Raw genomic sequence first — 72,089 nt, 5'->3', positions numbered from 1 at the left:
AAATGCGATGTGAAATAAAACAAATCAATCAATCAACACACACACACACATAAAGGTCTGTGAAAGAGTTGGATACATAGAGACAGAGAGAGAAAGACGAACGAGAATGAAAAACAGCACATACAAGACAGACCAATATAATAGAGAAGTAGTGAAAGTGAGCGTTGGGGGAAAGATTCCATGCAAATCAGATTTTCTGCTCTCCTTGATCTGAACTGGCATTGTTCCCATCGGGGGGGTTGGGTGGTGGGGGCTCAGTTTCTTGCACCCGACGCTTCCTGCCTGTCACAAACCCTTTTCGGCGGGTGACGTTCCTCTCTTTGAAAATTCTGATGCGTTTTTGTTACTCCTTCCGTGTTATCACGGAGAGGAAATTTCTCGGAAAGAGAGGAAGGGCTCTTCTAGATTCCCCTCACGCTTTTCGTAGAGGCACAGACTTAATTTCATTATGGCTGCACTTTATTCTGTCAGCACGCATTGCCACGTGGGAGATGAGCCCAAATGGGGCGTAACGTACTTGAAACCGTTGGGGGGACAATTTGCAAAATTGGATGTATGTTTCAGATGTAGCTTTCTTAACGTCTCTATTTTGAGTGGTGCTTATATTTCTGCAGGACAAGGCACAAAATAATTCTGTGAAGTTGAGTTGCGATCCCTAAATAAGTGTGTGTGTGTGTGTGGGTCGGGAGCTGGTGACGTTTTAAGAGAGAAGACCAGGGTGCGAAATCCTGGGGGGGATTTCCCCCCACCAACAACCTTGGCCTCAAAAATCCTCCCACCAAAAATTTTCGAGGGGGGGGGAGAGTTTTTGTTACAACAAACAAAAGATAAACAATTACTTTTAATTTCAAATATACTGTACTAAGAATAATATCGAAAACATACACAAATTAGTGTAGTTATGAGTGTTCAATGCTTTTTCTCTCTCAAGTGATCATTAACAAATCTACATCAATACGAACAATAAAAGTACAACAAGAATGCAAGACAATAATAACTATAGAATCTAACTGATTTATAATAACATAAAGCAAAAACTTATTGAAAACTTACACATAGCAATTTATTAGCATCTTCAAACAGTTAGTAAAGGACGTAGTTTGCTACTTTATAATATCTGATATACATATTTAAAAGTAACAAATTTATTTATTTTTGTGAAATTAATAATAATATATTTTTGATTTAGTAATTTATGTTTACTTTTAATAACACTATAAATATGTATATCGTATAATTTATATGTATGTTTGTGGGGAGGGGGTTGGGGTTGTAGATTAAGATATTTCTCCCCACACCAGTCTTGAATGATTTCGCACTCTGGAGAAGAGAGATGGAAAAAGAGAGAGAGAGAGAGAGATATTGATGAATTTCATTTTTTTGTTTTAAGTCCACTTCGTGTACAGATGAAGTAAGCATTCACGGCTTATTCGCAACTCTGAACTCTAAGAGCTCTAAATCTGACCCTTCTAACCTAATAAAATATGCATTATTAGACCAGTAGGTTCAGGAATTGTTAGGTTAGGAGGGTAAGGTTTAGAGCTATTAGCATTAACTTTTGGCGAATGGTGAAAGCTACGTGTGACCCGCACCAACGCGCACAGAAATGAAGAAACGAACCAGCGGCACGTCGCGTCACTTCGGTGTGAAACTTCACATTTGTGTCTTAAGGCTCATTTTAAAGAAGTATGCCACTAGGGTGCCAGGCGACATGTCGCGTGAAGCTTACTATTTCGTTGCAAGATCCACCTTTGTGGTTGATCTATACTGATTAAATGGATCTTTAATTATTCTTCCTGTCCATGGTAACTACTGCAGCATAACTGATATTTTCGTCCCCTTTTCTTCTTGGATGAGCAGGCTGACATTTTTTTATTTTTTTTATTATATACCGGGTGTCCGAGAAGTCTTCGTATGAAAACAAAAATTAACTGTATCCGCTATATGCAACATAGACATGAAAAAATGGTACCAAAATGTTCGGAAACTATTCAAGTTTTATTGGCAATAGGAAAGAAATCAATAAATCTCCACGTGAGCACCCTTGGTAGCACGGAGTACATCTAGTCGAAATTCAACTTTTCGCAATGCATTAGCCAACATCAAAGGAGGGATTGATGTGATGACTTGGGTTATCCGTTGTTGCAGAGTTGCAAGATCGGATGCAGGAGTTCTGTAGACATTGTCTTTCACATAACTCCATAGAAAAATCTAAAGGGGTTATGTCTGGAGATCGTTCAGGCCACGCCGTCGGTCCATCTCGACCAATCCATTTTCCAGGAAATGTCTGTTCAAGGTAGGAACGAACCTCCAGACTCCAATGTGGCGGTGCACCGTCTTGTTGAAAGATAACATCTGGGTGGTATCCTAGCAATTGAGGAACAGCAAACAATTGCAACATGTCGAGATACACTCCAGATGTTACGGTGTCCTCACAGAAAAAGAATGGTTCGATTATTCTGTCATGCAGCAGCGCGCACCAAACGTTCACCTTCGGGTTGCCCATGGTCGACTTCCTCACCTCATGAGGGGGCTCTTTACCCCAGATACGCACGATGTTTGAAACTGTCTCTGCACTGTTTTTTTGTGACCTGCTCTCGTGAAACCACAGGACACACTCAGCCTTTTTCTGATTTGTGTACATTTCCGGTTTGCTGGACACTGGCACTGCTACACTACTGCAGCGGTACAGAAATCTGAAACAAAAAAAAAAACTTGAATAGTTTCCGAACATTTTGGTACTATTTTTTCATGTCTATGTTGCATATAGCGGATACAGTTAATTTTTGTTTTCATACAAACACTTCTTGGACACCCGTAGATCATATCCGAACAAACGCTCACTGGTAAGGCTATTTTCACTCGAGTAATTTCATATGTTGTGAGCAGTATATTAATCAAAACCTAAATATATTCCCGATTGATATAGGATTTGTTTTTCTTGCCTTCTTTCTTTACTTTTTGTCTTCTTCTATCTGTGAGCACAGAAAACATACTTGCGACAGTACTCCATGAGCCTACAGCGGCAGCTATAGTAACTTGGAAATATTTTTGCTAACAGCACCAAAGTTGGAACTTTTGTGATGTTGTATAGTTCTTTAAGATTCCTCTTTTTTGCTGCTTCCTCCGCCTGCTGAGACAGATTGTCTACCCAATTTCTTTGATCCCTACGAACACTACTCTTTACTTCTCGATCCTTCTCTGTATACTTTGTTTGCAATTCTGCCTTCCTTGCCCTTGTCCTGCTTGAGTTCATTGCCACCTTAATTACTTTTCCTGTCAAGGAAACAGATGCAGAGAAATCGACCAGTGAGAAGTAAAGATGGTACCCTCCTTACGAATACTGAGGACCAACTGAAACGTTGGAAGGAGCACTTCTCTGCAACCCTTAATCGCTCTGTGGATGCTCAGATAGACCAGGGGGAAGAGGAAGATGATAATGATGGTGATGTTGGCCCCAGTGTAAGAATTAGGACGGATGTTCCAACAGTAGGAGAGATTAAACAGGCTCTGAGAGAGGTACGTAATTGTAAATCATCTGGTGTCGACAACATACCACCGGAAGTGCTGAAAAGTGATATAAACACCACAGCAAATATGTTGCAGCCCTTATTTGAGAAGATATGGATAGAGGGAGTGATGCCTAAGGACTGGAGGAGTGGCCTGTTGGTGAAGCTACCGAAAAAAGGGGATACATCAAAGTGTGACAACTGGAGAGGTATAGCACTTCTCTCCATTCCGAGTAAGATCTTCACTAGAGTTATCCTAAACAGAATTAAGGAGCATGTTAACTTGAGACTCAGAAGAGAACAGGCAGGGTTTCGACCAAATCGCTCCTGTATTGATCAAATTAACACCTTGCGGATAATTTTGGAACAATGTATAGAATGGTCATCTCGTCTCTATACAGTTTTCGTTGACTTCGAGAAAGCATTTGACTCGGTCAACAGAAATGCAATGTGGAAGGAAGTGAAACGATATGGAGTGCCCACAAAAATTCTTGATCTTATCCGAGAAACTTATCGTGATTATACATGTAGAGTTATACATGAAGGCCGTGTATCTGAACCAATAGATGTGCAGTCTGGAGTGAGGCAAGGTTGTATATTATCACCTACAATGTTCCTGATCGTGATCGATGCAGTGATGCGAAATGTAATAGGAGGGAAAAGACGTGGTATCCAATGGGGATTGAATAACAGACTAGAAGACCTTGATTTTGCAGACGATTTGTGCTTCTTATCTGAAGCACATGGTGATATGCAAACAAAACTAGCAGATCTGATAGAATGTGAAAAAAAAGCAGGACTTGTGATTAACTCCAAGAAGACCAAGGCACTGAGGATTAACTCCACAAAAACAGACCCGTTTAATATTGGTGAAGAGATTATTGAAAATGTGGATAGCTTTACTTACCTGGGTAGTGTGGTGGCAAAAGACGGAGGGGCTGCACAGGATGTTTCTCAACGAATCCAAAAAGCAAATGGCACCTTTGTGAGGCTCTATCCAGTATGGAAAAACAAGAAGATATCTATGAAGACCAAACTTCGTATTTTTCGAAGTAATGTTAAGTCTGTACTGTTGTATGGGTCTGAGACATGGAAAGTAACAAAAACGATTACCTCTAAATTACAGACCTTCATCAATCGCTGCCTGAGGAAAATTTTGAATATTTTTTGGCCAGAAGTGATTCAAAACCAAGAACTTTGGAGAAAATCTGGAGAAACCGAGGTGTCCATACAAATAAAGCGGCGAAAATGGAATTGGATAGGGCATACGTTGAGGAAGGAAAATGAGGCTGTCGAGAGAGAGGCACTAGACTGGAACCTGCAGGGAAGAAGGAAAAGAGGGAGGCCTAGACAGACGTGGCGAAGATCTGTTCACGCTGAGGCCTTGGAGGAAGGAAAGAGCTGGAATGCAGTGAAGAGAATTGCCGTCAGTAGGACCAGGTGGAGATGCTTTGTTGATGCCCTATGTTCCACAGGGAACAACAGGAATTAAGTCAAGTAAGTCACCAAAGTTGGCCTGTCTAATCTACTCACGTATGTGTGTAATAGCAGAAATAAACTTGTAAATGACAGGTTACGTTTTGCTTATTTTTGGCTTTAGATGCATACGTGAGTAGGTTAGGCAGATGGCGTTTGGAGCTGTTAGCAATTATATCCAAGTTGCTATAGCTGTCACTAGCCGCTCGTCAGTATACTACTACTTCTGATTGTCTGATAACGTTTTGTTGCAATAATAATCAACTGTAATGACTTAATGGAAAAGGGCTATGCACATAAAATAGTTAATGGTTAATATCTCGAATACTCATATAACCGATAACAAAGGTTTTCTTTCCTGGATGGTATGTAGTGACCATAATACCCCTTGGTACCCTGATGTAGGAGCACTACTACATTTGTTTGTATCAGCCTCCATTTTCCCGCAAATGGGAAAAAAGGGATTTTTAAAATATGAAATTTTCCTCTTTCAAGGTGACAACACTTCCCCTTGTGGAGTTGCAACACTGCGTGAAAATCCGTATCAGAAGCCAATGGTACATTATTGAGAGTGTGTTTGTGTGTTGTTATTTTTGTTGTTCTGGATGTTTGTCTGTTCCGAGAACTCTTGTATGAGTTCACACAGTGTTAATGTACTGCTAAGAAGGTACGGAAAGCTGGACTTGCAGCACAAAGTTTTCAGTTTGTTGCTACGTGTGACTGTTAGATATTCCTGTTGGGATGTGACAAGTATCTCCGGTTCTGACATTATATGTGTTTGATGTATCTTTACTGTAAATCATGCCAAGAAGTTGTGTAAATAACCCAAACAAGTTCTGTTACATATGTGGAAGAGTGACTGTTAAGTCCAATGTTACTTACCTGACACCTGCTGTGAAAAAGGCTTATGAATTGTACTTTTCCTGCACAGTCGGGGACGAGGATAAAAAATGGGCTCCGCACGTGTGTTGTAAATCCTGTGCTGTGAACCTTCGGGGATGGTTGAATGGAACACACAAGGCAATGCCATTTGCCGTGCCAATGGTGTGGCGTGAGCCACAAGACCACACCACAGACGGTTATTTTTGTTTAACAAACATTCGTGGATTAACCGCAAAAACAAACAAGTCAATCAACTATCCTGCTATTAGGCCTGTTCCACACTGTAATGAGTTACCTGTTCCTGTACCACCAAATGCTTGGACGTTGAGTGACTGTGATACTGAACGTGAATCCGAAAGTGAAGGAAGTGAAGATCCTGTGTATGTGTGGAACGCAGAGGAACCGCGTATAATATGTCAAGCAGAACTAAATGATCTCGTGAGAGATCTGCAATTGTCCAAATCACAGGCTGAACTATTAGCTTCCAGATTACAAGGTTGGAACCTTTTGGGAAAGGACACGAAAGTAACAATGTATCGCTATCGTGGAAGTGATCTAGTGAATTTTTTCAGCTGTCAGGAAGGTTTGGTGTACTGTACAGATGTGTGTGGACTTATGTCTGCATTAAACATTGCATATGACATGAATCAATGGCGTTTATTTATTGATTCTTCGAAATTCAGTCTTAAAGCTGTGTTATTACACAACGGCAATAGTCACCCTGCTATTCCAGTCGCCTATGCTGTAGCTAGGTATGAAAGAATCATATTAAAATATGAAGCTCTTGCTTGACAGAATGAAGTATGCTGATCATCCTTGGCACATTTTTGCTGATTTTAAGGTTCTTGGTCTGCTTTTGGGAATGCAGTAAGGATATACAAAACACTGTTGTTTTCTGTGTGAATGGGATAGCAGGGCGAAAGAGAAACACTATCGTGTGAAACACTGGCCCACAAAAAAGTCGATGGTTCCTGGACAGAAAAGTGTTAGTTACACGCCTCTTGTTGATCCAAAAAACGTGTACTTACCACCATTACACATAAAATTAGGATTAATGAATGTGTTGGTGAAGGCACTAGATAAAGAGGGTGGTGGTTTCCAGTACCTAAAGACAATATTTCCACATATCACAGATACAAAGTTAAAGGAAGGAATCTTCGTCGGACCACAGATTAGAAAACTCATTAAACATTCAACATTCGACGAAATCCTGCATGAAAACGAGAAAAGAGCGTGGGTTGCACTGAAGAATGTGATAACATATTTCCTTGGAAACCGAAAATCTGAACATTATGCCGAACTTGTAGAAGAACTACTACTGAGCTTTCATGCAATGGGTTGTCACATGTCACTAAAGCTTCATTATCTACACAGTCACTTAGATTTCTTCCCAGAAAACTTAGGTGCAGTATCAGATGAACATGGTGAACGATTTCATCAGACCATTTGTCTTGGAAGAAAGGTACAAGGGAAAGTGTGGGATTACTATGTTAGCTGACTATTGTTGGAGCTTGAAGCGAGAAAACGAGGGTGCTCAGTACAAACGGAAGCTCCGATAAGACTACCTTGAACATCTTTATACATGTTACTTTATGTATCATCCTTTCCATCCTTGGATGTATGTACATTACTTAATTTGATCTGTATTGTTACTTCTGATACCTATTGGTGTAATACATAACATATTTTGTTCATAATATATATTTGTAGTTCTTGAATTGATGTTAATTTCATTTAGGTGTTTGCGTAGGTACCTTTGGCTCAGGGTGGGATAAGGGAGCAGCTAGGGATGTGGGACAGGGGTTGGGCAGGGTATATATTTCGGTACCGGTACTGGTATTTATGCAGATCGATAGCATTGTCGTCATATAATCTTTGCTTCTTGTACTGTGTAATTTCAAAAACGAATTACTTTTAGTTTCATTCTTCATTACATCCCATGTCCTGCAGTGCTTCAAATAGCATACCATTTACATTACATAATAAAATTTTCAACTATTATTTCTCGAAATCGGAGGCTGATACAGGAATGTCAGTTACACCACTGTAATCAGCGTGACAAGTTCTATCGGAAACAGATGCATTCATTTCGGAAAGAGAAAAAAGTTGTAAATTTGTTACACAGTGTAATAAGCACTGAATACTACAGTCCAGCAGAATTAACTTGAGAGAAATGGCCGCTCTGTGAGTGATGCAACTGCGCTCGAAATGGCTACAGCGGGAAATCCCCCGCTCTAGCCAATTCGAGCGCAGTTGCATCACTCACAGAGCGGCCATTTCTCTCAAGTTAATTCTGCTGGACTGTGCATCGAATTAAAACAAAACATTGCCTCGCTAAACACATTATGCAATAGATTTTATTAATTAAATCGTCCATTACATTGGACTGATGGACCTTATTATGGTACAATGGTAGCATTGTGGACTTGTAATTAAGGAAACCTGGTACTTACCTAGGTGGAGGCACATTGGACAGTGGTTTGGATCTTACTTTAAACACCTTCCGATTGCTGCGTGGTCAGAACAAACACAAGATCAATGAACTAGCCGACCTGGTCTCGCAAGCTGAGTTACAACGATACATGGAAGAACAAAAAAGACGACCGCCACCCCCCTCCCCCCACAAGAACCCAGAAGAACGTCCAGGCGTCGAAATCAGGCCCCTCCCCGGTCGATCACACAAGGAAGCCAAGCAGAAGAGGAGGAAGCACCGGAGAGAGCATCGCGACGCAGGAATTCCACCGCGTCTACGGGGAGACAGGAAGCGGCGACTAGAGGGAGAACACAACCACCACGTCTACCTGGAGAAGAGCACCAACGTTACATTTAAAACATTTAGCCCAGATAAAACTAATTAAAAAAATTTAAATAAATTAAAGTAACAAGCATGTTTGAAGAATTCCCAGTTTATAGGGATAAAAATAATAAATGAAACAAAGTAGCCACAAAAATAATACAAATACATACAGACCCCTATTATTTCGTATTTAAACAAACTTCCTTCTAACTGCCGAAGAACCACAAGACTTTTTGGTAACAGTTTGATATAGGGAAAACGCATTTCTTCAATTTTACAGGAGAAACTACTTACGGAAATGAGTTTCTGTGGCATTTTCAAAGTTCGTGGAGGTATTTTCTTTCATCGTTGAATCTATTGGACCAGGAATTCATGTATTTTCGAAGAGAAATATATCTCCGACGCACAATTGCCGTTCTTCCTCTACGTGGACCGGATGTCCCGTACGTTTGATGACGTAACCCCCTGTCAGTGTTTCCGACCACGCCGTTGTTTTGCAAGAGGTGGTGATTTTTCTTTTGAAAACTGTATCGCATTGTTTTATGAACAAAATTTTAACTATGCTTGCCTAACCTAACCTTGCCGGAAATGGTTCGTGAGGCTATCCGGAAATGGTTTTTGGGACTAACGTCAATGGTTTGGTTTTAAAATTTAACTATGTTTGCCTAACCTAACTGAACCTAACCTAACCTTCCGTGAATGGTTTGTGGGGCATTTTTCGGTTAAGAAGGTTGGAAACGCTGCATACCCACTGATAATTCACGACGCGCCAAGCTGTGCCCGCCATATTGTGTCTTACGGAAGCGACACTCGTAATGTGAAAAATAATTATTTTTTTTCCGTGAGAAAAGCAAAATCCCACCTTAAAGAATGTTTGGCAATGCATAATAGTTAAATACCAATGTCAAACAAGACGAAATGAACGAGTGAAAGGTGTTTTCCCCATACCAATAGAGGGCACTCTAAATGGCATAAAACATCCCTGATCAAATTCCTGCTGAATACCACCAGTTTTTTCCAAGAGTCTTAAACTCAAGTTAGATAATGTTCGAATCTTATTAAAATACTTATCTCATTGAAAATGTATCATTAAACTGAGTAACCAACTAACACTAACTTAATGAGTGCTCGTTGTATTTCATTCATATAATTATTATAGCTATTTAGTCTATATTTTTTGTATCATCATTCTGCAATATTAATCATAATTTCATCTATTTAAACTCAGATGTTAATATATCATGGAGAATGTACGCACATAATATTCGAATTCGAATTCGAATTTAAAATTTTGGGTGCGTCAGCACAAAGGCTATTTTGCACCCGTCACATTATACGGGGTCCAGCCCCTTATCGTTACAAATAACAACTCTAACGCTGCACAACTAAAATCATAAAATATTAAAATGTTCTGACTTTCGTTAAAAGCTGAGGCTGTAAAGGGGCACTCAGCACACTTAAGGACAAAAGAACAGGACAACACAAACAAAATTATACTGGCCACGGGGCCAGTCGCCAGAGCCTCGTCAGTCTTCAGTCCAGGGTGCACTACGTGGAAGTGAGGTTGACATTTGGGCGCCTACGTGGAAGGTACCCCTTACACCCCGCACATAATATACACATCTAATATTAAAAATATATAATATCAATTTACAAATGTCATAAATCAATAAATATGAGTCGTTATGGACACCAGAATGGTCTGGAAAATCTTATACAAAATAATAATAATAATATTAATAGAGAGAGACATTATAACAAAATAATATATGTAACTGAATTATCTATTCTTATATAATATTTATTTTGTTTGATGTACGTATAGCTATGTATTATAAATAAAGAACAATAAATAAAGGAAAAGAAAGCGGGGTAACCGATAAATTCGGAGCAAAGACGTCCTGGTTTATTTAAAGGCACCAGGGCATAAACGCATACCCTCGAATGTATGCGTGGGGAGGCGGGCCTGCTTCGGGGGTTCCCCCTTTTTTAAAACTGTAGGTCCAGTCCCGATTAGCTCTCCAGAGAATAAAGTGGACTTAATGCAAACTTTGACATTGTAAAAACTATACACAATGATACCTATCCTTAATACAAACTGTGTCTACAGAATAAATAAGATGGAAGTGCAAATGAGCAAGGTAAAGTTCCCCGTACATATAGCACCGTGCCATGAAGGCACATTTAGGGGATCTGTGGTAGGGCCCAAATATTCTAGATCTCGGCCCTTTTGGAGGTGATGTGATGAGCACCATGTTCCGACCGCCTTTACCCCGACCCCAGGTACCCATTGATTTGAGGCTGGTTGAGTCCCAGAGTCACTTTATGCGGAGACAAGGCCGGAAAAATTCAGACCTCAGAGCACCCACTCCGGAATCGAACACGGTTCTCTCGCGTGACAGTCAAACGCCTTACCGACTAGACCACCGCGGCTGTTTGGAAATGAGCAAGGATGGTCAAAATGTAATTGATGTTGCACGTGATCGGGACAGCTATAACCATTAACCTTCGGGTTAAGGGATGTCAGAGAAATATTCATGAGAATCCGAAAGGTTAACGACGTTTTCCCACCCACACTTTCCAACAATGAGGAGTTAACAATCACTGTTGTTACGCTTGCAAGAGAACCTGCAGACAGTATGCTTTCATGTCCGCCTCGTGAGACCAGCTAATCCTTCTATTCCGTCCGGTCTTAAATGCTTTGTAAATCGTGTAATTCGAGGAGCCAGGCAGAATGGTCGATAGAAGGGCAGAGATTTAAGGCAATCCAATCTCCTCCTTGTAGGGAGCCGTTCGAAGAATGTTTCTTCCAAAGAGAATATCCTCTTACGGCAAAGCTGTGCTGGAGCGATAGGTGTGCTCAATAACGTGTTCACAAGGAGGCCGAATCGATCGCAAGGCAGGAGGTGGAGATGCCTCGCACTTCGTTCATTGCAGACAATCAGGGTTTATCTGGTAAGACCAGGAGCAGGCCAGGCCAGACTCCATTTGCAAGTCTTGAGGAAAAAGGGGAAAATGCAGGTTTGTTGTCACGCTTTAGTGGCAGGTACAGTTGACGGCAAAGATAATTGCTGTTTTCGTTTTCTGTTCAGCTGCAGGTTCTGTTTATAATGAATAAAATTGTACAGTGCGATTATGTACAGTCAGCGGCAATTAAAATGGAACACCTAGATCCTGAAATGCACGCTTCCCATGTGTGTTGCCTAACTTTACGGTGTTGGTAGAAGTTGCCATTGAAAATTTGCTATTAAAAGCCACTCATCGCCGTAGAATTAGACAACACACATAACGCAAGTATTTCAGGATCTATATGTCCCATTTGCATTGCCGGTGACTATATACTATCCATGACCATTGGTGCCAACTTCTGAAAAACATTGGGTGGGCTGAACTCAGAGATTTGCTTTATAATTTTATGCAATGTATGTCATAAGTAGGCTTTTTTGTTCCTTGACCAGAAATTGTAGGCTTTTACGTTTAAGAACCTTTTCAGGCCATTTTATAGTTACTGTTTTTGCCTATTTTAATCATAAGTGCCTATTTCGAAGATAACTGCTTTTTGAGTGCCTCATCCTGGAAAATTAAGGAATATCTATCAATGTTTATAAATTTTGGTGACTGTTTTGTATTTTCTTTAATTTTTTGTCTGCCTATTTTGAGAAATTTTAGTCCTACCAACCTAATCGTCGTTATAAGCACTTACCCTTCCTTTTGTTCCTAATAACGATGTGATCACGAATAGTACAATAATGTAGGACATTGAAAAAGTATCATATTTGAAATATAACAAATTAGTTTGAAATATTCTAATAACACTATTAGTAATTAAATTCTGAGAATTCTGTAAGTAAATAATAATGAAACATTTAGTTTTATTAAGAAGGGAACCTAATTTCTAAACTAAAATATAATTACAGGCAAATTATTGGGCGGGCTTGAGTCCCACAGGCCCATGTAAGTTGGCGCCACTGTCCCTGGCTACTCTAAATAAAACTAACTAACTCACTAGCCTTCTTAAACCCGAAGGTTCATGGCTGCAGCAACACAGGCCTTCCATCTTTCCCTATCTTGAGCAAGATCTATATACTCTTTTCCATCCCTACCAATTTCCTTTAAGCCCATCTCCACGTTGTCCCTCAATCTTCGTCTTGGCCTTCCTACAGGTCTCTTACCATCAGGTTTCCCAACAAGAATCCTGTAAACTCCTCTTTCCTCTCCCATTCGTGCCACATGGCCTGCCCACCTAAGTCTTCTTGATTTAATCATTCTAATAATATCTGGACATGAATACAAATTATATAGTTCTAAATTATGTAACCTTCTCCACTCACCTGTCTTCTCATCCCTTTTAAGTACAAATATTTTCCTAAGGATCTTATTTTCAAATACTCTCAATTTATGTTCCTCTTTCAATGTAAGGGACCAAGTTTCACACTCATATATTACTATAGTTAAAATTACTGTTTTGTATATTTTAACTTTTAGTGTCTTATATATTAAACGGGAAGACAATAGTTTATGAAGAGAGAAGTAACATGCATTTCCTGAATTAAGCCTACTTTTTATTTCCTATATAATATAATTTCACATGTTAATATTACATGTTAATGTCCCTGGCTACTCTGCACTTGCAAGTTGAGAACGAGTTACAACTTCCGTAGACTCCAGTTAGCTAATTAGAAATCTCGATCACCACCTTTAGCTAACCCCCTTGCAATGGTTTTAGGCTAGCTCGCTAGATCGGCGAGACGTTCGGAAAATAACTTTACAGATGCTGGAGCACATTGTACTCTGGTTATTGTAACTTTTGTTTCAATTCTTGGAGTTCTTGTGACATGAAACAAAGTGAATTAACATGGTGAGATACAATGTGCTTATTACCATCTTTTGCTGTTGGCTGTACGGGGCTAATGTATGAAATCATGGAGGGTTTATGAAGTGGTTATTTGGATATTGTGCCACTCGCACTCTTCCCATGTAGCTGCTTCCCTTGTTTTCATGAATATTCAGTTGATTACAGCAGATTACAACAAACATTCCATCGTTTCACATCCAAGGACTACAGTTACATCAGTGATATAAAAATCATAAGGGATACACATAAACGTAAAACGTAAACGTAATACCACTACAACAAAAGGAACTTACCATATCGGTCAGTTCGTAGATAACAACGTGAAAGAAAATGCAACAAATTGAGTACCTGATTAAAGCACAATATTTGAGTGCTGTTTGATCGCCAAGCTTGTAAACAAGCTTAAAGCCCAAAGAAAGGTTTAAAAATATTTAGCAAAGGTTTCATACTGTACGGGTAAATTAATACCAAAGGAGAAAGAGAGATATAAAAGCAAGAACAGGCCATTTAAAATTCGATTGTAAATTGGAGATTTTAATACACTACTAATGCTATGAACATGAACAATGATTTGTGTGACTAAAGGGGAAGGGGCAATAATTAAAAGACATTAAGAAGACAATAGTTTGTTACATAAAATTCATATATAAATGCTATTACGTGTTTTATTAACATATTTATATACTTTGCGGCAGCTGACAAAAGGCGATGAAAAATGGAGAAGAAATAACAGATCGGACTAATTTTTGTGTTCTGAGGATTGCTGGGTACAGTGTCGTTAGAGATGAGGGTTTTTGTTGTCCGTTCTTTGTGTATGTTTTGGATATTATTCCACTAAAGTATATTCGACTTCCAAACTAATTGTTTATGTTCGTTGTTAAAACAAAAACTCTCCCCCCCGGAAAGAGTTTCGCGGCGGGGGGTGGGGGGTGAATTTCAGGACAAGATCGTTGGTCGGGGAATAAAAAAGAGTAAAAATATAGAAAAAGGGCAGACTAGGAGAGAATAGAAGAAACTAAGAGTAAAGAAGCAAACAATAGCATAAGAAGAAAAATAGCGGAGAATAATAATGAAAAACTAAAGAGGAAACAATGAAAAACCAAAAGAACCTAGAAGAAATAGAAATATTAAGAATAGCGCGTAGAATAAGGAAATAAATATTCAAGAGAAAAGGACCAACAAGAAATAAAAAAAAGAATGTTAAAGCAGAACGGAAAGATGAATGTAAGATCAACAGGACATGGATTTTCCAGACTAACGAGACACTGACTTCTAAATCCACAGCCAATATAATCCTATGCGAGGTTCGTATTGTGTACTGTCTATGTGCATTTGTTATAATCATTGCACCACTTTCGTCATATCAACTTTCATCTTCGGGATTAGTCGAAATCTGCAGAAAAGCGAAGTAAAATAAAATAATGCAAACAACATGAAGACTTACTAAAATGCTGTACGAGAAATTTCAAATAACTATATATTTATTCTGAACTTGATAACATCGGGGAATTCTTACCAACGATATAAATTTTAGAAGGACAGAATCTGTATCTAAAAGCCACGCTTACACCTTAACTACAACCAACTAACTAGCTAACTCTCTAGCCTTCTTAAACCCGAAGGTTCATGGCTGCAACAACACAGGCCTTCCATCTGTCCCTATCCTGAGCAAGATCTATATACTCTTTTCCATCCCTACCAATTTCCTTTAAGCCCATCTCAACGTTGTCCCGCCATCTTCGTCTTGGCCTTCCTACAGGCCTCTTACCATCAGGTTTCCCAACAAGAATCCTGTGAACTCCTCTTTCCTCTCCCATTCGTGCCACATGGCCTGCCCTCCTAAGTCTTCTTGATTTAATTATTCTAATAATATCTGGACATGAATACAAATTATGTAGTTCTAAATTATGTAACCTTCTCCACTCACCTGTCTCCTCATCCCTTTTAGGTCCAAAGATTTTCCTAAGGATCTTATTTTCAAATACTCTCAATTTATGTTCCTCTTTCAATGTAATGGACCAAGTTTCACAACCACACAATACTACAGGCAAAATTACTGTTTTGTATATTTTAACTTTTAGTTTCTTAGATATTAAACGAGAAGACAGAAGTTTATGACGAGAGAAGTAACATGCATTTCCTGATTTAAGCATACTTTTTATTTCCTCTTTAATATAATTTTCATTTGTTAATATTACTTCTAATTATTTGAATTTGGAAACTGGTTCAAACGTGTTGTCATCAATTAGATTTTGATTATTACCTATTATTATTATTATTTCGGCCTGTAAGCATATATTTAGTTTTCTCTTTGTTAACTTCCAAACCTATCTCTTTAGCAGTTTTCAAAAATATTTTAGCATTATTCTTAATTGTATTTATATCATCCCCTAATTAGTCTACATCATCTGCATATGCTAACAACCAACTTACTTTACCAATTAATAAAGTGTTTTAACATGAAATTTAGTTCATAACTTGCAAAATATGATCAAAATTATACCATGCTACACATGATACATGCATTTGCCATATTCGCATCAGATACATTAACAGTGTTTGTTTTGTTCGTATTTTTTGTGAGAAATTAAGTCAGCAGCATTCATTCTGAATGCTGTTTTAATGACGTGAAGTCTTTACAAGATGTGACGTAGCATAAAGTCGTTTTATGAGGAGTGACGTCAGTGCTCGAGAGCTCTGAAGACCTGTCCAGTGCAACAGTCGTTTCGGATGTAACATTTCACCTGCGGAAAAAAAAGGACATAGAAAACGCCAACGGCATTAGGCCTTGGGGCCAGAATCGGAAACTTTTCCATTCCATAAAAGTAGAGTCCAGGACTATTGCAATTGCAAAATCATAAAAAAAATATTTGCCTAAGTAAAGTTTTTTTTATGTTCAGTTTTAATTAATCATTTAAAAGCATTAAACAATTGTTTGTTTTGATTGATTTAGCATATTTTACGTCGCTTTTCTGCCACTTTTGGTTAATCGCGACAATGAGGATGAGTGATGATATGGTGAAATTGATGAAGACCACCCATGCCCATTCCTGGATTTGAACCCGGAACTCCTGGCGTTGTAGCGAGCTGTGCTAATCACCTCGTCCAGAGGCCGGCTAAATATGTATTAGACAAGAAAGAAGCCCAATAGAGAACTTTTAAAAACAGTAAAGTTTTGTTTTGCAAGGAACATAATTTATAAACTTGAAGACAGCTTTGAATTTGAAGACTGCCCAAGATACAGGTTATTGTATGTTTAATTAACGCAAAAAAATGTCTTTTATGTCACATACCACATTATGACGTTGAAGTATGAGCCTCGCTTCTGGTCTTAATGAAGTTCCTCAAATAGTTGCTTCGGAATCAAATTTAGCGAATATTCTTCAGACAGCAATACACAAAACATCAAGTAAAACATTAAAATGCTGACCAAAGCAAAATTTATTGTATAAAAAATGTACACTAAAAACGTAATGCTTTTTTTATATACCTTGGTCAGCATTTTAATATTTTATTAACATGGAAACAAGGTTTAACAGTGTTACCATAAAACATCAAGATGTTGAAGTGTTGCATAAATAGCTACATACTGAGCATTCGGAAACAAAAATGAGCCCTCACAATTTTCTGGACTTACACAGGCTGACAAGAATGTATTGAACATTTCATTCCAAGTCGGACAAGATGATATTCCACTAAATAAAATGTGTGTCCCTTCAAACTCATCAATTTTGTTGCTTGCCCATAGGCTGGTGACAACGCATTGAGTTCTTTCTCTGCAAATTCATCGGTGGCACAGAACTCTATTTTAGTTAACATCTGACAATTTGGGGAGTGAGGGGGGGACTAGTGTCACCGTGATCAGAGGCGCAACCACGAATTCTTGTCTGGGGGTTAAATACCAGGATAAACGTACCAATAATAATAATAATAATAATTCTTATAATACTAATACTACTATTAATAATAATGTTAATAACATTAATATTATTGTTATTATTGATTTGCTTTATTTTACTTCGCTTATTGCGTCACTTTTGGCTAGTTTGCGAGGATGGGAATGAATGATGAGATGAAATTGATGAATGCACACTCACAAGCATCCATGCCCAAGCCAGAATTCGAACCCGGGACCAACATTATTATTATTATTATTATTATTAGTAGTAGTAGTAGTAGTATCAAAGACGTCATTACCCTCGTAAATTATGCAAAAGGTGGTAGAAGTTGGTGCTAAAGCATTTGTGTTCGAAGAAACTATTTGAATTATTTTTTCAACACGTTCAATTTCACATTAATAATGGAAAAAAAGCACACAAACTATTTTTGAAAGACAGAAAATGCTTGATAAATGTATTCCAAATATAATTCTTTTTTACATTAACATGTATAACTTTCATGCACGATATATGTTTCACATCATGCAACATGGAACGACGTGGACACTAAATTGTGTACATATTCATATTATATATAACATGTATTATTTAAATACATTAGACAACCAATTCATATATCTCACAATAAATCAACAACAAACATTACAAAAATTCTCTCTTAAATGTGCACGCTTCCTTTCCTCAAAACAATTGTTCATGCATTTTTCTGTCTGGTAATTTACAATACATTACAGAGAACAATTGCGAAGCGAGCAAGAACATTTTTGGATCCAACTTTTTTGTAGGCTGAAATCAATATTGATTTAATAGGGTGCAAATAATTTGACGGGACGCCAATGCATTCTCTCTTTTTCAACTTTTGTGCCTCCCCGATGGTGTAATGGTAACATCGTCGCCTTGTGATCAAGGGGTCCCGCGTTCGATACACGGTGGATGCACATGGCACAGTGGTTCGGATCCCACTTTAAACTGTAGGTCCAGTCCCGATTAGCCACTCTGTGCGTAAAAACCACAAATCAATCAATCAATTTTACAACTTAGTTTCATTTAGATCGTTCGGCGCCCAGTGCCCACTTCCGCCGTCCCTTAACTACAGTCCTAAACTTGATAAGACTAAGAAAAGCAGGTATTGCGAGCGAGGCGAGCAAAAAAATTTTACGAAAATTATTTTTATTTGCATAAAATTTGAAGTTGTCGGCGGTAATTGCCCCCTGCAGGCACACTTAGCCGTCAATGTTTGCCCCCCCCAGAACTCATTTCCGTCCAAGGTTGGGGGTTACAATGCCCCCTGCCCCCCTGTGGTTGCGCCACTGATCGTGCTCCTCCCTAAGTTACGTCTATGACCAAAATCACTCTAACTATGTGAAAACAATTGGTAACACTGCATTAGAAAGTTATAACGCGTATATTAGACGTCTAACCTACACAAACCGCAGTTACTTTATAGTTCGCCATCTTGAAACGCAGGAAAGAAAGTGTCAAGGGTCACAAGACATTTTACCACGAAAGTACGACTTCAGTTTCAAGTTACCTTGTTTCTGCAACGATCTCTAACGATTTTGAGTTTTCTATAGTAATTAACAAAATGACTGTGACAAGCGAAATTATAGTGCTATGCGTGAAATATACGAGGGGGTATCAAAAAGTTTTGCCTATTGAGGTATAATTTGTTTAATAATGGAAAGATTGAAACTATGAACATACATATAGTTTGCCTGTAGTGTCCTCTACTCAGAGTTAAACTTCCACACAGTTGCCATCACGTTCGATGCATTTGTGCCAGCGTTTCATCCAACCCTCAACAAGTGGGAGAAATTGAAGGTGTGGACATGACAAGGAGTGGCAGGCCATCAACGTCGTTGACCGACGACAACCGCCACAGGGATGATGAGCTCATTCGAGAGGATAGACGCATCACCATCCAGGAAATTTCTGATGCAGTGCACATGTCCTATGGGTCAGCACATGCAATGATTGTGAGTTTTGGATATCATAAAGTCTGAACTAAGTCTGTGCTTCGTGGCATGAGATTCGATGACCTACAGGAGGTTAAAAACAGCTCTGAACAGTGGGACAGGGAGTGTTCTGTGGAATTTTTCCAAACTATATATATGTATGTTCATTGTTTCAATCTTTCCATAATTAAACAAATTATACCTTAACAGGCAAAACTTTTTGATACCTCCTCGTACAATTGTAGCCTCCCCTCCCTATGGATGACCATAGTCATGCCATCCTCATGTACATGGTTGCATTTATAACCAGTGATGTGCGTCTACGCGTAAACAACGATAGTTTATATTCTACACGTAGACGATTTTATACACGTAGATTACGTAATCTATGTAAACAACATGGCGAAAGGTGATAACTTAGCAAAGGGCGCCATGGAATAAAAAAACAATTATACTGCGTATCAGTTGCTGATGTGTGAGGAGAACTTTTCATACTATTTCTTCCAAATTTGAACAATTTCTCACCTAGGAAGAAACCTAATATAGGAAATATTCTAGTGTTTTATGGGAAAAAGACCACTCTTGCCTCACGACTGCCATCTGTTGTTGTTTCTTGCATACTATTTATCTTCTTCCATAGTTGGTAATAGAAGAGAAGAGAAATTTTGTTGTAAATAGGGGTCTTTTCATTTCGTTAGGAACCAATATAGTTGAAAATGTCACTTTCCTTTCATGAAAGCCTTAAATTAATTTTAATGCACTTTAGATTGTCTACCTAGTCTACGTAAACTACAACCCTATGTAATCTATACGTAGATTACGTGTAGACAACGCATGTAGACGTAAACTTATAGTCTACGGCACTTCACTGTTTATAAATTAAGATCCATCTCATTCCTTCTCTTTTCTCATTCTTTATTCCTTCTCTCTTTATCTCTTTACCTCCTGCCTACCTGTTTCTCTTCCTTCTGTCTTTTTCCTATTTATTTTTCTCCTTTTTTCCCTTTTCTTGATCTGTGTTCTTCTTTTTCCTTGTTCTTACTCTGTCTAAACTATCCCTTTCTGTCATTCTCCTCTGTTTCTGTGATATGATCCTCACGGCTCATATGCATGTGCCGTTAATTTTTCATAAATGTTTTATACTATTTGATTATTATAATTTTGTATTTGTGAATCTTCTATGTTTCATAATTTTGATATACTAATAGAGTGATAGGAAGATTAATACTGGGATTATGATCCGCTAATATTGTCTATATTGTGAACAGTAAGTGTAAACACGACAGAAAATGTTTATGATTTGTATTGACATAGATCTCATTAACAACATTGAGAAGATTGTAGTAATAACTAAAAGCCCATTGAAGCATAGAAAACTTTCACTGTTCATAAGCCAGTCATTGTTCTCTGCAGTTTTCAGTGAATGTCCTCTGCATTTTATGACTTCCTTCCTTGTGGCACATCAAAACTTTCTTGTCCTTGTTCTTCAAATCTGTTCATTTTTCTGCAATGTGTTGAATAAGGTTGAAGTTACAACGGGCAATGATTCGAGTTTCGTCTTTATTAACAGAGATGAATCTTTGCCCTTATACAATTTTATTTGGTTTTGCTGCAACGTTGAAATAAGTTAAGCTTTGATATTGGAATTGTGCAGATCAACATTTATGGTTATTCAGTTTTTGGAAATGTCACAAGTTGCGCTGTGCGAACTACGTCATACTTTGACAAGTGAGCATCGACAAGAAGGTATAAACTGAGATGCAAAGCTTAGTTTGCACGCATTCCATCAGCGTCGGCTCTACGATAAAAAATCTCTAATAACACTTGGGAATAAAGATGCATTCGCCATGTAAATTTATGCTTCGAAATTTATCATATGGGACAACAGGTTAGGATCGGCCGAAATTCTTTGAGATTAATGACGCCTGCCTATTGGACATTCATTTGTCACTGTTGACCCACATGTTTTCATTCTTATGGAAAAGTGTTAGAATTTCAGATCTTCGAATTTTATTTTGGCCTTCTTCAAAACCCAAGTAGCCAGTAGGGTTCGTAACTCTCATATCCGCATGAAATCTTGCCCGTATTGAAATCTATTCATGATACATTTTGTTGCAATACTGTTGGAAGGGGCACGTACGTAAGTTTTTGTTTGCTACTGAATGGTAGACCGTAAGCTTTGTCTTCCGGGGCAAAAACGACAGGGTTCTCTTCCCTAGTACGGCTTCCTCCTGGCGATACACACACACACACACATGTAGCAACTTCCCGCACATACATTTGGATTTTTCCCTAACGACATGCAGCAAATTAGGATTCTGGGTTCATTGAATCTAATATTCACAAATAGGGATTCTGTTTTTTAAATTAAGGACATTTATGGATTGTGAATTTTAACTGAGTGTAATCTACGTTTGTATGTATGGAAATAAACCATCTTCTGGACAAGAATGAATGTAAAAGGGAAGGTCCAAGTAACCTCCCAGATGATGCAGTTACAAATTGTTTAACGAAAAGGGCCGTTGATTTATTTCATGCTTCACCAACATCTCCCTGAAGGTCTCAATAGTGTATTCACTGCCCGTACCTGAGAGGGGTCAGAGTATACCATTTAGCCATCTTGAGTTTTAGCCGAGGTGGAATTAGAACATTAATGTATTGGAAGACAAAGGTAGGCTGGGATTATCATAATTGGCAGCTGAATGTGTTATTGAAAGAATATAGTAAAGATATATATATATATATATATATATATATATATATATTCATTCATTCATTCATTGTTTTCTGCCTAATTGGCAGGTTTTTCACTGCAATCTCCAGCTTTCCCTGTTCTCTGCCTTACGCTTCGTAATAGCATACGACCCAGTTAATTTAATATCATCCATAAGCTGATATCTCTTTCTTCCACGGACTTTTCTTCCTTCAACCATTCCCTCCAAGGCATCTCTTAGCAGGCAGTTTCTTCTTAGACAGTGTCCTAACCAGTTTCTTTTCCTCTTCTTGATGGTCTCCAGTATAGATCTTTTTTCACCAACTCTTTTCAGTACGGCTTCGTTTCTTACCTTGTCCGTCCATTTTACACGCTCCATTTTTCGCCATGTCCACATTTCAAAAGCTTCGAGTCGTTTCTCTTAATTTCTTCTCAACGTCCAGGTTTCTGCACCATATAGTGCTACACTCCACACAAAACATTTCACTAATCTCTTCCTTAGACCTATGTCCATGGGTCCACAAAAAACATTTTTTAGTAGTACAAGTGGCCGGGTACCAAGTCATCAATTGGGGCTCGGTGGGGCAGAGCACAGTTTGGTTGCACATATTCACTTTCCCGGCACACAAGTACGACAGTGTCTTTGAAAATGTAGTAGTACAGGTGGCCGGGTACTGAATCTCATTTGGGGCTCGTGGGGCTCGATCGCCTTAATGGATTTGTCTCGTAAGGCGCAGTGTTGCCAACTCCTTACCCGAAAAAAATCACCAAGGTTATAACACTCGTCGTAGCCTTTTATGATGTATATTTTGAGGGCAGAGTTGGCAACACTGTGGGTTTTTACTATAGCCTTTTATGAGGGGGGGGGTTTATTGCCCTCTGTTTACATCTGGCAACACTACCGTAGATTGACAGTGTTGTTAACCTACTGGGTTTTTTCACTGTAAATTTTTATCAAAGGACCTGAGGGGCCTATGTATTTTTTTATGTCTGGCAATACTGTTGGGGGGCCTAGTGTTGGCGACACTGTGGGTTTTTACTGTAGCCTTTTATGAGGGGGGTCTATTGCCCTCTGTTTACATCTGGCAACACTACCACTATTCATACTTTTTCTTACATATAGGTGTACGTGATGAATCACCAAACAGATTTTTCCTAAGTCATGAATTGGAGGGTTCTATGACAACCTATATTAATTCTCGTAAGAGAACAGAAAACACACACACACACAAAAAACAATACTGTGGTCACTACAACAAATAGTCTTCTTCAACCCCAATCCAACAACCCAAAAATCATCCTAACTAGAACCATGTAACTATCTGCCATCTGTTAGAGGTTTTGTGAACTATGTGGTGTTTTGTTTGTGTGTAAAAAAAATGCAATGCTTTTTGCACTTGGTTATCATCACCTAACATGTTATTAATTGTTTTTTAAAATTAATTACAACTGAAAACTAATAATTAATATTATCTAAAGTTACTAATTAATATTATACAAATAATTGATATATTTTTTTTTGTTCTTGTTGCTAGTGTTGGGTAATTACAGTTGTTGCAAAATATTAGCTCTCGCGTATGGCAGTTTCTGAGTTTTGTTGGGTATATATAGACGAATCGAAATTTTACTTGTTATGTTAAATTGTATGTTAGGGTACATGGTAGGAGAAATCATTGTATATTAGAGCGCTCTTTTAATGATTTGCCTATAACTGCATACAGGCAGCCGTAAATTTAGCATAAAATATCCTGATCCTGTTTCTTCTAGCATGTGCGACGTTTGTTGTGGTGGGCTTCTTGGGGGAAATGTGATTCTCCCATGATGTCATCTGACTTACTAGTATATGCGATACGAAGAACAGGTGTGTATGTGGCTTACTAGGATTAGGCTCATGGTAATGAGGTCCTAGTAGCTGAAACGTTGTCGGGGTATTTTGCAAAAATTTTCCTTAAACAGTTAACAAATATAATATATATTTTTTTTAAATTCAGACATTAGATGGATTTTACAAATATATTTTTAAAAAAATAGGTTAGGTAATTGTGGCTTCTACAGCTCGCCAAGCAGGGTGCTCTTGCATAAGCTCTTATCAATCTATAAGTCAGCAACAAGCAACCTGCGCTAGAGGTAGATGCTCTTGACATCATGAAAAATGAAAGCTTTTTCACTGTAAATTTTCATAAAAGGACCTGAGGGGTCCATGTATTTTTATGTCTGGCAATACTGTTGGGGGCCTAGTGTTGGCGACACTGTGGGTTTTTACTGTAGCCTTTTATGAGGGGGGTTTATTGCCCCTTTTTTATATTTGGCAATTTTATTGGATGTTCCTTTTTTTTGAGGCTCGAAATTATTATTTGAGGCTTGAAATCATTATTTGATGCTCGTCGGTGTTGCCAACCCACTCTACAAAAATTCTACTATATGATCTTTCACTGGCTAACCTAACCTAACCTAACCTAACCTAACCTAACCTAACCTACTCTAACCTAACCTAACCTAACCTACTCTAACCTAACCTAACCTAACCTAACCTAACCTACTCTAACCTAACCTAACCTACTCAAACCTAACCTAACCTAACCTAACCTAACCCACCCTAACCTAACCTAGCCTAAAGCAAGGAGCTGGCAATCTTGCTTGAGGCTTGCCTTACAGTGCATAAAGCAAGGTTGCTAACCTACTGGTATTTTTGCCATAACTTTTTACAAAAAAGAGAGAGGAGAGAGAGATGGAAGAGTTAAACAACCGACACCCCACCTACAGCTTTTTTTTTTGTCTAACCTAACCTAAAGCAAGGTTGCCAACCTACTGGTACTTTTGCCATGGCTTTTTACAAAAAAAAGAGAGAGGAGAGGGAAGAGTTAAACAACCGACAGCCTACCTACAGCTTTTTACAAAAAAAAAGAGAAAGGAAAGAAAGAGAGGGAAGAGTTAAGCGTATTATCTGCTTTCATGTCAGATTTTACCAACCTGTGAGCTGTAGTGTTTAGGTGACAAGCGACCTGCTCAAATATGAGTTGGCAGCACTGACTTATAAACCCACTGGGTTCTCTTGGCATGTTTTTTCATGATGTGTTGCTAGGCTATTGAGCATCTTGGCGTATACAATGTATATATTTTGAGAGGGGGGTTATAGCTTTTTATGCTGTACGAATACTGGAAGCTTGACAGTGACAACCAACAGAGTAGGTAAACCTACATCCAGGAACTGGCAACACTAGTTTCTGACAGTGAATTTGAAATAAAATATTAAACAAAATACATGAGTAAGCACTGTGATTACAAATAGTACCAGTGTTGTGCCCCCAACTCCAACTGGGCAACTGGGGGAAATAATTGTACAACAATTTGTACCTAATTGTACAACAACTTGTACCTAATTGTACAACATATACACAGACATAAAAGAGAGAGCCTTCCCGTAACTTACCTCATGTACAATTTATATGATTTTACAACTGTGAAAAGAAAGCATATGTGTTCTGTATGCACACATTTATTCTTATTTTTCGAAGTTGAATGAAAGCACATGTTTTTACGCTCTCGTAATACTAACCTTGCTCCACTGATTTTAAATTGCTTCCATCCGCTTTTTTTTTCTGTGTTATTTCCGTATGCACGCAACATTCGCTTTCAATAGTTTAATGAAATACAGAAGGAGTGTTAGTTTAGCAGGTTTTGAGTTTACAATTTATTAAATTAAACAATAATTTATGTAAGAATATACTTGTACTTACCGAACACAAAATAATAAAAAGCACATGTGAATATTTGCGTGTGTTCATGTTATATGACGGCTGAGTAAAAAATAATGTTGACGCCCCGAAAGATAAAAGTTCCTGGTTCGACATCAGATGCATGCAAATTTTATGTTTTGCTCTCCAAAATCTTGATTTTTATGTTTGTGCTATTTGTCATACAGCAGAGGAGAAGAGGGGAGAGGGGAGGGGAGGGGGTACTATTAGCGCCATCTATTAGCAAACAATAGAAATAAAAAGTAGGGTCAAACTTTTTCAACACCCAAACATTTTAAACGTCCTCGTTTAGTAATACGATCAGCAGAAGATGTTTGAAGGAGTACTCTTAGTCGAGAAAGCTAATTGCTAAGGCCCCTATATTGCTAAAATGTTCTTTGATTTGCATATTTCTCATACCGCCATATGTTGTTCTAGTTGACTTCTTCCAAAAAAATGCTAATTAGCGAGAGTTAATTAAGCAAGGCAAGTAAAAGAAGCAAAATAGAACAACATATGTGCCGGCGTGGAAATATGTAAAAATTCGATTCAGAGGTGGATCGAATTAAAGTTGGGGGATATTTTGCATTTTTTCCCTATAATGTACAAAACATTTACCGTACATAATTTTTTCTATTTACAACAGTATAAAATAAGAGGAATGTGTGACAATATCCATATTAATTAGGAAGGTATGTTGTATGCTAGGTTAGCTAATTGTGTCTTCTACAGCTTCACTGTATAGAGGAAAGATGGAAAAAGAGAGCTCTACAAAAACTAACGCTCTTAACAATATTGTACGCCCGTGAAAATTACATATAAATAAGGCATAAGCGTATTATCTACTTTCATGTCAGATTTTGCCAACCTGTGAGCTGTAGTGTTTAGGTGACAAGCGGCCTGCTCAAATATGATACTGTTGACAATATTGTACGTATATTGTATTGTATAGGAGACTAGAAGCATATAATTTGGCGAAAAAAAAACCAAGTAAGGTCATAGAAAATAGTTAAAAAAAAAAGTGAACAATTATATTTTGCATTGCACAGCATTAGGTATTAAATAACATACCCCCAAAAAATCTCTGCATTATGCGTTCTGTAAAAAATTGCCCTACGTGCCAAATTGCTGTGTCAAGTAAACATTTTCAAAGACACTGTCGTACTTGTGTGCCGGGAAAGCGAATATGTGCGACCAAACTGTGCTCTAAGTGTGGAATAAATTTTACTATTGATAACTTCAAGCGACACCAGCTTACTTGCAAGAGCACTGGAACATCTCTACCGCAACCTTCCAAGCGAAAGGTAGAAGTAACCTCCCTCGATGCATCGCCGCCTGCCAAACGCGTCAAGCTGGCGAAGAAAGCAGACCGAATTGCGTTTGAGCATTTATTAGAAGACTTTAACATAACATCAGACAGCTTCTGCGATGTGCGTAGTTTTCTGGAGAGCGAGCGAGCTAAGATAATATCCATCCTCAACGATGCATTGGCTACATACTCCACTAAATTCTATGCTGTGCTATGCTGCAAGTATAAGAAACCGTCTGATGAAATATATAAATTCTTCCATGCCACAAAAGCAAAAACACTGCATCAGGCAGATGTCACTGACCTCGACAGCATCTACGACAAGTTTGTCGAGGAGTTTGTGGCAAAGCATGAGGAGCATCAGGCTAAAGGCTCGGGCGGTTCGCTGTGTGGCGACCCCCACGAACTTTGTCTGAAACTTAGCAAGTCCCTGCCACTGGCAGGGTCTAGCTATATTGCCCTGCCACCCGAGGTTGAAGCAAGGAAAGCTGTTCTCAATATTCAGAACAAAGACACCAAATGCTTCCTCTGGTCGGTGCTGGCAGCATTGCACCCTGTTCACTGGAAAAACAGTCCACGCCGTGTTAACCACTACACGCAGTATGAGTCGGAACTGGAGGATGCAATGGCCGGGATTGCCTACCCTGTAGAAGTCTCGCATATTCGCAAGTTTGAGGTTGGTGCTCGTGACTTGTTGGGCCTGCAATTAGCCATCAATGTTTACGGTCTCACCGAGAACAAAAATGAGGTCCACCCCATCCGGGTGAGCAACGTGGGCAACAACAACGAGGTACGAGAAATCAACCTCCTGCTCATCAAGGACGAAACCCATCACCATTACACCCTTATTCGCTCTCTTTCCAGACTTGTTTCAAATCAGAAAAATAGACATAATGGTCACATCGTGGTGTGTCGCAGGTGCCTGTCCACTTTCGACAACCAAAACCATTATAAATTCAAACACTCTCGAGGTCCCAACATTGCTGCTGAGAAGCTAGCTCGCCACATGTTCTACTGTGGTACCAACGAGCCTGCACGAACTATCCTGCCCGAACCTGGTACAGTAGAGTGCTTTCGCATGCACAGTGCTATGGTGAAGCATCCTGCCTATATTGTAGCAGACTTCGAGGCCTTTCTTCAACCTCTGTCTAACTGCGAGCCCAACCCCGAAACATCCTCTACCATTCCTTTCCAAATCCACGAGGCCTCGAGTTACTCCTATGTTGTGGTGTGGCGAGACCAACATATTGCCTCCGAGCCCTATGTGTATCGCGGTCCCGACCCGGTCAAACACTTCCTGGAGAGAATGCAACAGGAAGCCATCAAGATAGGGAAGGTGCTGTTGGCCCCCAAGCCCATGCTGCCTCTGTCTCCGGAAGACAAGCATCAGCACGAAATGGCTCTAAATTGTCCTGTTTGCAACTCGGTCTTCACTGACGATAACAAAAAGGTCCACCACCATGACCATTATGGGAGCGGAAGCTACATTGGCCCGTGGTGCAACAGATGTAACTTGAGAGCCAGGGACCCGCGCTTCATACCGGTCTTTTTTCACAATGGCTCGGGATATGATTTCCATCACTTGGTTACACATCTAGGGTACGACAATGCGAGAATCAATGTCCTGGCACAGAACGAGGAGCGTTATATTAGCATCAGCAAGTGGGTGCCGATCCCCAACTCAAGCAACAGCATCGAGCTTCGGTTCCTCGACTCTCTGAGGTTCCTCCAGGCAAGCCTCGATGCTCTTGCTGGGAAGCTCAGAGACGACCAACTAGCCATTACTACATCAAGTTTCCCGAACTTAGATGTCGCACTCATCAGGCGTAAAGGGGTCTACCCCTACGAATACGTCACAGACCCTTCCAAGTTCGAAGAAGAGTTGCTGCCTCCCCAGGATAAGTTCTACAGCCAGCTGAGAGGTTCAGGTATTACCGACGAGGAGTACAAGCATGCTCAGTCTATGTGGGTCAAGTTGGGTTGCCGAACTTTCGGTGATTACCACGATGCATACCTGAAGCTTGATGTGACGCTTCTTGCCGATGTGTTCCAGGCGTTTCGGGCGACTGCGATAAACATTTACAACCTGGACCCTGTATATTTTTACAGCCTTCCTGGACTGGCATGGTCGGCCATGCTCCTGCTGACTAAAGTTAAACTTTCACTTATCTCCGATAATGATATGATGCTTTTCATCGAGAAAGCTATCCGGGGCGGCATGGTCCAAGTGTCGCAACGCTTCGCACACGCCAACAATCACCACATGGCCACTGGTTACGACCCCTCCCAACCATCAAGCTACATCATGTACACTGACGTGAATAATCTTTACGGGCACTCCATGATGCAGCCACTCCCAACAGGACAGTTTAAGTGGGTTGATCCTTTATACCACGACATCGAAAAAGAGTGCGACGAGTTTGGGTTTTTTGCCGAGGTGGACCTTGACTTCCCCGAGAAGCTGCAGGATACATTCTGTGACCTCTCGCCTGCTCCGGAATTGAAGTGCCCACCTGGCTCGGATCAACCGAAGCTCGTCATGGACTTGGAGCCCAAAAAGCGTTATGTGCTACACTACCGGAACCTCCAGTGGTTAATGCAGCAAGGGGTCTCGGTCAAAGCAGTTTACCACGTGCTCTTGTTCAGGCAGTCTCCATGGTTGAAGCCGTACATCGAACTGAACACCAACCATCGCACTGCTGCCACTTCGGAACTTGATCGCGATTTTTTCAAATTAATGAACAATGCGGTATTTGGGAAGACCATGGAGAATGTGCGAAATCGCGTTGATGTGAGGTTGGTGACGAAGAAAACACAGTGTCGTCGACTTGTTGCAAGCCCGCTGTTCAGGTCTCGAACAATTTACAACGAACAGATGTCTCTGATTCACATGAACCGGGGCAAGGTGCTACTCAACAAGCCCATCTATGTGGGAGCTGCAGTTTTGGATCTGAGCAAGTTGTGCATGTTCGAGACATATTACGGCATACTACGTGCACACTACAACCACAATATCTCGCTCCTCTACACAGACACAGACAGCTTGGTGTACCATGTTCGCACGGCCGATGCGTATGGTGATATAGCCAAAGTTCCAGCTCTTGTCAAGCTCTTCGACACATCGGGCTATCCCCAGCTAAACCGGTATGGAATTCTGCCCCGGAACAAAAAAATACCCGGCAAACTCAAGGACGAGAAAGACGGGGATGTGATTGTGGAGTTTGCTGGACTTAGTGCCAAAGCCTATGCGATCCGGGCTGAGGGTTCTGTAACAAAAAAGGCAAAGGGTGTAAGCAGGCAAGTGGTTCGGGAGCACCTCAAGTTTGAGGATTACCTCGAGTGCCTCAGAACAAAATCGCCCATTCTACAAAAAGAGCATCGTATCCAAAGCGTCGATCATGTGCTTACAACTAATATTGTCAGGAAAGTTGCTCTGGATGCACACGACGACAAGAGGTGTATTCTTGAATGTGGGGTCCATACACTTCCGTGGGGCCACTATCGCCTCCAAACTAGTAAGACCTGCCCAGAGTGTAACAAAAAGTAATAGGCAATGCGAAAAAAAAAACAATTTTAATTTACTTCCACTTCCTCGATTACATGCATGCATGGCACAGCAAAATTAAACTTCTGGAAACTGCTAATTGCAATTTGTACTTATATATATAAAATTCCACATTTCTTATTGTGTGCTATTTTTTTTTTATTTATTTAAAACTGTTCAGTCACTCTTTCATTCTTGACGTCATACACAAATGTTTTCTCTGCAATAAGAATGACACTGCACAGAGTATCTGCAGGCAAGGCATCGTGGAACTCGCATACAATCTTGATGTTGGTACGATCGTTGACCACCACTTGCTTCCTCTTAGATGTGTTGATGACGGTCATGGGTGTCCGTGCTTTGAATTCGCTGGGCGCGTAGTACACGTCCACGCTTCCCTCGGTCACGCGTTTGTAAGCCGTGTAAGCTTCGTAAAGTTTGAGGTAATCGTCTTTGGTCATGTCGAGGTTGTAATTCTCGCGCGGGAACACTTCGTTCCTACCGTTCTTCAGATAAACGTTCTTGATCTTGCAGTCGTCGAACTTGCTGGAATCTTTTTCCTGATCGTTATCGCGTCCGGTCTGAAAAAGCACTACGACAAAATCTGGCATGTCGAACTGTATGTTGTTGAACTGCGTCGTCACGTCGAATTCCATGTGACTTCCCGACGCCATCTTCTGCACGCACTGGTAACCGTGAAAGTGAATCGGCACCTGCGGACTTTTCAAGATCTCCGCTTTGTACTTGAGGGCGTAGTTCGTTTCGTATTCCACCACCGGCATTCTCAATTCCATGCTCCGGATGACGCATTTCGCCGCTTCGGGTAAAGTGTTGGCTATCGGCGTGGTGCCGTCCGGACCCAAAGTAGCGTATCGCATCAGTGCGTTGTTATCGTTGGCCGCTCTTCGAAACGTGATCCTCAGTCCTCCCTTCCACATGATCTCCTTGTAGTCCGAGAAGAAACCAGGCAGCAGACGCATGGGAAAGAGCACCGTGTGACTTTTCGTCGATATTTTGGTTCGAGCTTCGAATCCCCCGGCCTGGTAGTACGCTGCGTCCGTTTTGGATAATTTCAACGTTCCCACTGCCGTCGACGTGATGCCTGGATAATCTATTCTGTCGATGACGGTGTTGTGTTTCCTCACCTCCACCTGCGAGAACAGGTGAGGCACGAAGTTGTCCACGAGTATCAAGTTTGCTGCTGCGGGAAACGCGTCTCCGCTTTCTTTCTTCACCACGTCGAATTGAAGGTAGAGGTCCGCTCTGTGAGGATGAATAAACCCGTCGCCTACGTCCACGTCGTATTCGATCTCCCTGTTCGCTTCGTTCAGAATGGCGAACGTGCGACGGTTGGGAGGGAAAGATTGCAATTCGTAACTTTCGATTTGCTCCATTTTACATGTATGGTTATTTATTATACGTTGATCTCCACGATGGCCGTCGTAGTGGCACCTGCGAAATCTACCACCTCTCCTTTCTCGTTCGTCACCACCAACTCTATGTCGTCTATGCGGTTGCGACATACTGGAAAATAGATCGGCGAAGAGGGCGTGTAGATGATCGGTTCCATGAACTCGGAACTTGGTTTGAAAGTGGCTATGATTCCCGTCTGCTTGTGACTTCCTAACAATCCGTCCGAAGATTTCGTGATCATGCCTTCGGCCACGTTACAGTGTACGTTCAGAGTCTCTATGGCCAAGAATTTAGGAATGTTGGTTGCTACGTGCTTGATGCCAGCTTCGAGTTTGGTGTCGTTCTCGAAACCTAAAAGTTCTCCCATGGTGCCCAGGTCCACGGTCTCCGTCGCGGATAGGATTTCCACTCTGTGCGTGACCGAATTTTGAGAAAGGTATGTGCCTTTGGGTAATTGAGCTTGCAAAGTGGAAAGATTGTATTGTCCTGGCGTGACGACGATGTGTTCGCTTCCGACGCTAATTTTGTTGTTGTGCTGCGTAACATTAGGTATGAGGTACATGCTGTAGAATGCACGCAGAGCCACGGATTTAGGATAGACGATGTCGTCGTGCAGCGTGAGTTTCAAGATTGAAGATTCGCTCGTGAGATGGAACACGCCCATCCTAGTGATGCTGTTTGAGGTTCCACAATGCTTTCTGGAAATCCTCGATCGTAGGGTTATTTATTTTAGAGAGAAACGCGAGCACGGAGAGGCAGAGATGACCGCAGTTCACGTCTCCGAAATTTTGAATGCGTTCGTCGTTGTAGTATATAGAGGTTTTGTTCGTTTTCAGATAATGAATTAAATTTGTAGGTGGAACACCTCCGAAAGAATCGAAAACGAATGCTTTATCATTGTCGTTTTTGTGGTAACATATCCAATGCGTGCCTGGATTTTCTTGACCGTCCAAGTTGACTACTCCGCATTCTCTTCTTTTAACGCTTGAAGGTAACGAGTCGGACATGAAAACTCCTCTGAAGTGTTTGATTTGTAACGGTTCGATCAGAGATTCAATGTCTCGGTTGGTGAGTGCTTCTGTTTCTTTTTTTTAAACTTTCTCATCACGCCCTTTCCTCCTTTCTTCTCCATGGCCAGGTTGTGACGTTTCTGTTCTTCCAACTCGGCCTTGTTCTTCTTCGAGTCGATGACGGTTTTCGCGATGGCGGCACTTCCGCCGGCCAAACTTCCAACGGCCCCCAATGCTGCTAGGATGGCCGGGATGCTGAATATGAAACCTCCGATCTTTTGCTGTTTCCGCGAACGCTGCAATCTTTTCAATTGAGGTGTGCTGAGCAGCAATTTCATTCCGTGTCCTTTCGACAAGCAAGAACGTTTCTTCTCGCGTTGTTTCTTGGTGAGTAACCCATCGAGGGCACCTAGATTTTTAAGATTGGAGTATGGTATCTGGTACACGACACCCTTGGGCTTCATGTTGATGCTCTATGTGTTATTTTCACGGTATGTTATTTATATATATATTCTGAGATTTTTTCTTGTGTAGTTTTTTTACGGTATGTTATTTATATACCCCACCCCAATTTTTGTTTCGTGTTCATGGCGATGGTGGTACCCAGTGCGGCGACCCGTTCACCCAGTGATGCGTCTCTGCTCACGAACCTTTCGAAAGCTGCATGTTCCAATTTTTTGTCTGCTTCGTGACGTGCGTCCAGATCCGTCTGCGTGGTGTTGTAGGCGATGTCGTGATCTTTGCATGCGGCGTCCAACGGATTCACACCCTTGTCTCCTCTCTCCAATCTTTTCTCGAGTTTGGTACCCGGTCCGCAGTACTGGTAGCCAGGTAGATGCATCTCGAAAGGTAACTTGTTGATGATGTCGTTCACGAGTCCTTTTCCTTCGGCCACGTTCCAAAATTTTGGAGGCAGCGTGTTGATGATTTTGATCAGGTAACCTATGCCCTTGTCGTCGTTCACGATGAAGTTGGAAAGTTTCGTGCTGATCATGTCCACGATGCCAACCTTCTCGTTGTAGAAATTACGGTTGCCTGCATTCTCTTCGCCGGCTATCACCAACAATCGGTCCACGAGTTTCCTAACGTCGTCCACCCAAACGAATTCTTTGGGTAACGTGTTGTAGCGTTTGACGCCGCTGCCTGTTTTGACCTGGTTCCAAATCGGTTTGATGAGATTCCTGTACTTCTCGCCGCTGCTCGATTTCACCCTATTCTGCGAGGCGTCGTTGTTCTGGTACAAGGCATCCGTCATGATCAGAATTTCCTTGTAACTCTGGTAATCTTCGTCGGTGTAATCTTTCGGCTGCTTTTTGGCAACGAGTTCCCACAGTCCCACCGTACCCGGATACCTGTTCCAACTATCCTTGTCGCCTAAATTGACTTTAATGTCGTTGCCTTCGAAGGTCACCTTCGATTTCCCAATCTTCCACACCACACCGCCGCCTTCGCTGGTTTCCATGCTAGGATACAATCCGAACACTTCATCCTTGTCGAATTTCCCCGTGCTCAGGTAGTCTCGTGCCAAAGGTCCCAACTCGATTTTATCCGAAGACGACGTGCTACCAATGGCACGACGTCGTGCCGGTGCATCCTTCAGTTCGAACGGCGTCGAAGGAATGCTTGAAATAGGCGTGGGTACGGCGTAACTTTTAGCTGCGAGCGGTACGAGTTCATTAATCAAATTTTTATTTTGTTCCGTGACACTTTTAATTTCTTTACCTAGACTGCTGATGGCATCCATCACGGGTTGATCCTGACGTTTCTTCTCTTCGTAGAATCCGCGATTCTCGGATTTCCAACCTTTGAAGCGTTTCGCGAGGTAATCGCGAAGCTTGAGATTTTCGTCTTCGATTTTTCGTTTCGTCATGACGTTATTTATATACGTCGTTTCTCACAACGTTGCAACGTTTAGAAAGTCGTTGATTTTGTTTCTGTATTTTCCGTCGTTGGGTTTCCTCGTCATGTCGATCGTAGCGAATCCGAAATCGTCACCGTTCCAGCAAGTAGAGCAGCAGCGTTCCGAAAATTGATTGTAGTTCATGTCTCCGCCTACGTAGTCATCGTACGCGTGCTTGAAGTTGGTGTGATCTTGACGAAACAAACATATGAAATTAGCGTTGTCGCGTACTAACTGTTTTGGAATTTTGGAAAACGTTTGAGCTAGGTAGAAACAATCCATTCCTTTGTGACGACCTTGCGTGAAAAAGTTGCGAATTTCATTTTGATTTTCCAGGATGGCGTCGTCGAACACAACGACTGAATTTTCACGACAATCGTCGAGTGGTTTTATTTCCGAAGCGAACGTTGCAATGTCCAGACCATCGTACAGTTTCATCAGTTGCTGGTATTTGGATTGTTCCAAACTTTTCGAGAACACGTACAGGTGCCTGTTCTTCCAATCTAACCAATTCGGTGCGAGGAGAAAATTGTCCACGAGCAGTGTCGTTTTCCCACATCCCGAAGGACCTACGATCAGACAGCGGATGCTGTCGGGAAGCAACTCGCCGTTCTTTTTTTTTCTCGTTTGACTTTCCAGATCCGGTAGACGCTTCACCACGTTCCACGTACTCACAAGATCACTTCGTTCGCGTCGATCCAACTCTTTTCCGGAAGTCCCAGCCATTTGACAAACAGTTTGTCACCTTACAGTAAAAAACCCAGTAGGTTAACAACACTGTCAAAAAATCTACGGTAGTGTTGCCAGATGTAAACAGAGGGCAATAAACCCCCCCCTCATAAAAAACTACAGTAAACCCACAGTGTTGCCAACTCTGCCCTCAAAATATACATCATAAAAAGCTACGACGAGTGTTATAACCTTGGTGATTTTTTGGGTAAGAGTTGGCAACACTGCGCCTTACGAGAGAAATCCATTAAGGCGATCGAGCCCCACGAGCCCCAAATGAAGATTCAGTACCCGGACACCTGTACTACTACATTTTCAAAGACACTGTCGTACTTGTGTGCCAGGAAAGCGAATATGTGCAACCAAACTGTGCTCTGCCCCACCGAGCCCCAAAAGAATATTCAGAACTCTCTATTTGCCCCTACTTTTTTTCTTCTATTGAAAGCTTCTTTTGCTATATATATATATATATATATATATATATATATATATATATATATATATATATATATATATAATGCCTCCCCGATGGTGCAGTGGTAGCGTTGTTGCCTTGTAATCAAGGAGTCCCGGGTTGGATACCCGGTGGAGGCGCTTGGCACAGTGGTTCGGATCCCACTTTAAACTGTAGGTCCAGTCCTGAGTAGCCTTACTGTGCATAAAGTGAACTTAAAACAACAAATCAATTCAATATATATATATATATATATATATATATATATATACACACACACACACACACACACACACACACGCAGATGAACTCCATCTACAAAGCTAAGGTCAACCCTCATGTATGAATAAAGGCGCGTAACGGCTATTGTTAGATATTATGTGAGTTGGCACCTGGCAATATTGTTTACTCTGTTTTCCGGGCAATAGCCTGTGCAGTATTTTCCTTGTTCTATGCTGTGTTATATTACTGTCATCCCGCGCAGAAAAAGTATGAAGATTGTCATGTTTTTTTACTGTGTTCTGTACATGTTCTTGAGAATATAGCCAAAGGATATTAGCAGCGAGTCTTTTATTTCTCGATCCAACATTTATTGGCGACCGTGACAGGACCTGTCTTTTCTTTCTGTGTTGGACCGGAGAAGAAGTAAGTGCAAATATCGGAAAAATGTCAACGGACATTGATCGTCTCAAGAAAAGCCGTGCAGTGGCTAGGTCAGCTTTTACACGTGTTTCGGAGAAGATTGCAAATGAGTTAGCGATGCAAACTCCGGACAGGAATGTTATTCAAGCAAATATCCAGTTGCTTGAAAATAAGGCAAGTGATCTGCATGCTGCTGACATAACTGTTTTTGATTTGATGTTGGAATCTGGTGCTAGTGAAAATGAGTTAGGGAAAGAACAGTCAGTGTCGGATGATTATCAGTGTTCGTTCAACAAGCGACGTATTGAAGTGTCGAACTTTTTGAAGTTGTCGGAAGGAAACTGCTGTCAAGGCGAGTCGTTTTCGGAAGTAAAGAATCGAAGATTCAAGTTACCTAAAATCGAACTGAAGAAGTTTGGAGGGGACTTGAAAGAGTGGTTACATTTTTGGGGACAGTTCAAGAAGATCGATGAAGATGATACAATTCCTGCAGAGGACAAGTTTCAGTATTTGATACAAGCGACAATTGAAGGTTCTCGTGCACGCCAGCTTGTGAACAGTTTTCCACCAACAAAAGAAAATTACCCGAAAGTTGTGCAGTCCATGAAATCACGTTTTGGTCGCGATGATATGCTCGTGGAAGTGTACGTGCGTGAACTGCTAAAATTGGTGTTACAAAAGGTGTTGAACCGTCAAGAAAAAATTTGTTTGAGCACTTTGTATGACACACTGGAGTCCCAACTTCGAGCATTAGAATCGATGGGTGTTACCAGCGACAAATATGCAGCAATGCTGTTTCCATTGGTGGAGTCCAGTCTCCCAGAGGATTTGATGCGTGTGTGGCAGAGAAGAACATTGTCTGCTGCTGAGGAAAATAATGAGACAACACCGACCGGAAGACTGCAGTCCTTGATGTCATTCCTGCGATCTGAAGTGGAAGGAGAAGAACGAATCAACCTTGCAGCAGCTGGGTTTGAATTGGATGGTGCAGCAGTGAAAGTTCGGAAGAAAAGGTGTTCTCCACCGCGTCAGCCTATTATCCCCAGTGCGACAGATTTGTTGAGTGTCAGTGGTGGTAGGGAGAAAAGTTGTGTGTTCTGTGGTGGTAAGCACAGTTCATATGATTGCTTTAAAGCCCAGAAAATGTCTCTCTCTGAAAGACAGAAGGTTCTAAAAAATAAAAAGCATTGTTTTGCATGTTTAAAATTTGGTCATTTTTCGAAGAAGTGCAAGGCCAATTTGAAATGTATTGTTTGCAAGAAAAAGCATGTTGTATTGATGTGTCCTAATATTTCAGACAAAGATAATGATTCTGACCATTATTCTGAAGGCAAAGAATCAAATGCTGAGGTAAACAATACACTGATAAACCAACTTGAAAATCCGCATGTATTCATGCAGACATTGGTAGTAGATTTGAAAGGTAACTACAATAGGAGCAGGAATGTGAGAATTCTTATTGACACAGGTTCACAAAAATCGTATATATCCAAATCTCTTGTAACAGATATGGGTTATAACTCCATTGGCAAACAAAGTTTGATACATTCGCTATTTGGTGGTACCATGTCTAGTCCTTGTAATCATAATGTTTATAATGTTAAGGTATGTAGCATTGAGAGAGAATATTCGTGCACATTTGATGTTCTTGATCAAGATACAATATGTGGTGAGATTCCTTATGTAACACCAGGTGTTTGGTTAAATGAGCTGAACAAAAGTCAAATAAGGTTAACAGATACTGGTAAGATGAAAGGTCCAGTTGAAATTCTTATTGGTGCGGATGTTTGTGGTAAATTACTGACTGGCCATGTTGTGAAATTAAAGTGTGGTTTAGTGGCTGTGGAAACTCAGCTGGGATGGACACTTATGGGTAAAGTTCCAGGTGAAAACAGAAAATCAGATACAGCTTTGTTGGTATCGAATTTATATGTTGGTGAAGCCGTAGCTGATCTGTGGGAACTGGATACCATAGGAATCAAGGATCCCATTGCCAAGAAGTCTGCGGAAGAACACACACTGGCTGTCAAAGAACAATTTTTGCAGACATTGACATTCAATGCTGAAGGAAGATATGAAGTACAGTTACCATGGAAGGAAGATTGTTCGCCTCTCCCCACCAATAAAGATCTAGCAGAAAAACGACTTTGGTCAACTACACAGAAGTTGAAACAAGAACATCTGTTGCAGAGTTACGATGGAGTGCTACAAGAATGGTTGTCCGAGGGAGTTATTGAGGTGGTTCCAGAGGATGAAACAGAGAATTTTGGCCATTACTTACCCCATCGACATGTAGTGAAAGAGAGCAGTAACACGACAAAAATTAGACCTGTGTTTGATGCTTCTGCTAAAGTAAAAGGACAACAGTCTTTGAACCAATGTTTAGAACCTGGACCCAACTTGATTGCTCTTATTGCTGATATTTTACTACATTTTCGGAAAGGAAAAATTGGAGTTATAGCAGATATTAAACGAGCTTTTTTACAAATTGCTGTACACCCTAAAGATAGAGACTACCTGAGATTTCTCTGGTGGCATGATATTAATACTGGAACGGTTCAAGAATTCAGACATACTCGTGTAGTGTTTGGTGTTACGAGCAGTCCATTTCTGTTGGGTGCTGTTATTGAACATCATTTGGATCAAGCATTGCAGAGTTGTCATTTTGGGAAGGAAGACTTAGCTTATACAGAAGATACTATTTTAAAATTACGATGTTCCTTTTATGTGGACAATTGTGCCACCAGTGTAGACAATCACAAAAATCTCCATAAATTTATAAGAGAATCACGTGCAGTTATGGCTGAAGCAGGTTTTGACCTTAGAGGGTGGGAGTATTCAGTCCCTCAAAGGGTTAATGAGGACATTAGCCCTACTTCAGTGTTAGGACTCAGTTGGAATCCTCAAGCCGATACATTTACAGTTAATTTGGACATTGAAGATGTTGAGCCCAAGACAGTTTCGAAACGTGTGATATTATCTGTAGCACACCGTATATTTGATCCTATAGGTTTTACTTGTCCCGTGACTCTTCTACCAAAATTGTTACTTCAGCAGACTTGGGCAGAGGGGCTCGGATGGGATGAGCAAGTTAGTGAAGAAATAAGAACACAGTTCTTAAACTGGGTACGAGAATTGCCGATGTTGAAAGAGGTAAGGATACCCAGAAGTTTCATGGGCTGGGATTATGAATCCAATGAACTTAACTCTATGAGCATTCACGTGTTCTGTGATGCTAGCAAAGTGGCATATGCATCAGCAGTTTTCATGAGGGTAGACACAAGGAGAGGTGTTAGCGTACAATTGATTGAGGCAAAGGCACGAGTGGCTCCAAAGAATAGTACAATTCCTCGGCTAGAATTGCTTGCCGCGATGGTGGGGGCAAGGCTAGCAACCAGGATTCGAGAACATTTGAATTTAAAAGATAACTCCATTATCTTTTGGACTGATTCTTCTACGGTGCTGACTTGGATTCGACGAGAAGGAGTTTGGGGAGTATTTGTTGGGAACAGAGTTAAAGAAATTAGAAAACTGTCTGATCCCAGTGCATGGAAATATGTACCCAGTGAAATGAATCCAGCTGATTTTCCTTCAAGAGGTTGTGATGCAAGGCAGTTGTTGAGATCCTTATGGTGGGAGGGACCTCATTGGTTGAAAGGAGATCCGTGTGAGTGGCCACCGATGGAGTTTCTTATCAACAAGGAGGAAATTGACAGAGAAAGAAGGAACGTGCTACCTTCATCAACGATGCTTAGTATGAAAGCTCAAGATGCTGAGTCTAGATGGTATTACAGATATTTCTCTAACTATAACCAAGTGATTAGACTCATTGGATGGATCAAAAGATTTTTGTATAATAGTAGAAATTCAAAGAATCATAGATCTGGAGATCTTGGTGTTCGCGAACTTCAGGAAGCAGAAAATGCAGTATTAAGACTAATACAACAAGAAGCATTCCGAGCAAAGGATGACAAATCCCTTTCCTCTTTGTGCACATATGAGGGCAAGGACAAGATTATTCGTTTGAAAACCAAAATTATTGCCAGAGAAGATACTGAAAATTTCAGGCTTCCCATAGTTCTTCCAGCACAACATCCAGTCGTTAAATTGCTGATAATGTATTGGCACAAGAAAGCATGTCATGCAGGTGTAAACATATTACTAAGTATTTTAAGAGAGAACTTCTGGATCCTTCGTGGTAGAAGAGCTGTACGTTCAGTGCTGTCGAAATGTGTTACTTGCAGGAGACACGCAGCCAAACCAATCCAAGCTCTTCCAGCACCATTGCCAGCTGATCGAGTTAGAGATGCTAATGTATTTGAAGTAACAGGTGTGGACTTTGCAGGACCTGTTTATCTTAAAGATGGCAAAAAGGCATGGATATGCCTTTTTACATGTGCAGTATATAGAGCCATTCACTTAGAGTTAGTTACTTCTCTATCAACTGGGATTTTTATCCAGGCTTTTAGACGATTCGTGTCAAGGAGAGGCAGACCCTCTGTAATCTACAGTGATAATGGTACCAATTTCAGAGGAACTGAGAATGCATTTATGACACTCGATTGGAAGAAAGTTGAAGAATATTCCACAGCTCAGCGAATCCAGTGGAAGTTCATTCCACCCAGTGCAGCCTGGTGGGGTGGTTTTTGGGAAAGATTGGTTCGTGTCCTGAAGGGTCTGTTGAAAAGAACACTCGGAAAATCAGTTTTGTACTACGAAGAAATGACAACAATCCTCTGTGACTGTGAAGCCATAATTAATTCACGTCCACTTACCTACATGTATGAAAGTGAGACAGAATTAGTTCCTCTAACACCTGCTATGTTTTTACAAGAAATCAGGGAGACGGGTGTACCTGATTGTGACCATGTGGATTCTTCAATGCTCAACAATTGTCTCCGTTACTGTCAGAAGTTGAGACAAGATATCAGGCATCGTTTCAGGAATGAGTATCTTGGACAGTTAACGCAAAAGGCCATAAACAGAGCATGTGGGTCTGTCAGGGTAGGAGATATTGTGTTGATTGGTTTTGACAATATGAAAAGATATAATTGGCCATTGGGTTGTGTAACTGAGATTCTTCCAGGTAAGGATCAAGTGACAAGATTGGTACGTCTGAAAACTTGCCATGGTGAACTACTTCGTCCTGTCCAGAGATTGTATCCATTGGAGGTGACTGCAGTGGAGGGTGAAGCAATGAAGAGTTCATTACCTAAACCACAAACCAAAAAGAAACATCAGAAAGACATTCTCCCTCCCACTGAAACCAAACCTTGTACCACACGTAGTGGGAGAGAGATAAAATTACCTAAGAAACTATTATTGTTTGATATGCCAACTCAGGTGGGAGGATGTTAGATATTATGTGAGTTGGCACCTGGCAATATTGTTTACTCTGTTTTCCGGGCAATAGCCTGTGCAGTATTTTCCTTGTTCTATGCTGTGTTATATTACTGTCATCCCGCGCAGAAAAAGTATGAAGATTGTCATGTTTTTTTACTGTGTTCTGTACATGTTCTTGAGAATATAGCCAAAGGATATTAGCAGCGAGTCTTTTATTTCTCGATCCAACAGCTATAGTAAGTCTCGCAGGCAAGTCGAGCTGAGCCGCGCTCGCTGTGTAAGGGAGGTTGAGTTGACAGTAGCGTCGAGACGTTGTCGCGTTCATTCAGCAGCTGCCGTGCGACCGAATCGGTTGTGAATTTTCGCCTGTGCCTTAGTGTAATTGCCTTTGTATATTGCTGTGACTTTGTGTCTTGCAGTGCAGTGTGGGCTACAAGTTGCCCCGAAACACTCAGAGAACGAGCCTTATCTCGTATCATCTGTCTCTCTCCCTCTTTCTTAACTTATTCTTTGTGTTCCTTTCTCCGTTCTCTACATTTATCTTTCTTTGTCTACTATGCCCTTTTTATTTTTATATCTTTGTTTTTGTATTTCTCAGTCTCTTTTATTCTGTCTCTAACCCTCTGTGTGTGTGTGCGTGATTCCGATTTAAATGATTTTGAAAATTTCTCATGTCGTTGGGCTAAGTTTGATTTTGGGTGGGCTAGTGCCCACCCTCGCCTCCCCGGTGTTACAGTGCACGGTAATTCGTATCTCACTTCAAAAACTGGATGTCCAGTCCCGATTAGCATATCTGAGCTTAAAGCGTACTTAAAACAAACTTTGCCAAATTGCAACATAAAGTAAATTGGACAATTTATCTTAAACAGATTACATTACCAATCATGGTAACTTTTATCGTGGATTGGCATCACTGCGTTCTGCTCTGATGGGACCAGAAATGTAAAAACGAGATGATGAATTGTCCATAAACAGAGCATGGGCCATTCTTTTCAGGCAGCCTCACAATTTCGATTGTTGAAGTTTCCTTTGTTGTGCTGCTTTCCCCCCTCTTTTTACGTTCTTCCTTTTTCCGCAAAAGTTTCCATGGAAAGATTTTGAATTCCAGCCAGCTCGGGGACAAACAAGGTCGAACAGGGAGCCGTTGTCCGTGGAACGCGAGTAATGTCTCGCATACTTGGAAAAGCAGTGTGAAATGTGGAATTGAACGAGACAGAATCGCCATTATTAGGTGGGCGTTTCTATCTCGGGGCCCCTTTTAAAACGAAACCCTTGTCGAGAGATTGCAGTTGACATTTTTTACATGCGGCACTTTCTGAAAATTGTAATTATTGTTACACAAGAAAGGAAAGTGCGAAAAAAATGTTTTCCTATACACGAGCCTATCTCGACACATCAGATGAACTTTGCAAGGATGGAAAAAAAAATAATACTTTCGAGATGGATATCGTCATTTTCTCTTTTTTAAATTGAGACCAGACGGACAGGGGCGTACAGTCACGACAAAAAAAAATGAAATAGCTACATCCTGAAATACACGCTTCACTACGTAAAATGCCGAATTTTGGAATCAAGACTTGCTATTTAAGTTTGCTCACCGCCGAAGTTAGGCAACACACACAACGCATTTCAGTATTCAGGAGGTAGGTGTCACTTTCATATTGCTGGTGACTGTACATAGAAAAAGCATAGGAAATATAGTTACGGCTATACGAAACTATTACAGATATCTGGACAACAGCACAAGATTGACTTGAATGTTCTAGAAGAAATTATTAACATATTAGTTTCTCAAAATCAGAATATCGTGCTGTTTTTTCCGTTAAAAAGTTTTTGTTGACACAAACTAAAGGCCCATTTCAACAATCACCACTTTATTTGTTCACCATTGTTGTCGGGTTGATTGTCGATCCATCTCTTGGAGCTTTTTCGAAGTTCAACATAACCTAAAAACAAATTTAAGCGGACTCACACAATATATACAGCCTGTCCACAAAAACATTCCGTGATTATAAACGACCACAACATTTTAAATATGCTATTACGAAATTTGTACCGATACCATTCGAAAGAACAGCTCAAAAATTTTTAGGGGATGTGTAATTGTTGGCGTTAACTACAACAATAGATAGCATAACAATAAAATAATTTTAAAAAAAGGGAAAGAAATAGCCAAAAGTAGCAGAAAAACACATTTTAGGATGTAAGAGAAAAAGTAATGAAGATAGTCATGGAGAATTTGCACAGTAATACTCATGGATCCCACTGTACAATGCTGTATGAATGAGTGTTGCAAAGAAACTTCAAATAATAATAATAATAAGAAGAAGAAACATAATGGTGGACAAGAGAGAACACACCAAAAGAGATTTCGATTGCTAATGTGTTATTGTAAATTGCATTGTTGTTAGAAGCAAATTGTGTTACTGTTGCTGTTTGTTGGATGTTTAGGTTTGTACAGTGGGATCCATGAGTATTACCGGGCAAATTGTCCATGACTATTTACATTAATTTTCTCTTAAATCCTAAAATGTGTTTTTCTGCTACTTTTGGCTAATTTTATCCTTTTTTTCATTCTTTTATTGTTATGCCATCTACTGTTGTAGTTAACGCTAACACTTATACATCCGCTACAATTCTTTGAGCTGTTCTTTCGAATGGTATCGGTATAAATTTCGTAATACACATAATTAAAATTTTGTGGTCGTTTATAATCACGGAATGTTTTTGTGGACACTCTGTATATATATATATATATATATATATATATATATATATATATATATATATATATATACACGTATGCTAACATAGGGAATGGTTTGACTCTGGCTTCATAACCTAACCTTTCAACGTGGATACTTTTGGCTCAGCTTATGAACTGTAACGAATGTAAATCTGAACTCAATAATTCACGAACTAGCTTTTCCACTCCGTTACACTAACATCTGCTTCCAATGGACTTCTGCTGCGTCAGCTTTGTTCATCTGAGTGGATGAGATCCGATGGACTAACCTTCCTCTATGATTCAACAACACACATACAAACTGCCTGTAACATAGATATTAAAAATGCTGGCTTCACAGTCAAGTTTATACACAGCGGTCATTAGACAATAGCAAAGCTTGACACACATAGGCTAATCGGGACAGTACCTACAGTTTAACATGGAATTCTAACTCAAAGGAAGACGAGTCTCCTTACAACACAGCTAGAAATTCACACGTGTTCCTAGTTTGTGGAAGTATACAACATAACAGCAGAAGCTTAACTCGTACACTCAAGTTGAAAGATATTTGTATCCAAATTGTTTGGGCAATGTGGGTTTCAAAAATTGAAAACCGTTAGTAAAGTACAATGTACCCCCTCTAATATAATCAGTGTAAAACTCTGCCGTGTATGTTCACAGGATGAAAAGGAAAGATAGAGATGATAATTTATGTCCACGTGTCTTTGAAATCTCAACGTCGGGAACTTACACGGATTATTCCAAACTTTACAAATGGTCATCAAGAGCTTATACTAATTATTTCTATGTGAATAAATACTCGACGTTAGGAACTTAACACTGATTAATCATACTTGCAGAGAGCAATTGTTAGGAATTCATACTGATTATTTTCTTATCTGAAGAAATATACAATATTGTGAACTTAATAGTCACTCCATGCCAAATCAACACAGATACGTGCAATTTTCAACCTGACCATCTCAGATTGTCATGACATTTGAGGAGTTGATGCAAGGAACTTAGTAACTATGAAAATTCTGAGTCTCGTTCCTCTTGTAATTGTAAAATTATTTAAGATCAAAGTTCGCAGAAATTGCCTTTTCTGAGCTCGTTTAGCTACACTAAATGTACTATAACTCTGCTCCTATTTGGCTTAGGAAGCTAAAATAAAGTTTATTGCGTAGAGAATAAAAAAGGCTTTCAAATGATATGTAACAAGCCTACCTTTAAATAAAGAGAAAATTTTGTCACGTGACCTTTGACCTTGAATATCTCAAAACAGAGAGAGAGCAATAGAGAGAGAAAGAGAGAGAGAGAGAGGAAAAGAAAAAAAGAGAGAGAGAGAGAGAGAGAGAGAGAGAGAGAGAGAGAGAGAGAGAGACGTTTCAGAGAGAGAAAGGGAGAGAGACAGAGAGAGAGGGCTCTCTCTCTGTCTCTCTCCCTCTCTCTATATATATATAAGGCATCCCCTCTCCTCTCCTCTCTCTCCTATCCTTTAGAGAGAGAGAGAGAGAGAGAGAGAGAGAGAGAGAGAGAGAGATAGGAAGGAGAGGTGGAAGGAGAGAGAGAAAGAGATAGGAAAGAGAGGTGGAAGGAGAGAGAGAGAGAGAGAGAGCCCTTATCTCTCTCTCTTTCCAAATAAAGAGAAGAAAAGTGAGAAGAGAAATATATGAGAGAGAGAGAGTGAGAGGGGGAAAGACGGGACCCCTTCTCCCCCTTCTCTCTCTCTGGTAAGAGACTTTCTTTCCTTCTTTCTTTCTTTCCTTCTTTCTTCTCTCCCTCTCTCTCTCTCTATTGAAAAAAGAAGGAGAGAAAGAAAGGAGGAAAAAGAAAGAGAGAAGGGGGCAAAGGTGTCCTTCTTTCTTTGCTTCTTTCATATCTCTCTCTCTTTCTTTCTTTGAAGAAAGAAGAAGGAGAGAATCCTCTTTCTCTTTCTCTCTCTCTCTCTCTAGAGAGAGAGGGGAGGGGGGAGTGAAATGTCATCGCCAAAATTTATGAAAACATATATTTGGCACACCATACTCTAAAACATATGAAAAGATCAAACTGGGACTGCAATGGAATCAGAAGATACAAAATAATATGTGTAGCTATGTGACTGATAAGTCCTCCTCCGTAGCCGAGCGGGTTAAGGCGTTCATTCGTCTTAAGATCGTTCGCTGCGGGACGGCGTAGGTTCGAATTTATTCGGCCTACGTATAGGGCCGGTGGCAACCCACCATCGTGAGAAAATTGGGGAGCTCCGAGTGAGTGAGCGTAATCCGGTCGCGAAGTCCTACAACGGCTGGGGGTTGGTCGGGCTGACCACCCGTCCCCCTAGTCTGGCTGCAGATCTCCACGCCCCCTTGGTGGCTCGCGTGGGAGGGAGGCCAGCAGTCGGTAGGTAAGCCTTGGCCCAATATTGGGATGTTGCGCTATAGGATTTTATGGGACTGATAAAGGCCTCATTACAATGTACTAGTGCGAGTCAAAAGTCCCTTTACACCACCTAAGATGGAATGGAGTTATGCTGGGCACATTTGGTCATGATAGAAACATGTTAGGCTCAGGGAGAACCATAGTTGTGTGTGTCAAACGGAGGTCCGCTATATTGTTGGCTGTCATATTGAAATCAACTCCAACATTTGCAAGGGGAAGGGGGTTTATTTAAAGGTAGGTTTGTTACATATCATTGGAAAGCTTGTTCCAATCCCCGCGCAATAAACTTTATTTCAGCTTCCTAGGCCAAATAGGAGCAGAGTTACAGTACATTTAGTATAGCTAAACGAGCTCAGAAAGGGCAATTTCTGCGAACTTTGATCTTAAATAATTTTGCAATTACAAGAGAAACGAGACTCAAAATGTTCATAGTTACTAAGTTCAATGTATACTTTCAACTCCCCAAATTTCATGAAAATCGGAGATGGACGGGTTGGAGCTGTGTTGATTTCGTATGGATTGACTCAATAGCGGTACAAATATCCAACGTTAGGTGTGCAAAAATGTAACTTTGGCAACTCAATATAGATTATTCCTAGGTGTAGGAATACCCAGTGATGGTTGATTGATTAATTATGTTCATTTTACGTCACTATTCTGCCACTTTTGGCTAATGGCGACGATGGGGATGAATGGTGAAGAGATGGACGAAGGGACAATCATATACGTACAGGGACGACTCAACAGAAGCCCTACAGAGACTGTTATTTCAGACGCCAGAGCCTTGTCAGTCTGCAAAATTCAGTCCAGGATGTGCTATGTGGTGAAAAGGAGGTTGACATTTTGGTGTCTCAAGGAAGGGTCACCCCTTACAGCCCACTCAGTCCTAACGTAGAAATGGCCAATTCTAGGAAGTGACAAAGCAACTGAAAGCATAGCCGAATGTCAATCATTCAGCATTTACATTAAACATTGCTCGAGCAATAGATTGTGTAGATTGAAATTGGCCACTAAAAGAATGATGCTTTGTCGGTTCAAACTTCCGGTCAGTACATTCAACAGTGTCGGGAAGCAACTGTCCTTTTTTCCATCCATTTCTTCCGTTGGCGAAAAGAGCTAAAAATACTCGTTGAGAAGTTTGGTTAACCGCCTGGACGAACGCCTTCAGTTGGATATGTGGATGTGCAAGTGACGAGATAAGTTTGCCGGATTCTGCGGAATGTGCGTGTTTATTGTGAGAATTTTTGAAAGGTGATTGCGTAAAGGGTGGAGAAAGATATGGATTGTGACAGAGTTCTTGTTACCGCGAAAGTGAAATAACTTTTGGGATTTTCTGCAACAATCAAGTATTTCTCTGTAATGGGGAATCAGGTAAAGTATTATATTGAGTCTAACTGTTGAGCGTGAGTGGATCTTTAAACTTTTATCACACAAATTATTCTTAATAGTGTAAATATAGAAAGTTAAGAATTTAGAAATAAAAGGTAAGAGTTTACAGTGGCCCCTAGCTTTAGGGCTTAACTGATTTTTAACTGTAGGAATTATAGAGTAACTTGGAGGGGGCAGTCAAACTTGCAGCTTAACGTTAGGCGGAGGAGCAGAATCAAACTTAGAGCTTAACTTTGGGGGGACAGAATCAAAAAGTTTCCAAACTACTAAAAATATAATCCTGAAATATTTTGAAAAGTAACTGTTATATTTGGAAAATCATGAAAAATACTCGTTAATTTGCTCTTCAGGTTGCAGGAGGTTAACAAAGCTACCTCTAACTAAAATTCTGGGGGCCAAGTGCCTCCCTTGCTCCCGCCAAGTTATGCCAATTGTAGGAATATCCAACATTATGAAACTTGACTGGTTTATATCTGTAGGAATATCCAACAGTAAGAACTTCACTGGTTCTTGGCTGAAAGAATATCCAACAGTAGGAACATTGCTGGTTCTTAGCTGTGGGAATAGCCAACAGTAAAACTCAACTGTTGCTTAGCTGTACTTAGGTTCAACATTAGGAACTTAGCTGGTTCCTAGCTGCTGGAATATTTCATCATAACTTTCAATACACTTCACACTAATGTTAATATGCTAATAGCAACTGAGTTTTTTTATGAAGGAGACCGAATCAGTGAAACGTACTCCTGGCGAGAAACACATTCTAGATACATTGATTACAAACTAACTGAACATTTCTACAGTTAGGAACAGTTAAATTTCTAAAGTTAGATATTCGTACATCTAAAAACTAGCTAAGTCCCTATTGTTGGATATTCTTGCAGCCAAAAACCAGTTAAGTCCCTACTGTTGGATATTCCAACAGCTAAGAGCTAATTAAGTCCCTACTGTTGGATATTCCTACAGCTAAGAGCTAGTTTAGTCCCTACTGTTGAATAGGTTCAGTGGTCGTCTCACGATCTCGCAATCTAAGATTCCATGCTGGAGTCCCGGCCTGGGCTTGAGTGTTCCTTTGGGACTGTACTTTCATCATATTCGTGTTCGTTATACATCCTCATCGTCGCGATTAGCGTCACGTGGAAGAAAAGCGACGGAAAATAATAATAAATACAAACGTGACACCGCTGGATCTGTTAGAGAGTTGATTTTTAATTTTAAAGTCTAGTATTTCTAGCTCTGATGTTTGAAATCATGCAAATTACTCAAGATTTAGGGGTGGCAAATGGCCAACTACTCCTCGCTGTGAGCAAAATGAGACGGATAAGGGACTAACCAAAGTGGATTGATTTAAAACACGATGTAAATCAATAATTTATAGAATAATATTCATAAGGATTTTGTAGATATCAGAAACACTTTTGGTGAAAGTATATTAATCTCGTAATCATCCAATGCTGTTTATTAGGGTCTAAGAATGGAAAAGAAACACAATATATGTACTGATGGGGTGAAGCTCATAGGAAAGTTAATGTAATATGTGTATGAACACACAATTTAATCTTGATTTAAAATTCAATAATTTTTATAGGCAAAAACAGGAAACATTTTCTGTAGAAAATTATACAGAATGCTAGTCATGTTAAGCCGTAAATAATGTCATTATCATTAAACTGTAAATAAACAGGATAGCTGATATTTTTTAAATTATCAATAAAAAAATTGCCAATATTCAGCTACAAAGACCATAAGAACTATTTTAAGTTGTAATTATAGAGTACATCCAGAATGTTTTATTTTTACCGGATGAATAGTTACTGAAATTATTATAGTTTCATTAACACACTCAACGAACATTTCCATAGTAGGTTCATATATACAGTATCAGAAACAAAAAAATGTATATTTACACATATTTTTTATTTGCTTTAATCAAACTGTTAAAGGGCCATTTAGCAGAAAAAGCCTTTCTATAAGAAACATATATCTTTATGTATGGTGCCAAAAACCATAGAAGCAATTTTAAGCATGTTTTTTTTTTAAAAAAAATCGATATAAATATAAGAAAATAATCAAAAATGATTTCTGTAATAAAAATCATGATTTTATCCACCCTGGCACTAAGACAGCTTTATTTCTAATTTTGTGAAAACAGTACGTCAAAAGATATTTTTGGAAATATCTCAAGTATATACGCCAGTTCCAGATCCTCCTAAAACAAGTACCCTTAGATATTTTCACCTCCTACCCAATAACAGCGCTGACGTTCGACGTAGCTCATTCCTTCGCCGGCCACAGCAGCGGGACCATCAATTTCACCTTTCTTCATCCGCGTGTTTGTGGCAAAAGCCGCTTCATTTTCCTCCGACCTTGGCCCGATCCAATACGTCATTGCGGTTGTCGTCGTCTTGTCTATTTTCAGATCCCTTGGCCGTCAATGTGTATCCATCAACATTTTTGCCCGCGGTTCCTTTGCATCTTGCGAATCTGCACATGTTTTGGTTCCTTTAGTGCAGACGTGCGGGGCCAGGTCATCCATTAATATGTGATTCAGAACGTGGGGGCCTGCGGAAAGGTTTTTCGGCTGGTGAGGAAATCGGAAAGTTGTGTCCTAATGTGAAATGCATTGACGTTGCGTATCCTTCCTCGCAAGAAGGGACATTTAAAGAAGAGAGAGAATATGATTGTAAAAGAAGGGGTAAAGAGTGAACGGAAAAAGTGACACACACACACAAAGTAAGAGAAGGAAGTGAAAGAAATGAGAGAGAAGAAAGTTGATTGATTCATTTGGTTTATTTTACTTCGCTTTTCTATCACTTTTGCTTAATCGCGAAGATGAGGATGAATTGCGATATTGATGAAGGGACACTCACAGTAAACACCCGTACCCAAGCCTGGATTCGAACCTGGGATCCCTGGAGCACTGTGATAGCCACTCCGCCACGCAGGTCGGCTTACGAGCAGAAGAGAAAAAGAAATAACGACGTTTAAAGGACGACAGAAGGAAGGAATACAAATACAAATTCAAATGTTCAGCCAGTGGCTGTTGTCGTTTTCACGTTCAGAAGACACAACGGCGCTTATGGAGAAACCGCACAGTGTTGCCAATACAGCGCTAGCTCATGTCGCCGGGAAATGATGACCTTCCTTCACAATGAAGGTGTTACATATTTTGTATATATAATGATAATTATATGTAATTATTAATATTAATATTGTCACGGTATCTAGTGACATGTGAAACGCAGTTCGATATAAATTATTTTTTATATATATTGATTCATTTTATGCACAAACATGAAAGTGTGAGGTTTGATCTTATTTTGTGAATAAACTTGTATCCGAGCCAGACGTCGGGAGTGGGAGATGGGGTCTTTCTTGAGTGACAGCCGCCGCTTAGAACATGACATATTTGCACCAACGCGGAGATAAGGAAAGATTATTTTCGCCGCTACCGGGCTCGAGTCGCAGCGGGCGTTCGAACCCATGTTCACGGATGACCAGAGAGACCAGCTGGAGAGCAAGCCTGTAAGGATCGAAGACGCCTCGGTGACCGAGTTTCAAGACAATGGACACAGGTCATTCGCATCCCCTCTGAAAGAGAAGCCAAGCCACTAGAGCGTCCTGTTCAACGGAAGAATTCGAATCTCTTATATATATGCGGTGCTACCACCCCAGACACAGTTTTTACCCGGATTTCACAGAGAGAGCATCTCCGCGCTACACTCTCGCGTGATCATTGTTTTGTGTCCGTGAACTTTGTTTCCTTACGTACTGTGAGCGACTTGCGGATAGGGAGTTACCAGTGTGCGCCTTATTTTGGTGAAGATTACGCGGTGATTTGTTTTTGCCAAGCGTGGACTACATAAGGATGGAGGGCTAAAGAAGATAGAGAAGGGGGGCGTCGCTTCCCTGACGCCTGCAACGACGCCGAAGCCAGTCAGACGACGCCGAAACCAAACACTGCCCAAAGCCCGAAGGACGCTTTCAGATCGACGTCCCAACCAAAGCCCGAAGGACGTTTCCAGAGAGAGATGATTTCAGATCGACGTCCCAACCAAAGCCCGAAGGACGTTTCCAGATCGACGTTCCAACCGAAGCTAGTTACCAGAGAAAGAGAGGGAAGGATGATACCAGAACGACGCCCAAACGAAGCCCGGCACCAGAGAGAGATGATTGCAGATCGACGTCCAATTGATGCCCGACACTAGAGATATTCCGAACCGGCGCGTGACCACGTACACCCGACGCTAGTGACAAGAGGAACGCCCGAAGTACTAAGGAGGTGCAAGTACACCATATCGTCGCAATTATTCTTCGTCGCGATCGACCTCGGAGGACAATTTCGCCACAAAGGAACCGTGTGCAAGTCCCGCGTCCATGAGAGATGAAGAACCACGCCATGTAGCAGAGTCTGGTACAGTATACTTCAGAGGGTCTCATATCCATGTAATAGTGCGTCGTTAGTATCAACACCGTACAGTTAACGCCGAAGTCTCACTTATTCGCAAAGTTACTCAGGAAACCCCGAACCTAACTTCCGTCTCTGACAAATTTGTGGTATTGTTATAAAAAAGGGTAATTTCATGTTCAGATGTTCTAATTTAATTGTCTGCATTCAGCGTTAGAAGCTCCATTTCATTTCTTTAATATTTAGTGTAAATTGTCAAAGTGTGCTCCATTTTTTGTGTAACCGACCGCCCCGTCGCGCCATTTAATTTGTCAATAGTTGACTGATGAGTCCTTTTTAATTGTGGAAAGCGTAGTTGTTTTTATTGCAAGGTCGTGTGCGTGAAATAGTATTATTTGTTGCATAGTGGTTTTTAAGGTAATTTTTGCTCGCGCCGACGATTGATTAGTGTATTCCGGCAGCTGGAGCCAATTAAGTTTTTGCATCACTATGTAATTGAGTAGTTGTTCTCATTGGACGAGAGAGGCTTATAGGTAATACCCCCGTCCGAGAAACTTGTATAATGTCGTTCTTACGAGTCAACGCATACGTTCATTCGAACGAAAGATTTAACCACGCCGACCCAATTGTCTTAGTTAACCGCTTTCCGAGGGCTGGCACTTAAGTTAATTTAAAAGAGCACAGGAGCCGGCAGACAAATGCCCTAAATTCACATAAAGGTTTAGAAATTAAAAGGAATGATATGTTAATGAGATCCATGATTTGTATCCATACTTCACATGTAAAAATACCTCATGTGTGTGAAAGAGAGATAGAATGAATGAGAGAGCGTTCGAGGAGGCTTTGTAAACAGTTGTTGATTGCAATATTTTTTTGTTGTTACAATATATATTCACTTTTTACCGTTCGTCAGTGTTGTTATTTGACGTTTTTCAGGTACCAGATATTATGCTATTAGTGTTTTATGATTGTTCGAATCTACATATCAAAGGTAAACAAAACAGTGTAACTTTCCAAGGTATTAATCTCCGCCTCGCAATAGTATGACAATAAACGACCGTCTCAGTACCGAACTTGATAACTGGACCGTGAGTCACGACCGGTTTCCCGTACACATAACGACGTTTGGCCCCGTGCCGGGGTATGATTGACACGTCATTTCGGGAACCGTGAGTGCACACGTTACAATATTATACTATGAACGTTACAGTTACCCTTTTTACTATGATCCATTGCGATCACTACACACGCGAGTGTAATGCACGAATATGACACTTCAGAAATCACTTAAAAAAGTAAAAATCACTGAGAGCTCACACAACTGAAAACACTTTTTCGGGAGAGGGAAAAAGTCTAAACAGACCAAAGTAGATCTCTCTCTCAAGTAAGGGGAACCTGGCACATGGGTTAAATTCAAGTTGCAACCCAAACAAACAAATGAGTTATGGCCCACGTGAACTGATAAGACGTGAATGACTCAAGCAAGGCATGTCATATTTCTATCTTGAAGATATTTTGTCACGTGTTGGAAAGCCTTTCAAAGGTTAATATGGTGTCTATGAATTTATGTGTACGTTGGAAATTGAAAGGTGATCTTCATTTCAGTATTAATGTCGACAGTAATGTAACGAAAACAACGTGTATTTGCGACAGCACTAATGTTGCTCACAACAGCAGCATTGGAAATAATTGTCAATTATTAAATTTAAGTAATTTCAATTCTATTATAACAAACTGCATGAAGTTCATATTTTTACTGAATGGAAATAAAATAACAACTCGAAAACTTGGTGGTGATAGCCGGAATGCTGCGGTGAGTCGGCTCAAGATGGCCAGACAACGTCTCCTTACTTCGCGCGCGGTTCGGGTTAAAAAAAAAAACTGCAAATGCATGGAAGTAATATTTCTGGGAACCTTTGAGTGGTTATAAAAAATAATTTCATTATTTTCTCCACAACTTTGTCGCTGGAAGTTTTTACTTGGAATTACAGAACAAAAAATGGCCAGCGACGACATTTTCTACTGCACGAATATAAAAAATCTCCACATACTTTATTTGAATATTTTTTAATGCGAATATGCTTTAAAGTATTCATAAATTCTGAGTACCACCATCACCTATGACAATTAAAAATCAGTGTCAATTTTTTTAATAATGAATGCTTCAATTTTACGGCATGTTTCAACGTTAGGAATGAAAACAATGTAAAAATTGTGTTTTCACGGAAAATTTGCGTTTTTAATTTATCTAAAATTATGTAAGCAAGTTACCAGTTTTTTGTGTTCACCATCGTATTCTCTACAAAATTTCCTGCAAAACTGCAGGTACCGATTTTACTTAAGCTAAATTTCTAAATCCAGAAATTTCACAACAGCGCGCTCGTATTTCCCATAAGAAAAGCATTGCCCATAAGAGCCCATTGTGTCTTCTGAACGTGAAAACGACTCTACCTGTTGTTCATAAACAAAATCATAATAATAAAACAGGAAGAAATGATTGCAAAGAAAAAGACAAAGACAATTTTTAAAAAAATCAAGAAAACATAAAAGAGAAAGAAAACACACATTCACACACACACGTACTGAACATTTACATATTGTATATAAATATTACAGTATAGTGGTTGAAGATTTGTCAAGGGGCTTTTGAGAGTCTTGTATGCAGTTTAAGCTGTATTGTGTATTGCTATTCGTGGGAGATAAAGTTCAAGAGATAATCAAGAACAAAACGTGACAGAGAATGGGAGAGAATACATAAAAATGAATTGATCAGGAACGGAGATACGGGAACTAACAAATGAAGATCGAAAACTTGAAAGAAACAAACAAGGGAAATAGAGGAAGAATAAGAAGCTATTTTCTCGGTATTCCAGAGGGGAAACAACTAAACACCCTTTACCTTTCCTGAGGGATTGTGTGGGAACGCCAGGCAGACATATTACTTTATTGCTTGACTGATATTTGAATTATTTTTGATTTATTGATTTGGATTATTGATTTGGTTTATTTTACTTCGCTTTTCTGCCGGTATTGGATAATCACTCATACCCAGGCCTGAATTCTAATGCAGAACCCCAAGCGTGGTAGCGCGCTGTGTCAACCACTTTGTCGGCTTCTTTGAATGACCACATGCAGATTATCAATCAAGCACATTTCCTTAGACATTGTTGGATTTAAGTCAAATTTATGCCCAGGTAGAATTTGAATTTGAATTTAAAATTTTGGGAGCGTCAGCACTTAGGCTATTTTGATCCCGTCACAGTATACGGGGGCCAGCCCCTTACCTCTACAAATAACAACTCTAACGTTGCATAACTAAAAAAATTAAAATGTTCTGACTTCTGTTAAAAGCTGAGGCTGTAAAGGGGCACTCAGCACACATAAGGACAAAAGAACAGGACAATACAAACAAAATTATACTGGCCATGGGGCCAGTCGCCAGAGCCTCGTTAGTCTTAAGTCCAGGGTGCACTAACGTGGAAGTGAGGTTGACATTTGGGTGTACTACGTGGAAGGTCACCCCTTACACCCCGCCCAGGTAGACTAATTGGAACTGGACATACAGTTTAAAGTGGCATCCGAACCACTGTGCAATGTGCCTCCACTGGGCAGCGAATCGGGACACATTGATTACAAGGCAGCAGAGTTACCACTAAACCATGGCTAAATAGCGTTAAAAGAAAAAAGGTAAAGTGCTCCCCTGTGCTATGCACCACGCCATGAAGGCGTATAGCGTGTGTGGGGTTAGGGTCCCACACATTCTTGATCACGGCCGAAGGTACGGTTGCCTCTGGCCGATTTTACCCCCCCGGAGTTTCCTCCAGGTACCCACTTTATACGACGCTGGGTGGCCGCCAAAGCCGCTTGAACAGGTGGAAAAATTCCCGGTTCTCCCCCGCCGGAGATCGAACCCGGATCTCTCGTAAGGTAGTCAGACGCCCTAACGACTGAGCTACCGCGGCTCCTTGTACTCAGTATTGGCTTGAAATTTTTTTGGTGGAATTTGGGGAAATAAAGGAGGGGGAGGAGGCGGGGGCTTCGAAACAGTCTGTATTCACTTTTCGGAAAATATAGAAGGGGGGCACCGTCATGATGGAATCTGAACCAGGTCATATTTGGAGCATAGTTTCTAGTTGTAGAACAGAAATATGCATGGTTTTCAAAATGTCTTCAGTAACAATGTGCTATATATTGTTTTGCGCGCCCACACACACACACACACACACACACACACATATATATAGAAATGAAGCAATGTGCTATATTATATCGTTACCATCCATACACGCACACACACACACACACACGCGCGCGCGCGCACACGCGCGGAAGTGAAACCACAAGTAATGGCCGGAACTCGAATCTCGAACCCTCAGAGTACAGACCATGCGTGAGTCAAGAATTCAACGCGCTAATCCATAGTTTCTCAACCTAAGAGACGCAACCCACTGCTGGGTCCCGAGGGAGGGTGGGTCGCGAAGTCGGGCACAAAAATGTATTAAAAACCTATTACATTTAAATACAGTATATTGTTTTAACAATTTAAATTCAACCCGTGTTGTACGTAGTCTAAACTTTACAATTCTGTTATTGGCGTTCTGCCATTGCTTTTTACCGGCATCTCTCTCTCTGAGGTTCAACTCAAGGAAATCGGACATCTGTCGGTTCCGTTTCGGCATTTCAGAAAAAAAAATCAGTTTGTGGCCAAAGTATGCGAAAATTGTTGTCAGTAAAACTAAGGGAACAACTTTGTGATATCAGCTGTGATTCTGGCATTAAAACTAAATTTTTAGATTCAGACTTAACAAAGCTTGGATATCTTTAAGAGGTGATTATCATGAACTTCGGGAGGCATCAAAGTTGCTCATGCCGTTCTCCACCTCATATTTGTGTGAAAGGAATTTTCATCTCTGATTCAAGTGAGAAGCAAGTGGAGAAATAAGACTTGATGCGCACTCAGATTTACAACTTAAGTTAACCACCATTGAACCCAACATATCCCAGCTTATGCAGAAAGGCAGCCCAAACCGTCACATTCGGGGAGTAAAAAAACAAAACAATAGTTTCCAATTTCAGCATGTGTGTTCAGTTAGATATTAGACTAAAGAGTCTCCAGTTAGATACGAGGATTAGACTAAAGAGTATCGCAACCTTAAAAGTCAGTTTGGAATAAATGGAGTACTTCCTTCTCTCTCTAATACATGAGTTTTGCCAATAGCTCTGTCCTTCTCTACCACCGCTGCGTTGCGAGATGTTACAAAATTTACAAATTGTAAAAGTCAAAAATTTCAAACAGTGAAATCATTATCCTGTAGAGTTTTTTATGCTCTTTTTACTGACGGCATTATATAACCTGTCATAAATTCATGTGATCTGAATTTTTCATAATTATGCAACTTTGCATAACGCTTATTTTTTTTCTAGTAAATACTTCAAAAGCCATAAATATCAAACCGCGTGAACAACTTCGCCAGTTTTTTTTTCTACGGGATCTATGATATTTGTAGATTTGATATTCTTCGCCTGAGTGAATTAATTTGCTTACGAGGATTGGATATTTTCGATTTTTGTATAAATCATCAGACCGTAACACGAAAAAGTTGGTTAGCGAGAAATTTTTCGGTTTGTCGCGATACACATGCAGACCAAGCGAGAAAAGTGTTGACTATTGTTTGAAGTTATTTTTAGGATGCATTGTTACTCCACAGCACCGCAATCGTAGTTTGTTGTAGGCTGTCTCGCGCAAGGTAGATAGAGATTAGGTAAAGCCATCCGAAGATTGCCGATCTTGCACGAACGCGTGACGTCACCAAAGAGGGAGTGAGCTCGGCTGAAGCAGACGGCTCCTAGCATTTATATGGGAGATTCAGAGAGCGAAAGTATATTATTACTTTTAGGATGGGGAAAATATTAATTGTCATCCTCCAAGATGGTATTGAGGCATGCTTTTAATGATTAGTAACATAATTGAAAATGCGCTACTTTTAAAAGGGGGCAAAGTACATGTGAAAAAATGTATTTCGAAAATCCATATTCCTGAAACTTTCTGACCGATGCGCTACAAAGAAAGTTGCGTGTTCTCCTTTAGAATTTCGTAATTTTACAAATAGTAATATAATTTTAACAAAAACGTGGCATGCTATAGAAGAATTAAAGAGTTTTAAAAAATAATTGATTAATAGACTTAGTTTATTTTACTTCGCTTATCTGTTACATATGGCTAATCGCAAAGATGAGGATGATGATGATGAGTGATGATATGATGAAATTGGTGAAAGGAAAGTAGACCCGGGCCCGGGCGGGGATTCGAACCTGGGGGCCCTTGGAATCGTAAAGCGTTGTGCTAACCACTTCGCCACGGAGGTCAGCATTACCAGGAAATAAACAGAAAATGGCAATCATATGGCATCTATGTTTTAATATATGAGAAACATTTGCGAGGAGGTTATTGAAGTAACAAATAATTATTACTAGACGTTGTGATGAAAATTATTAATATACCTATCTGAAATATTGGGAGTTGACCTTGCAGTCTCTAAATGTACTTTTAGGGTTACGCAAAACCTTTACTAAAAATTGCTAGTGTAAATTTATAAGCTATTAAAATTTAAAACTTATTCCTGTTCGAAAAAAGAAACTTCCAAGTCAAATTAATATTTCGTATAAATACATATATTTTTCTTTCATGAGGCCAAGAGAGTATTTGGAGGTGATGGTGGCTTGGGAAGGCTATAGCCCCGGATCTAGATCTGCAAAGGGCTTCAAGTGGGAAAACATCGTCCAGAAGATGGGGCGAAATGATTTTAAATGGCTCAAGAATACAAAGATATAAGTGGACATTTGACAAGCTTAGTCTAAAACTTACAACTGAAATCGTACGTGTGTGTGTGGCGGGGGGGGGGGGGGGGGCTGGCTGCGTGAGATAACACAGTGGAATATGATTCACAATACTAAAATTAAAATAAATATGTGGGAACAAAATAAATCAAAATATGTTGCAGCTAGTGACGGCGCAATAGTAAAGATGGAGGAATAAATCATATTTTCACGGGGCAATCATGTTTATTATTCCGTTACATACGACACAAAAATGCATATTTTGGCTAAAAGAGCATTCATTCATTTATTTATTTTTGTCGTTTTACTGGGGGCAGAGAGAGAGAGAGAGAGAGAGAGAGAGAGAGAGAGAGAGAGAGAGAGAGAGAGAGAGAGAAATTGTCGAACGAGAATAGGGGGCGTTCCTGCCCCCCCCCCCTGTAGTGTGGTCACTGCCTATAGCTATGCTGGAGAAGAATGCACCAATTAATACGCTATTAAATAAAACAGATACTTTTAAAACTTTTAATCAAATTATTTGTGAACTATGATTTAAATTTAGAGAGAACACATACCTGTTTAATTTAATTTGGATGAGTTAACTTCTGAAGCCTGCCATTTCCGAGCCTTCTTCCGGTGTAACTACACTGCCCTTTGAACCCTAGCTGCTGCGTTCAGGTGGCGGAACGAGCAGAATACTAATTAAAACAAATATGTGACAAATATATATATATATATATATATAATAATAATAATCCGTTGCGCAACAGCCCATGAAGGGCCTAGGCATACCTACCGACTGCCGATCTCCCTCCCACGCTTTCCTTCGTCACCTCTAAGCGTGGAGATCTTCAACCAATATTGGAATAGTCGGGGGGTCAGCCCGACGTATCCCCAGCCGTTATAGTAGGTCTTCTCGACCGGATTACGCTCACTCACTCGGAGCTCCCCAATTTCCTCACGATGGTGGGTTGCCACCGGCCCTATACGCAGGCAGAATAAATTCCGACCTGATCCTCACCTTGGATACGTGCCATTAACAATAATAGGGTTATAGAACATTCTTCGTCTTGTCTCGATAATTATTCCTTTCCTTAAATTATCGTCACATTATTCAAAAACCTAATTTTATCAGTGTAAACTGAAAAATTTCCTTGGGGAGCGGGTAGGGCCTCGGGCCACCTGGATACGCGCTATTAACAATAACAGGCTTATAGAACATTCTCCGTCTTGCCTAGATAATTATCTCTCTCAAATTATCACCATATTATCCAAGAAGCCAAAAACCTAATTTTATCTAGCGTAAACTGAACATTTTCTGAAGGAGGGCTTGAGCCCCCTGATTCCCACCTTGGATACGAGCTGTTACCAATAACAGGGTTATAGAATATTCTCCGTCTTGCCTTGATAATTATTTCTCTCCTTAAATTAACGTCTCATTATTTTATTTGACACCACAAGAAACAAAAAATCTCATTTTATCTAGTGTAAACTGAAAACTTTCGGGGGCTCGAGCCCCCTAAGGCCCCCCTTGGATACGTGCCTAGGAAGCAGTCACGTTTATTACACACTTACATTTACATACAATATTAAAAAGTTCTGCTTTTAGATCTCGCACAATGCCTTTTTCACAAAAAAGGGCAATCCCGCATTTTTATATCAATCAAGCTGTGATATTTTAGATTTCTTCCGTTAGTTTTCTGATAATAGTTTTTACAGATTTCCATAGCATTTAGGCATGATTTCAGTTGACAAGAACAAAATAATCTTATTTCAAGACACAGCAAAAAGAAATCCAAGGCGCTTAAGTTAAAACTCCCTTACATTGGAAGCCTGGAGAGAACAAAACAGGGGTTCTTTCGTAACACGATTTCTTGAAAACCATTTTACACATTTAAATCAACTTTGTGATAAATTGATTAGAAAGGATGAATCTTAACAGTAAAAATTGTAACTTTTCCCCTGCTACTATATTTTAGAAGATATTCGTTGTCAAATATCTCAATATTTGCATAAGGAACCAGCCTTTTCCGCGCCGAGCTTCTCGATGATGACGTCATGCATCCACGGACAACTGCGCATACGATCTGCGCCGCCGAACGAGCACCCCCTGGTCTCGCGTATCAAATTCATTTCGCGCCACCAAGGTTACAATTCAGTTGCAGGCAGGTGCCCCGGTTCGTAGGAAGTGCAGTGTGCTTTATTTTCCGTAAAAAAATGTATCTTAATGTTTGTTTTTGAATTTATTTAATTCTGTTTATGTAAAGGATACAACATTCAACGATGGAAGTAACAATAGTTTCGTCGTGTATTACACATATAATGCAAATGTAAAATGGTAAATAGTTACGTCGAAATATAAACATTTACTTGCAAATCTTGAGGTAACTATCGTTTTTTTTTTCCAAAATGCATCAAATACATATATTTTGATGATTTCCTATACGATATTAAGGAAGTAAATTTGTCGCAATCATTAGCGATTAACAGCGACTCGATGCGACTCCGTTTGTTGATCTGGCAAAGCCGCGCTCCATTTAACCCATACTGACTTTTAAGGTTGAGACGCTCTATAGAGTAAATTAGTCTTTTATACTTTTCTAGACTGAAGTATGTGTAATTTGTATAAGCAAGTTGCAACGTCCCACCTACACACAATTACCACACTCTAAACACTTCACTTAGGAGGACGGCAAAAGTCTACCCATAGGCGCTAACTTTTTGTCAGCCGTAGAACATGGACTCAGAAATATCTCAGGGCTTGCTGGGTGTAAGGAAAGACTATACCAGCTTAATATATATATTTTTATATGTTTATTATAGTCTCAACACAAGGGTGTCCGTTTGCACACTTACACACGTGTCTTTACCTGAAACCCTTACTACGCGCGTGCATTTACTTGTACCACACACGTGCTTTTACCTGTACCACGCACGTTCTTTTACCTGTACCACCTTTGGTCTCGAAGAGATAAGGGGGGCAGGGAACATCCAATTTATTCCTCGCTGTGAGGCGCCAGGGGGAGTATGGGGACCTAATTTTATTAAGGGCCTTGGCCGCCGCTGACGTGACGGGTTGCCCTGTAAAAGAGAGTAGGTTGTGCGTAGTACCCCAACCACAGCCGGGAATTGGCCGAAACCAATCTGTACTCCCGAATAACGGGCGCAGGGTAAAGGATTAAAGGATGCCGCGACACCCCCGGCGTTAGCTGGGAATTGGCAAGCCAACCGGTGTCTCCTATGAAGGGACGGCAGGTTAGAAAGGAAGGTCCGGGTGCTCCCAGACAAGCCGGGCAGGTAGAACCTGGGCACCTATCAGCCTAAGCGAGCGGACCAGGTAGGTAGGTTGCTGCTAGGCTCTTCTTCTTCTCTCTTCTTTCTCCGTCCTTCCTTCTGGGATGGCTTCTAGTTCTCAGGCTGGGAGGCCAGTTAACCCTGGATGTTTGCCTGTTGACATCAGGGAGCCAACTGAGCTCCGGGCCTCGCTGCGCTGGCTTTATACTCGCGGGGGCGGCGCATTGGTGGTGAAAATTTTAACTACAAGTACGCGTTGCTAACTCATTTTTTTACATATAGCAACCTTCGTACTGAGAAACATCCAAGAAGTGACATTAAGAAAACACTAGTGGGAAAATCACTAGATGCACGCGTTAATATAAAGTAAAACTGTGTGCATTCAGACAATACAATTTATAATGAGCCTCGCAGGACTCTGCAATTCTAAACAACGAGTTGAACAGTGTAAATGACAATAATTAATAACATTTACTGAATACAGCAACCACGCAGGGTCTAATAATAAGCAAAACTAATAAACATAGAGGTGGATCCGTTAACGTTTACAGAATACAGCGACCACGCAGGGTCAAATAATAAGCAAAACTAATTATCGTAGAGGTGGATCCGTTAACACATTTAAACTAAAAGCGTACGCCTCGCAGGGACATCTAGCATGCATTCTTTATCCAAATCTTCTTAATAAAATATAATATGGGGACCACGCAGGGTCGTTAAATGTGGCGACCACGCAGGGTCGTTACAAAGTGTAAAAGTACTCGATGTTACCAAAAATATGATTATAAACTGAGTGAAGTAGTTCTGCCGGCGCCCATGCTTAAGGGTCCCACGAAGTGTAATATCCTTCAAGGTGGTTTCCGGACTGAAAAAGGTTGAGAACCACTTCGCTAATCCGTTAAGCGGGGCAGGTTGTTGATGAATATCATCAAAATAATTAGGCAGTTATTGACTTTACAGGTCTGCAAAATATCGTATCGTTCCCTTATGAACACCGGGATCTTAACCTGGGACCATTAGATGTCCCTTGAGTTGCGATAGCACTTTGCATCGCACACACGCGCTTGGTGATTACATCTTATACGAGAGGTTGTACCTGAATAGCGTAGAATGGCAAATTAACACACAATTGGATTTTAGGTCTGTCCTACAGATTGTATCGGCATGATGATTGGAAAATACCTGTTTCAACTAGAAGCTGATGTTCTCCGTAGAGTCGTATATTTGCCAGATGAACATAGACTTGTTCCTACAGATTGTCGATGTGTAGTCGTCGTTCAGTGAGAGTACCAACACTGCTCTCTCTCTAGCGCAACCCAACTGACCAATCTCTCCCAGTGACCGAATGTGTGTGAGCCCTGTCTATCAGAATCCATACTATTTATCCTCCCAGGATTACTGTAGGAAAATTCCATGACAATGTACTGTTTACTTCCTTGAAGTTGTTTGTCACATCGAGAACCATTGAAACTGCTGTAGGACCTTTACTCAGCAATACCCGAAGTTTTAGCGTCTGCTTCCTTGACTGGATTCTGATAGCCAAGGATCGAAAGAAATTAAATTTTTCTGTTCATACTAAAATATATGATATTTTATGGGATTGATAGAATATGTCTGAAAAATTGACATTATGCCTATTTCGGGGCTTTAAGAGACGGATGGGGAACTGAAGCCTTACTTTTCAATGCAACATGCGACAAAAATGGGACTCTACCAACACCAAACCATACCAGCTCATTCCAATCACTCAAGCATATTAGTGAGAAGTATTTTTTCAAACGGAGGATAACCATGAATGGTTAGGTTAGGTACGGGTGAGGCCTCAGACTATGCATAAAATCAGAGGGGCCTCTTTTGTTAGGGTAGTTGATGGTTTAGTGTTAATTTTAGATATTTTGAGGAGCTATCGCATAATTTTAAACATCGAGAGGGGATATCTATAATTTCCTCATATTAATTCATGTACTGTTTGATGTCTTGAGAGGTGTAATTGCCCCATATGTCCTCCCATCCAACCCTCCAATGACTTTAGTCCATGATTTCTAGACGAACTATGATTCAACAATCGCTCCAGCGTTTTGCTACAGAGAAGAGGCCAGACTGGAGCGGTTGAGCTGCCTGATTTTGGGTAGGTCATATTTTCAAATAAAAAAATACTTTAATATTCACGTTGTTATTACGTCATCCAAACAAGGATTTTTTATTAATCAATAATAAGAAGTTTAAATACTGGATTATACAAGGAATTATAATGGGTGTCTTAGAAAGTCGGGCCATTTTGAAACGTAGGTACAGAGAAGAGAATAAACAGCTGCAAGATATTTATTAATGGAAATTAATAGTGCAGAGGATGGATGCCATTGCATAATTACATGCAGCTGAAGAGATGGGTAGGTTTATGACTTAATGATGACGTCCAGTAGATGACGACCAGTAGATGACGACCTTTTCTAAGGAACCCTTCCTGGACATCCTGCATAGCTCGATGCAACATGTCAACAGGAACCTGAGCAATTCTTCAGTTATAGCAGGTCGAACGAAGGAACCTGCAAGGAAATCACTTTCTGTGGACATGTTACATGGAGGATGTCCAGGAATGGTTGCTTAGAAAAGGTCTACTGGACATTATCATCAAGTCATAAACTTACTCATCTCTTCAGCTCAGTGGCGTAACAGCCGTCCCCGCAAACCCGCGGTGCGGGGGGGGGGCGAGGTGTAAGGGCCCCGCAATGTTCTTCGTGCTCTTGAAATTTTGAAGTGTGGCTTACAATAAAACAAAATATTAATCTATTTACGAGACAGATTGTGTCAACAATCACACAATTCAAACTAGAAATTATTTAAGGCGAGCACTAATTTTATTTATTTATTTACTGTCCGTGAACTTAGAATATGTATCCACAGATTTCGCTGTATTGTACGAGTCAACAAATAAATAACTCTCACGACTCAGTGTTCATTATTAATAATTTTTAATGTGCAAGATGTGGTCGAATGGGTTTCCAGCAAAATATCAAAAGACAAAGTCTCCGTTAATAAGCATAGACGAACTGGCTCAGCCAGAGGCTGACATGTGGATGCTCTTCGAAATGTAGAATTATTTTACTTGCAGATAGCCATCGATAGTGGGGAAAAAACAACAACACCCTCACCTTCGTATACAGTCTTGTCGTTAACTTCTAGAGGGTAAATTGTCTACAGTTATCAACCCAGTTTTTCAGCCAAGCAATATATAGTCAAACTTCGTAGTTCATGGGCTTGTAGTACTACATTAGTTTTAAATGTGGCATTTAAAATGTATCATCCCACCAAATATTGTTAAGGGGGCTCCAAGCTTGTTTTATTTATAAATCAGAATGAATGTGTCTTTCCTACATTATCCACACTTGTCAAGTGTTACACTTTATTCTCGATTCTTAGCTATAGTGTGACGAGGCAGTTGATTTTTCTTTGAACTGTTAAACACTTCAAAGGGGCCCTGAAACTCGGTAGAAGATGGGGCCCAGGAGACGATTATTCCCTCGCTCAAGGATCTAGTACATGCGTTACATGTCACCATTATTTTGAGTTATTTTGTAAAGTTCATTTTACTTTTGTATTAAAACTTTCTGTCGAACCAGCCCTTCTTTTCCAGTCTGATATGATTTTATTATGATCTACAGTCCTCTAAGTGAAAACGTTTAGCTGAGAGTATGTTTGATCGAGTTTGGCGATATGAGAGATATTTCGATCAACATGGAGACATTGCAGTAGGTGGGGGATGCTCATGCAAATTATCCAAGTTAGGGAATGCTTTGTGAAAATTTTCTTAATTAGTGCGGATTGCAACCTCACTGCATCCCAGCAACACTTCCTGCAGTGATGATCCATTAAACGGCTTTGTTTAATAAAAAAATAATCTGAAAATGTATGTTCAGTGATATATCGAAAAGGAGTGGCATCATTGAAATTATGGTTAATAATATCGAGGTCCACCAACATTAAAACTCCGTGTCCATGTTGCAACAATCTTTGTTAAATCCTTCCGCTCTGCTTTTCATTGAGTGACGTATTTGCAATACATATGTAGGTAATTGAGTGGCGATGCGAATCTCTCTCTCAAGACTGGCGTCCGCGAGTATTTATCTTCAGGAGATTCGAACTGACCGGGGGTCAATCTCAACACCCACAATCTAGAGGTTTTAGAGGTTCAGTTCAACCTCCAAAACTGAAATGGTAAGCTGTTTATATATATGTATATATATATACACACACACACACACACACACACACACACACACACACACACACACACACACACACACACACACACACACACACACACACACTACATATTTGTCCACAAGAAACCCGCCCTCCCCTCCACAAAAAAGAAAAGAAAACTGTCCGCGCAACAGCATTGAAGTAAACGAAAATATTTCCAATTTCCTCTTCCAATTCTTTATCAAAGATTCATATCCAGATTTAGTCTCCAGAAGCTACCACACTGATATATAAGTTGATAACAAAAACTGTAAACGCCAGGTATTTGGGTCAAAGTTAATTTCTTATTCGCTCCTATTCAGATAAAGTGGCAAATACATGAACTATCCAACCTTATAACTGTGTGTACGTTGGAGGGGGTGGAGGTAGTAGCTAACAATTGTACATCTGTCCATCCATTTGACTTTTTCAATGGTATATACATTATAGTATTCTCGATAATTTTTCAGTGGGGGCTCCGATATTTTACTTGCGGGGGCACATAAAACTGCGCTACGCCACTGTCACCTGTATGTAATTATGCAATGGCATCCTCTGCACTATTAATTTCCATGATTAAATCTCTTGCAACAACTTCTCTGTACCTCCATTTCAAAATGTCCCCATTTTTTTAGACACCCTTTACAAGAACAAATATTGCATTGAAAGTCTTGCAACCCTACGCCAGCCTGATTTTAGGTGGGCCACGGCCCACTGTAGCCCACCCTTGGCGTCACTCTTGTGTTACACTGCTTTAAAGACGTCTCGTTCAATGGAGCGAGCGTGAAGTCACTCCGAGTTACCCACTCCGTTACTGGTTACACACAAGTGACTGTCAGTGTGCAAGTTTCGCGGAATGCCAAGTTCCGAGATTCGCCAGTTGTTGGCAGCGGCCCTCGCTTGGTCCTTTGGCCTCCCAGCAGAGGCGGAGGCCCAAACAAACAAACTGCGGTGGAGCGCTCGACGCCCAACATATGTGGACTTTCACGCGCGTCGGCGGAGAAGCAAGAAGTCGGAGATCATAGCGAAGTTATTGTTGCCCCAGCTTCTTTCACAATAGAACGTAACGGGAAAAGAATGTTTCCCCGATTGCAAGGCAAAAAATATTGAAGCTGTGTTTACAGAACCAAGTGCTCCGCGAAAACTGCTTCATTTCAGTTCGGGATGCACTAGCGGAGGGGTTTGAATACGCAATTAAATATTTCGAGGACGAAAATATTAATGAGGGGTTATTTTAAGCTGGGGTTTGGTTTCTCTCAAGTTATTTACTATTTCCATTTCAAAATTTTGATGTTCAGAAAATTTCTGCGGCATGGTTTAAAATGTAGCCTCCTTCCTGCTCCAATGTGAGAAATTCCAGGAAGGGCAGGTTAATTTTTGTTAAAGTTATTATATTAAAGAGGAAATAAAAAGTAGGCTTAATTCAGGAAATGCATGTTACTTCTCTCTTCAAATATCTAAGAAACTAAAAGTTAAAATATACAAAACAGTAATTTTGCCTGTAGTATTATATGGGTGTGAAACTTGGTCCCTTACATTGAAAGAGGAACATAAATTGAGAGTATTTGAAAATAGGATCCTTAGGAAAATCTTTGGACCTAAAAGGGATGAGGAGACAGGTGAGTGGAGAAGGTTACATAATTTAGAACTACATCATTTGTATTCATGTCCAGATATTATTAGAATAATTAAATCAAGAAGACTTAGGTGGGCAGGCCATGTGGCACGAATGGGAGAGGAAAGAGGAGTTTACAGGATTCTTGTTGGGAAACCTGATGGTAAGAGACCAGTAGGAAGGCCAAGACGAAGATGGAGGGACAACGTCGAGATGGACCTAAGGGAAATCGGTAGGGATGGAAAAGAGTATATAGATCTTGCACAAGATAGGGACAGATGGAAGGCCTGTGTTGCTGCAGCCATGAACCTTCGGGTTTAAGAAGGCTAGAGAGTTAGTTAGTTAGTTACCTATATGATTGGAAAACTGTCGATTCAGCTACATACTTTGTGCTGGCTATTTCTAAGAATTTTAATTTCATACTCTTATTAGAAGTTTCTTATTTACAATTTGTTTCTGTAAAGCATAGGTGGGTGGCTGTAGGGATTTAAGCTGTATTTTAGGATCGCGATTGTCTATAATGTGCATACAATGCAACTTTGGGAATAGGTCCACTAGCATTCGTGACAGAATGTGTTAGTAAATGAAAAATCAAAAGTTTTTAATGACTGATCCACCAACGACCAATGTCCATTATTAATTTCCTTTATAAAAGGAAACCAACATTTGTCTTGGAGAAGAAAAAGTAGATTCAAAGTTCATTTTAATTTGATTAGCCTGATAAATATATGCATAGAGTTTCTTGGTTCAGAAGGAAAAACAATTTACAGGTGAACGTAAAAGAGATTTACAGCGAGAAATACAACAAACCAAGTCAAATATATCGTTAGGACATGACCCTGCAGCTCCTCTCTTGTATACGCCACATAGAAACTACACATCATTGAATCCTGTCTGTTATCTTGGTGTTACAACACTCTAGCAAGCACAATCTGCCACAAGTAACAAGCTATGTAAATCCAGTTAATAATTAATCCATTAGCTGGCAACATTTGATAACTTACCTCAGATCCAAAATAACTTCAATTTACGAGCCCCATTAGCTTCTCTTTTATGGTGCATAGGTAGCCATATTTGTGTTCTTTTAACGTTCAACCTAAAACGCTTACAACTACTAGTAAAGTTAAGGCAGGCTGTGAAAGGCCTGATAAGGAAATAAAGAATGGCTTTCCTCTGCCTTATCGGACAACAATATGCCGCGCCAAATCTAACGGAAACTTTCCTTATCGAATTTCAGGGCACGACAAATCTCTTAGTTATTTTGGCCGAGGTGTCCGTTTCTGGGATAATTCCATTTAGTATCCATTTTGCAGAGATTAGAACTCCCAGACAAACGTGTAGAACATTATGCAGTTTAGAGCTGCTGTTAAATGAATTTATTGTGTTTCAAGCTTGTACTTGGCTTTTGTGGAACGTTACATGTTGTAGAGGAAAAGTATAAAAGTCGTTTTCTGTTTATCCTTCTTCAAAGTCCTGAATTTGTGGGGGGAAAAGAATTGATCTTGCTCACAATCTGTGTTGCAGGATCAAGGAAGTGATATGAACAAAACAAAGTGCTCACTGGTAGATTTCGTTGTGCTAAAAGTGCGGGTGAAGGCGATGTTGTTTTAGTTAAGGTTCGTGTCTGGGAAGGAGAAAGGAATAGGTGAAAGATGAAGATGACAAGGTGCGGAGTAAGAGAAAGATGAAGATGACAAGGAAAGGAGTAGGAGAAAGGAGAATGTGAGAGAAAAGTGTAGGAGAAAGGTGAAGAATAGAATGGGAGAGAAGGGAGTAGGAGAAAGGAGAGGGGAATGGAAGAGAATGGGAGAGAAAGGAGTAGGAGGAAAGTGAAGCGAGAACAAGAAAGGTAAAACGAATCTAAGCGGGAAGAATCGAAGGAAGGTAAGGGAAATAGACGTGAAGGAATAGAAGACAAATGTGAGTATGCAAGAAAAAGGAATATGTAGTAGAATTAGTAGACAATTGAAGAAAATAATGAAAGAAATCGTAGAATAAAGGTGAAGAGAATGGGAGGGAAAGAAACAAATAGAAAAATGAAGAAGATAAAGGAAGGGAAAGCAGTAGAAGAAAGGTGAAGACAATTGGAGAGAAAGAAATAGTAGAAAAGTGAAGAGGATAAAGGAATTGAAAGTAGTGGAAGAAAGGTGAAGAGAATGTGAGAAAGAAATAATAGAAAAGTGAAGAAGATAAAGGAAGGGAAAGCAGTAGTAAAGGTGAAGAGAATTGAAGAGCATGAAATAGTAGAAAAGTGAAAAAGATAAAGGAAGGGAAAGGAGTAGAAGAAAGGCGAAGGGAATGAGAGAGAAAGAAATAGTGAAGAAGAGAAGACAATAGGAGGGGAAGGAGTAGGAGAGAGATGAAGAAGAGGATGGGAGAGAAAGGAATTAGAGAAAGTGAAGAAGAAAATGGACAAGAAAGGAATAGAAGAAAGGCAAAGAGAAAAGGAGAAAGGTGAATGGGATGAAAGCGAGAAGCATAACAAAGCTAAAAATAATAGAAATGAAAGAAATAGAAGAGGGATGAAGAGAAGATAAGGAAGAGAATGAAAAGCCGGGGGAGATGGATGGAAAACTGAAGAGAAGAGGGGAAAGTATCTAGATGAGCAGGAAGGAAGAGAAAAATAAGATAATATGAAGAGAGTAAAAGATAAATCACCAAAAAACAAAAATTAGGAGAAACAAAGATCAGAGCAGTGCAAACCCAGCAAAAAGGAACATGAATATGCGTTGGCTGGTTCCGCTCAGAAATTTTTTGGTAAAAAAAAAAGTATGGGAAGAGCCTGAAGACGTGCGAGATAGGAACCGTTTTGTTTTGGTTACAAGCTTTGAAAGTTGCAGTCATAACAGCTATTCTTAGATCGTCCCTCCGTACCCTTGGCAACGGAGAAGCAGCATCTTTCCCCAGCAACGAACAGAGATGAACCGTAAGAGAAAGAATGATAGGAAATAAACCTTATAAATCTATCAAACGTTGTTTGACTTCCATTTGTCATCCACTTTTCTCGATCCACAG

At 40.2% G+C, this 72,089-nt stretch overlaps 1 protein-coding gene across 1 annotated transcript; it reads left to right on the top strand.

The window, feature by feature from the left end:
- The first annotated feature begins 36,845 nt into the window (after positions 1–36,845).
- On the top strand, positions 36,846–42,179 carry LOC145985650 (uncharacterized). The gene is made up of 2 exons (XM_083119719.1): positions 36,846–37,926; positions 38,515–42,179. Exons 1-2 carry the CDS (start codon positions 36,846–36,848, stop codon positions 42,177–42,179), a joined length of 4,746 nt encoding a protein of 1,581 aa, XP_082975845.1.
- Positions 42,180–72,089: the final 29,910 nt, after the last annotated feature.

Source organism: Lepisma saccharinum, chromosome 3 (genome assembly GCF_977018435.1).
Source record: "Lepisma saccharinum chromosome 3, izLepSacc3.1, whole genome shotgun sequence".
NCBI lineage: Eukaryota > Metazoa > Arthropoda > Insecta > Zygentoma > Lepismatidae > Lepisma > Lepisma saccharinum.
This window is presented reverse-complemented; position numbering and strand designations above follow the sequence as displayed.

Coding starts and splice junctions, on each gene's coding strand:
- LOC145985650 (XM_083119719.1), top strand. CDS start 36,846: ATGTCAACGGACATTGATCGTCTCAAGAAAAGCCGTGCAGTGGCTAGG. Junction 37,927..38,514: donor AAGTTGTGTGTTCTGTGGTG/GTAAGCACAGTT, acceptor ATGTAACACCAG/GTGTTTGGTTAAATGAGCTG.